The sequence below is a fragment of the Pinus tabuliformis genome, chromosome 4_2 (genome assembly GCF_031772625.1).
Source record: "Pinus tabuliformis cultivar Carrire ecotype Pingquan chromosome 4_2, CPIR1, whole genome shotgun sequence".
Classification (NCBI taxonomy): domain Eukaryota; kingdom Viridiplantae; phylum Streptophyta; class Pinopsida; order Pinales; family Pinaceae; genus Pinus; species Pinus tabuliformis.
Window position 1 is genome coordinate 822,804,375 of NC_142304.1, and position 72,089 is coordinate 822,876,463.

At 38.3% G+C, this 72,089-nt stretch overlaps 1 protein-coding gene across 2 annotated transcripts; it reads left to right on the forward strand.

Moving 5' to 3' along the window:
- Window positions 1–5,113: 5,113 nt before the first annotated feature.
- LOC149172195 (putative prefoldin subunit 4) lies at window positions 5,114–56,495 on the forward strand. 2 transcript variants are annotated; one of them, XM_089424248.1, is made up of 4 exons: window positions 5,114–5,259; window positions 5,374–5,473; window positions 5,647–5,757; window positions 55,947–56,495. In XM_089424248.1, exons 2-4 carry the CDS (start codon window positions 5,465–5,467, stop codon window positions 56,205–56,207), a joined length of 381 nt encoding a protein of 126 aa, XP_089280374.1. In that variant the 5' UTR covers window positions 5,114–5,259; window positions 5,374–5,464; the 3' UTR covers window positions 56,208–56,495. The 2 variants fall into 2 exon arrangements, with proteins under 2 accessions (XP_089280374.1, XP_089280373.1); XM_089424247.1 differs by having other exon boundaries at window positions 5,144–5,473.
- Window positions 56,496–72,089: the final 15,594 nt, after the last annotated feature.

A 72,089-nucleotide genomic window follows, 5' to 3' on the forward strand; every position in this document is an offset into this window, starting at 1 on the left:
ATGTTTATGCCGTCCTTCTTACACTCGATGACTAAATGAAACTACTATAAGAAACCCATCCACTTGTAGCATTTGGTATATTGTAGCTTACTCTAGGTTGATAAGTGATGTAGTGAACAATGATTTGTGGGGGTGATGGTTGTCCTTCCCATCAAATAGTGTTTCCACTTTTTAACAACTTGTACTGTGGCATAGAACTCCTTTTCGTAGGGAAGGTAGTTGAGAACTATTCCATGAAATAGTTCATAGTGATAACATATAGGCCTTCCTCCTTGCATCAAGATTGCTCTCATGGCATACCCACTTGCATCTGTCTCCATTTCGAAGGACTTGTACAAGTTTGGTAATGTGAGAATTGGTGCTTGGCTAATTTTTTCTTTAAGCTCTTCAAAGGCCTTTTGGTAGTTCTTCCCTTACTGGAAAACCTTTCCACACAACATTATGACATGGAGTGGTGCAACTACTACTGAAAATGAAGCTATGAACTTCCACAAGTACCACTGAAAATGAAGCTATGAACTTCCACAAGTACTGTGCTACCTTAAAACTGCTCCTAACTTCAAAGACTTTTGTAGGTTTCAACCACTTTATGTTGATCTCCATCTTTGTGGGATTCATATTAAGTTCCCCTCCACTAATCACATGTCCTAAATAAACTAAAAACTATAGGGAAAACTCACATTTCTTAAGGTTTTCCAGTATTTGGTGCTTTTTCAAAGTCTCTAGCACTTGCATCAAGTGTGAGATGTGCTCCTCCCAAGTAGCATTATAAACTAGTACATCATCCAAATAAACTATAACAAATCTCATTTACATAGTTAGTGCATTCCATAAACCAAATGGCATGCCCAACCATTCATACAAATCTTGTCTAGTTTTGAAGGTTGTTTTCCAGGTGTCTTTCTATACTTGTTGATATCTTGATTTTAAATCCAACTTGGTGAACTGTTTTACATGTTGCAACTGATATAGTAAATCATTAATCTTGGGTAGAGGGTATCGATTATCACGTGTAATCTTGTTTGACACTCTATAATTAATGCACTTTCGCCAAGTTCCATTCTTTTTTTGTACACTTATGATGGATGGCCCAGAAAGTGAGGTATTTGGTTGAATCATGCCTTGCTTCAACAACTATTGCAAATACTACTTCACTTCATTAGCTTCAAGAATAAACTATATATACAACCCAATATTCTACAAATGGAGAGTCTGGAAATAACTAGATTTCATGCTCCACTTCTCTCTTGGGTAGTAACCCTTTAGGCTCTTGGAAGAATCCCTTGTATGCCCACAACGACCCTTCTAGTCAACATCTATGTTCTTTAGAACACCCCTCCAAGGATGCCCTTACTTTTATTGAATCATCATTGAACTGATTTCTCTTAAGAAAGGTAAAACATATGTCTTACTGGAGCTAATAAGCTTCTTGGCTTGCATGGTACTTACCAGTGAAATCTTTGACTCGCCTCTATGTGTGTTAATGATGAAGGATTTCCCATGCTTGATGAGGTGGTATTGGTTGGATCTTTGCATGAATATTTCATCCCTCATATACATGTAGGTACTCCCAAACATGACTCTACATACATCAAGCGATACTACGCCCAATTCCACTTCATCAATATAATCAACACTTACAACAAATTTTATCTTGCACTGTTTTGGTACCCTGATTTTTGCACCGTTATTTACCCATCTCAATGGATATGGGATAGGATGATCATGAACCTTCAATCCATGTTTGTTGACCATGTTTGCTACTATGAAATTAACTTGTGAACCCAAGTTGAGCAGAGCATCTTCCTTAGTCTTCTTGATTTGGATATTGATGTGGAAGCGTTTACTCATATTTTTTTTCTCCCTGGTGATGAAGGTTACTCAAATTCACCTCCTTTTGCACTATTATGCAAATAATATTCTCATCCTAGCTAAGCTACTTTCAACTTGATTGCTTGAATATGTGGTTAGAAGACTCTTTTTCTTTTCATCCTTTTTATGTTTCTTTGGGTTTATCTCTAGATGTAGTTACCAATTTCTTGTATTTATGGTTAGAAGGTTGTTTTTCTTTTCATCCTTTTTGTGTTTCTTTGAGTTTATCTCTAGATGTAGTTCTCAACACTTTTCCTTAGTATGACCATCAATGTTGTAATGGTTAGAATGGTTGTTAGGATCCTTCCATTAATGTGCAATGGTTATTGTCCTCTTATCCTTTCCCTCTTTCCACTTCTTTTTCCCCTCCTTGGAAGCTTCACGGTTCTCTTTTTTGCTTCAAACCACTTGATTTCCCTTTCTCTCGGCCTATGCTTTCCATATGATGTGCTTTTGCACATGCCTCATTCATGATCCTCAACTTGAAAAGCATGACTTCCTTTCATAAATGGATATGTAGACCCCCTAGATACTTAAGGAGTACATATGGGTTATAGGGAGAGATACTTACAATGATGGCCATAATTTTGAAATTAGTGGTGTGCTCCTATATACTCTACCCCTGCCTTTGCATGAAGTAGAGCAATTAGATCCATTGGTTATCTGCATACCCAATACGGTAGAAATGGGACTTAATGGAAGTTTTGAAGTCCTCCCACCTAGTTAATGGTGGATGACCTTCCAACCTAAGTGTTTTTGTATAGCTTTCCCACTAGGTTAGAGCATGGTCCTATAACTTCAAACTAGCAAATGATATGCCATGCTCTTCATCTATATGGTGAATGCTATAATAAACTTCTATTTATTGCAACCAATGATTTAGTTTTAATGCATCACTCTCACCTTGGTATGGCTTTATGGCCACCTCTTACTCCATCTTGAATAGGGATTATGAATGGTCGATGGCACTCAAACTTGGCTACTCTTTCTTGAGTTCTTTCCTTGGCTATTTTTAGGTGTCTTCCTAATATTGCGATTTCCCCTCCAATCCGACCCTTGAGTTAGAGTCTCCATCTTCTCTGATTTTAATCTTGCTTGCTAGAGACACCATAAGGAGGTTCATATTGTGACTAATGTCAACAACTTGCACTTTAGCTTCTCCAATCTCTCTTTTAATAGATCACGAGGGTTATTTTGAACAAACTCATTAGCCATGTCTCAAGTTTTGCAACATTATAATTAAATTGAGTCCAGAATCCCTACAAATTCCCACAAAATACACCAAAGAAACTTGCTCAGATACCAATATGATCTGTAAACTGTCCTAAATATTCCACTAGCATAGTTCATCACAATAGATCTTATGAAATTATTGAAATCTGTACTATGTTAGTTAATTTTCCCTTTATATTTCAAAATTTGTAATTAGCTATTTTTCTACTTAAATAAATAAAATAGCTAAAATGCAAGAAATAGAGAATACATAGAAATGCACACACACCATCCACAATAGACACAAGTTTTTCTCTCGAAAACCCTTATGGGACAAATCCTAGCTAGAAGGTGAGGTTGTCGTGCTCTCTTTTCTCTGGTATGGAAAATGTGTAAGTACAAAGAAATATATACTCTTTATGGAGTTACCTAAGACTCGTGGCCTATAAGGTTGTTACAAAATCTTGATCTCCTTAGTATTCCTCTCTAACTAGGGGGCAAGGTTTGACTCCATCAACCTTTAACCAAAGTTACAGGTTTGAACCTTCTAGAGTGTTCTTCACTATCCACACATTGTTAGCCTTATATGCATGAGTAACGAGAGTCAACGCGGCATCAACTTGTATCATGATGGTTACACAATATGCCAGCTTGCAAGAGACATTACTTTTGCACATGAACTTCATTTGATGCAATTCTTACATTGTTGGAAAGGTTTTAGAGTGAAGAATAATGATGGGGGTATTATATAAGCAAGAGTTGTTTGACCCCAAAAAACACTGTTTAATGCACTAAAAATGATTTGGAAGGTTTTAGATCCCAATTTTCCAAACTTGGACCTATTGGTAAAAATGACCTTGCAAGCTGATTCCTCCAAATTTTCCACGCTAAAAACATCAAGGTAGATGATAAATATTGTAATCATCCAATTTGGATTATGTCATAACCCAAACTTTGCCATCCCTTGCGAGGTTCCCTTCCAAGCTTCTCTTGGTGCAACCAACTAATGCGAGTTACCAAGGTCCATGGTGTGCTTAGTCTTAGCAAGGGCACTTGATATGTACATGGTGTGCCTTGCCATCGTGCAAGGGTGTGCAAAGCCAACCATTCTAGCCATTAACCTTTTGTGATGTCCATCGATGTAGGTTAATGACCGCCAAGATGCCCAAAGTCATTTAAGGCTAGCGCCTTACACTGCCTCAACACTATTCTTGGCCACCCCTCATTCACCAATGCTTGTCAAATTGACTTATTTGTAGACACTTCCCATGTCGAGGAGTCTAATATATTAGAAGATGAATGATTACAAAATTGAGTTCTTTGCAGTGGCAATGTCAAAGTAAGGACCCCAAAGGTCAAAGGCAAAGGACAAAGGTACAATGCTATCCATATTGATATCGAACTATATTTAATACAAGTCATGGGTGTCAAGTCTAATGCTGAGAAGCATCAACATGTTGATACTCCCCCACCCAACAGTGTCATACTTGTAAAACTAGCCAATAGTTTTTTTATACATAGTGGGAAAATCTATCATAACTTAGTTGTCAAACCAATAGTGGGGACAACCATAATTGGCTCCTATCTGTGAATGCAAATTGGCTCATCACCATTATTAAGGAAAACCACACCACCTGGAATTACATGCTAGTGTTCCATAAGGAGATGGGCTTTTACTCTTGTCAAATGCCTCAAATATTGAGTCGTTAACCTACTTTCTTATGTAAAAAAAAAATGAACTCTTAACCATATAAAAACATTTAAATGACATACTCCAAGCCCATAAAAACATTTAAATGACATACTCCAAGCCAATGAATAAAAACATACCACTAACCAATGATTAAAAACATAACTGATAAGAAAAACCATAAAAAATAAAATTAACATAAACCTCCACTAAAATAAACCATAACTTTAACCCCCGCTAAACCTTAGTAACCCATGAAAATCAAGTTCCCATTAGATGAATTACTACAACACATAGCTAAAACTATCCGTTCCAATCATACATTAACAAGAACTTCTTCCTAACATCATCAACTATAATCCTCTTATAAGCGTCTGAGAAATATGTGATATAGAAACTCGTCCAAACTCTACGCCTTTAGCGCTGGTGATTCCCGTTTGCCTTTTTTGGATATTTTTTTGCAACGCTCCGCCTTTCAAACGCTGGTGATTACCCTTTGCCTTTTCAGTATTTATTTTCCAACGCGACTTCCCCTCCGAGCAAGCTATTTCTAAATCTGGAATTGCTTGAAAGCACATTTTTCTGTGTGCAATATACAGGGATAAGTCTCAGAGCGAGGGCTCCTGTTCTTGGCTCTAGTATTTATCAGATTACTGGGTCTCCAGGAATACCCGACAGGCCAAAGGCAACATGCAACAGGTAAGATCAGGCCTAATTGTTGCTATTCTGGTTTCAACATATATAATTTATCTGTAAAGGTTTTTAAATTTGTTGTCAATAGTACACAAAGGGCTCGAATACGCAAGTGGGTATGTGTTTTTTTTTTTCTATATTGGGAATTTTTTGTAATCGTTTTTTATTTTTATTTTTAGGGTGGAGCAGGTGATACAGAGGTGACATGGGAGGATCAGCAAAATATCAATAAGTTTGGTAGGCTTAATAACAGGTTTCATGAGTTGGAGGATGAGATCAAGGCCAGAAAGGTACATTTTCCTCTGTATGAATACACGCACAATTGTATATTTATATTGACACACATAGTTAATATATATATACACATTTGTGTTTGTATGTATGTAATGTATGAATGTATGATACAACACGACTATAAAATTATTACAGTCAAATTTAAAGGTTATCAATTTCTTGATGCCGATGCTACACAAGGGTAGCGGCAATTGAGCACCTCTGGAGTCAGGGGTAGAACGACTCACCTCCATGTTCTGTTTCTTTTGCTTGTAATTTTTGCCCGAGCAGATTGCAATTCTAACGGAGTGACAACATTCCAGGAATAATCAATTTCTTGTTTGACAGAAACTTCTATCATAGAATTCCTGAATCTGGATGTATGGAAGTTCATAGTACGTACCAACCTGAAGTGAGGGAATCCATTGTAAACTGAGCTGGCTAGATCATTGTCCTTAGCTTCGAATGATCTGGTACATTTCCTGTTGATGAAAATGCCAATGTTGTGTTGTGCGTCGAAGAAACATGGCTCCTATTCTGGCTTGGTGTTGCTATTTGCATTTACAATATGCCAAACTTGTAGCAAAGTTATGTCCAAGGCTCATTCCATGGAGCTGAACCTGGCTATCGGCTATGACCGCAACTTGTCTTTGCCACTTATCTAATTCTCAGTTATGGGAATACAATAGATTATTATTTTTTGTTCGGGGAAAAACATCCTAGAACACTAGACCTAATAAATATATATTAATGAAATGAAGCAGAAAAACACCCCTTGTGAAATACATACACATTATACACTGACCTAAAAGCTGAAGTCAAGGATGGCTGCATGTTTACAGGTTTGCAACACAAGTATAGTGTCTGCTTTTAGTGATGATCCCTGGCATTTAGCATATATAATGGCTTGTTTACCTTTTGTTGTTGTTTTTTTTGATTTACATGGAAAAAGAAACATATTCAGAGACAGTGAATTACATTGTTCAGGTGCACAGTGCACTGTCCAACTAATATCTTCCTAAAAAATCATTTACGATGTTCAACAAAAAATAGCATGAGCTTTTTAGCTCATCACTAGTATTTAACCCTTGAGAGATAACTTTAGTATGAGTTTTATATCATAACTGAACATCCATAGTCCTTAAACATAGTACAAAAAAACTTTCAGCATATTAAAATAGCTGTCTATGCATCATTTCAAAAAAGAAAAGAAAAATGAATGCACTGTGGAAAGCATTCTTCAGATATGCTGAATAGTCACAGAAGTGACCCCGTCCTGTGTCACTGGTATCAACTGTCTCTCATCCAGTCTTTGACCTTCCTTCGATAGCAAGTCTGCAACTGTGTTTAATTCTCTGTGACACGACTATAAGAGATAATCTCAAACAGTGAACTAGCCAACTTTAAACTGTCATCCAAGGGCTGAGATTCACATTGTGTAGGAGAGAGTTCCCATTCATCCACTTAATTTTGAATCTCAAAATACTTGAGGTTTTGTGATGTTCCTATCAAGTGCACGTTTTAACAACAATTTTAGAGCCAATAATACATTGGTATTATACTATATTAGTAGCCACCGTGAGATCAGCTTTAACATTAATATAGTGAGCATCTGAGATATAGATCACTCCTTCAGCTCTTTCGTATTTCTGTTCTCTTTGGCATGCTCCATGCAAAAAACCCCAGCATACAGTCTGGTTGATTAAAAGCTCAGGAATCTGTCTTTGTGAATTAACTGTGTCCTCAGATAAACACCTCTGTGCCAAAGCTGAAACGTGCAATTGTAGCTGGAAAGGTAGATTAAATTTATCATAAAAAATGCTAGAATTCCCTCACCACCCAAACATCCCACAGAACCAAACATGGGATAGCCCTGAGTTCTTTTTTCTCAAACCAAGCTCTGAGGCAATCTTCAATTGTGTTACCAAACTTACCATTCCATTCATTCTCTATTCCTGTAATGTTTTCCACTTCTTTCCACATGCCCTGTGTATGTGCACACTGGATAGACAAATGAACATTAATTTCACCATCATTTCTGCATAACAAACAAATGCCTGGACCATGTTTTTTTCTCACTTGCATCTTGTTCCATATCAAGACTTGATTCATAAGTGTCAACCTAAGAAATATTCTAAATTTTTTGGAGCTTTTAGCCTCCAAAGGTGTGGAACCCTAATTGAGCAATTTAACCAGAGAAATTATTACAAAATGTAAAGCCCTAAATTTAATCATTCATACAGAACTGAAGCCCTAAAGTTAGGAAGCATCCAGACATTCTTAATTTTAGGAAAACATCAGCAAGTACTTCCCTGTAATTTCTTTTGCGGGTGTTCCTGAACTTATTGAAATTGAAATTTTGTTTGATGGTGTTTCTGGCAGTTGCTGCTCCCGCTTCCGTTGCTAAAATGACCAAAGTCTTCCAACCAAACTGGGCACAATCTCGGTACCCAGCTCCAAAGTACTTCACAATTGAAGCACTCTGCCCCCGTGCCCAAAAACCCAAGAACAATTAAGGCTTCAGTCTCTTTCCCTGTCTGTGGCTCTCTGCTGTAATTTTCCTCCTTCCTGCAAGGTCCTCTCCTCCCCTCTCAGTTGTACCCCTTTCCCTTTATATTTCTCCGAATCACTGTCTTTCTCCTCTTTTCTGTCTGTGTCTTTTGGCCTGGTTGCGTGGAGCTCCGCATGCTTATAGATTTGATTGAGTAGGTTCACACTTTTTAGAGGATAGGCTACGTAGGTTTTATTTGATTAGTTTACTTAATATTAATTTTATTTAAATATTTAATTAATTTAATTTACTTTATAAGTTTAATTAAAATTTATTATTTTATTTATTTAAACAAATATAGTTTGTAACTTAAATTATATTTTCATTTGATTAAGGATTTACCATATATCTGTATATAAGGGTGGTATACATAACAAGTACCCAACTTGATATATTCATTAAATTTTGGTAAGCTAGAAATTTACTTCAATAATTGATTTATTAACTTAAGCTTAGATATTTTCCAATATTAGTTGGTATGTATACTATTGCAATACATGCGGGTCATTCTGTTTGTAATTGTAGGTGGGTCATTACAAAAGGAGTTTCCATGACCAGCAAGTTTCTGTGGCGATTGTTTTAAACATTGCTTTATATCCCAATTTAGCTGTGTATTCTCCACCAACTTTGTTCCTGGCTAATCCCAAAGAATCAGGTTCATCCTTTAGTCTAATATGGCCCTTTTTAAGATAATCTAAATAGGCATTCCATTCATTTGATTGTTCATCTTCCAGTCCCAAGAAGTTGGCTAAGTGCCAACCGTGTTGCCTAATGTTAGTCGTGTCTACATTTGCAATTTGATGTAGCCTGAAGAGACCCTTTTGCTGAAGTATATCATTTTTATCTTTTGACATATGGAACCTGTCTCCACATTCCAAGATAACATCAGGATTCAGAACGCAGTCTTTTCCCAGGAGCCCACTTTCCAAGCTAGATAGTCACCAATGATATGAAGGGATCTTACCAAAGGTTTCCATTGATTAGACACATTCTTGATTGATTTCCTGGGATTCCTTATCCAATCTAAGATATAACCTGTAGCAATATATTTCTGTTCAACTGTCTCTCCAAAGCCCCTCTGGTCAATAGTTTCCAGAGATTTTTGGCAGCCAAGGAGAGACAAAAACAAATTGGACATTTTTAGACCCCAGTCCCCAAATTCTTCAGGCAATTCTATCCTATTCCATTTGACCAGTGGAATGTGGTTATTCTTGCATTTACCAGCCCTTCAAAAATTAAAACATGGCTTTCTTATTGCTTCTAAGACTTCTTTAGGTATAATATCTAATGAGTGCCAGAAGATGGGGATTGCCTGTAGGACAAATTTAAGCAATGTCAAACGTCCTCCCATTGACAGCCACCCGTTGCTTCAATGATTAATCCTGGCCTCAGTTCTTTACAACCAGTCCCTTTTTCATATCCATCAGGTTTTAATAAAAAGCCCAAATGCTTAAACCTTGTATTATAATTTAGAACTTTGAATGGAAATTTCAGTAATATTCTCTGTTCATCTCCAGCTTCCAAACTGTTGAAACTAAGGGATGATTTTGGAAAATTAATCTCCATTTCTGTTGCTTTTCCATGCAAGTCTAAAATTTCCTTCAACTTGCTGGATTCTTTAAAACTGCCGTTTAGAAACAAAAGGAAATCATTGACAAACAATGGATTTGGAAGAGAGCAGAGTCTTCATATTTTTACCCCTGTGATTACACCAATTCTTTTAGCTTCCAAGATTGCCCTACCAAGCCCCTCTGCAACCAAGAGAAAGAACAGTGGTGATAACAGGCACCCTTGATGCAGTCCTGTCGAAGGAGTAAAAAAACCTACAGCGGAACCATTAATCAACAGAGCAAAGCAAACTGAAGAAACACAACCTATTATCCATTGAACCACTAGGTAACTGAAAACTATGTGCAAGAGCAGAAGTCTTAAGTACAGCCAACTTGACCTATCATATGCCTTCGACAAATCAAGCTTTAAAACAATAGTTGCGTGATTTTTGGTCTTATTAGTGAATTAGATGAATCTCAACCATTGATCTCAAGTGATGTTGAGATCTAATCTCAACCATCAATCACTTTGGAGATTAGGGTTGTGGGTCCGGTCAATAACTCAAACTTATAAAAGGAAGGCAAGGCTAAGGGAGACGTCACACATCTTAAAGACAAGACACAGTGAGAGAGATCTCAATGGTTGGGTGGAGAAGGACATCCATTCAAGTGTGTAGGGTTCAAGGAAGAGTGCAAGGGGCAGCAAGGGAAGGATCCAGATCAGCCAACAGATTGAAGGAATGATCAAGGGTTTGATCAACTGGATTAATTCCAGGCTTATTGTTGTATTTGTATTTTCCTCAGAGGGCCATTATCCCAGGAAGATAGCCCTTGTATGCTGTAGATGATCATTTAATGAAACAACATAATTTTGAAGGGAAAAAATCTGTGTGCATGTGTGAGATTGGTGTTTAAATTTTGCTTCCACTATTATATTTGTTTAAGTGTTAAAATCCCAGTTGTCTTTTATTCAATAGACCTGCCTAGTAAATAAATGTTACTGCAAGGAATTTGCTAGGTAGTAATTGCCTAGATTGCTGGGTCAAAGAAAAATTAACATGGTATTAGAGCTTAGCCTCTGAGAAACCAGTCTCTAAATATGGCAAGGTCTATGTAATTGGGCCAACGATTGTAGAAGGCAACAAAGAAAACTGTACGATGATCATACAACATTGTATGACTGCAGATGTGGGTGCAGAGATTGTACATGCGGGAGAGGTAGAGCCGTATAGTGGTAGAGAGAAATAAGAAAAGAAATCTGCTTGAAAAGTGATGCAGGGTGTCAAGTGATAATAAAGTAAAAAATAAATGAAAATAAAAAGCAGTTGGCTGTAAAGGGTCAGCTGCCAAGTTTGTTAACTGTCAGGAGCCACATGTGGTAACAGTTCATAGGTCAGTAGGAGCAAGGGTTGTAATGTTCCCCATTAATTAATTGTCCAAGGGGGGATGAAATAGCCTATCCAACACTGTAGTCTATAGTTATTGATAAAGGGGGAATCTATTATCCAATGTTTTGGGGCAACATTGGGTAAATTTGGGGTAGCTGGGGCAAAAACCCAGAATTGGGGGCTAAATTCATAACCCTTCACATCAAAATAAGGAGAAGAGCCCCATAAGGAATATATAAATGAGAGAGAGATGGAAATCATTTTCTCATCATTGAATTGGATTGGAATATCTTTGTTTTCTTTGAGCTGTGGATTTGAGGGTTTTAAGACCCCTTCTCTTGACTAGTTTTGGTGGAGGTGATCCCACCCTAGCTAATCCTCTTCTCCATTTCTCAAAACTGTTTGACATAACTCTTCTAGAAACAGACTTTCGTGTATTCCACGGGCAAGCAAAGAAGGAGATTTTGTGGATGAATTGGAGGAGCTGTGATCAATCTGCGTTACCTTGGGTTTTTGAAGCTAACATCAAGAGCAGCGAAATTCTACCAGGATAGCGAGAGTCTTCTAGGGCAGCGGCTGAGGCTAGCTCTTCCTCCTGAAGCCATTCAGGACAGCGAGGGTATTCTTGGGCTGAGGCTGAGGCTATGGTAGCAAAGTTGTCTGTGGGTTAACCCTGGCAGCAGAATTTTCCAAGTCAAGATTGAGATCATCCCAGGGTAGCGGGTTGTGTATCCATGCACCGGTCGACCTATTTTTGTGGGCCGACAATCTGATTAAGGGGAAACAAGAACAGCAGAGGTCATGTTGTGCCCTTGTAGGTCAGCGACTTCCATCATTGAGCTACAGAGAGATGGACTTAGGGCAGCAAATCCCTCCCATTGCCATCCCAGGCGTCCCAAAGACTTCTGTTGGCAGCAATTCATCCAACAACAAGTGACAGCAAGGAGGCAATCAATTGATCGATTTCTGAAGCTGGTTATAAGGTCAGGCAGATCGATAGGCTAGTAGATTAGCTAGTAATCTAACAGTCATTTGTACTTCAATTGCTGTGTGAATATTGAAGGATTGTGGGACAAATCCCATATGGATGAAGACCTGGTTTATGTTCATAAATTGTGAATGGTTTGCAATGAAATCTCTGGTATATTACTGCTCCTAATTGTCCAGTGCTACAGCTAGGGAATAAACCTGTGAGAATTATTAACTGGTGTATTCTATTGATAATGCTTATTTGTTCATCATTGCATTTTAATTGTCATTAGGAAAATAATACTGTAATTTTGGTGCAATATTCCCTCGTGTCCTTAAACCATAAGGGCAAAATTCCCTAGGGACATTACAATTGTGCTACGGGGATAGGAAAGAAGGCAGCTCGACATAGTTGCCGTCAGTTGGTAAGATAGCCATTGGTTGTCAGACACAGCAGTGTACGAGACAGGAAGGATAGGTGGCAGCAGTTTGTCGAAATGGGTCCTCTTAAGAGTCTTTTCTTGCTATTGAGGAGTACCTAAAACAGGGCGTTAAGAAGACTCATTTTCTTTGGGAGTTGTTGTTGAGGAACCTCTTGTTTTGGTTCCCAGTTTTTATAATTCTGGCTTCTTTAAGTGTCCATAAGGAGCTGATCCCTATACTATTATTTTAGAATGAATAATTTGGTGTAGATCATAAAACCAAGATTCTCCCTGTGCTAGATTTAAATTCTTTAGCATCTTATCCACTTCCTGTAGGGTTGATCTTGCATTGACGATGAAAGGTCCAACTTCATTTTTCAATTTGAAGGTGGTCTGCTGCTTTGAAACAAAATGTATTTGGTCGGATTCTACTATTCTAGCCTTTGTCTGATGCTATGTCACAAGGTTTGGCGAACCTGAAGCTTCAGGTTCGAAATTCGGCGAACTTGAAAAAAAAATTTGAAGTTCGTTCAGGTTCGCCGAACCTGAAATTCGAACCCGAACTTCATCGAACCTAATCGAACCTCAACGAACCTAATCGAACCTCAACGAACCTCAATGCGAAATAATTCAATTCGAACCTCTTCCCGCCAAATAATTCTTTATAAACGATGGTTTTGGCACACACTGTCGGTCCAGCACCGAGGGTTATACTGTGGCCAACCGTGATCCGAAGAGAGCGCATAAAGACGACAGACGAACACTGCAAAGCAGAATTGGGCAAATCTCATAATGGACACCCATGATCCCATATGAAAGAGGGTCGAGGGAGTTTCGAGTTTCATTGAGCCTTTGTTGAAAATCCAACAAAGGGGCCACAAAGTTAATAAATCAAGCTTCATCATTCTATTATGAGCCACCCTAAAACTTAAGCCTTACTCCATTTACACATTTGATTAAACGACTTTGGCATGATATTTTTCAAAATTTCCGACGGTGTTAAGGACCTAATGGTGTTGAGGGAATTCTAATTTATTATCCATTGCACCATAGGTTATAAATGAAAGAAAGAGTAGAAAAAAAAATATGCAGTTTTATTTATGTAGTTTTAGAAGAAATTTGAAATTTAAATTTACAAAATTAAATTATATCATGAGTTATAATTGTATGATAGGTTTATTGTTAAAATAATTATTTCTCTAGAATTAAATTTTACTTTAAAATTAAATTAGCTTTATTTATGAGTTTTTGAAAATAAAAAATTAAACTTTACTTCCTAACTAAATTTTGTTTATTTAAAAGTTTTTGGAAAGTATTTGAAAATAAAGAATTTAAATATAAAGTGAATATGAATATTTAAAATTGTAATTAAATATAATTTAATGTTTATAAAGATTTAAAATTAAATTAATAATTATTTTTATATTAAAAAACATATTCCTAATAATTATAAAATTGTATTATTCCATTAATATTTATAAAACTCATTAAGATAAAACTTTAAATATATAAAAAATTAAAATATTTAAAATTATATAATAAAATAAAAAAAATATTAAATATCATAATAACTTTAAACGTAAAATTTAAATAGTAAATAAATTAAATTTATCTCTATCTAAAATTGTGACTTAGTCATTATAATGTACTTATTCACTATAATGTAAAGGTATATATATTTTTTAATAGTTAAATTATTTTTATGAATGTTAAAATAATATGTTTTATAATTATAATAATTTATACTATATTCTATAATTACATTATTCATGTATGTTTACTAATAAGAATTTGTATTCATGTGTTTATGGATTGATTTTGAATTTTCTATTATTTTGTCATATATAGATATATATATATTGAAAAATATGTATAGTCGAACCTAATGCCGAACCTCATTCGAACCTGATCGGAAAATTCGAATTCGAATCGAACTTAATCGTTGTCGAACTCGAATTCGAACTCGAACCGTGTGACATAGGTCTGATGTACTCCACGGCAAAGATTCTCATAGTGAGAAAAACAGGTAACTGATATGGAGGAGACTCACATCCATAAATTTCGATTTCAGTATAGTTTTCAAACACAAACCAGTCGCCAACCCTGGAATTTGGAATCAATTGAAGACCTTTTTCATCTTTGGGAATATTCTAGGGGGAGACTCTTTATAAGTGATAGCATACAATAGACATGAATTTATTGACAAATTCAGAAAAACCTACATTTTGGGGTTATTTCCTAACAAGAGAAGTCTAATGGATGATAGAAGAAGGGTTTCCAACCACATCTTGTAGATTTAGGTTAAGACTGGCACATTTAACTTGAAAATATAGAAACAGATAAACTAAATCGGATTGAAACCTAAAATACCCGGTGATACTGAATTGGATCAAGTGAAGGTTTATTGACACTATCAAATACCTACTATAATCAAGTCTTATCAAAGGTCCATTATTGGGACAAAGTGCCAACCTGAAACCTAGAATTGTCTTATCAACCACGTGGTTATTATCATATCCTAATAAAGAACACATCATAGTAATGATTTGTCTTGAAATTTCAGGGAAGACACTGGTATTTTAGGTTGGTGGATTTTCAGGAACATCAAAACCAGGGGCAGGGAAGGATTGAATCAAAGTATTCTTGTTCTCAATAGACAATTCTTGATATGATGTTATTAATTTTTCTTCTTACAGTGGTTTAGTATCATATGGCACGACTAGCTTAAGCATTTCGAAGGTGGAGTTAGGGTTTATTTGAAAAAAAAGTTACAACATTCTGTGAAATAACAACTTGCTTGCTAGGTACGTAGTTTTGGGAACACCACATGATAAATTCAGGAAATGGGAATGTCTGTGGGATGATAAATTTAGCCAAGTTTGACTCTTAACCATGGAAAAAATCTCGCAGGTTATTAAAGCGGGTGTAAGCTTGCTTATGGGGGTCATAAAGGTTGAATTCAGAAATTACAGTCTTGTAGACATCACTGTCTTTGTCTACGAGACTCCTTTCCTCAGGAGTTGGTGTGCAGTGAGTTCCAATGGTTGCAGAGCTTGATTTCTTCATTTTCCTTATAAAAATGAGACAAGGACAGATAGAACAAATACCCAGAGTCAAGCAATGGACAATTTGTACTGGAATGTTAACTTGGCGCCCAAAATCAATCCTCTTTTCTTTTGGAAAATAAAAAAGTGGACACATAAAACAGTTTCATACATACACGTAATTTCTCCTTCAAAATCAGCGTTTCATTCTTTATTGAAATCTTACAAGGTAACCTCCAGAGTCTGCTTAATGCCTGCAGCTACACAGTTATCAAAATCACCTCAAATTGAGCTAGACGGCCTGTACAGAGAGTACAGTATGCGCTAAAGGGAGGACAACAGTTGTATGGCCTTTACCACTGCTGTACTGTAGCTGCATGGATCTGTACAATTGTATGAGCATGCTGTATGGATCCCTACAACTGTACAGATCTTCTTTATGGCTTCCTGTTTACTTTACTGAAAAGCTGCAAGTCAATCCTCTTCCTGTTGTGTGATATTTTCTTTCCTCTGGTTGCTCAACCTGCATAATTGTTCAACTGTGTTGTGTTCTCTCTATCTTGTCTTATTTATGCTTTAGGATTTTTTGAAACCCAAATCTGCCAAAACCCTAACCTCCAAAATCAAATCTGATTTTGAGATGAACGGTTATGATTAATCATTAAATCTAATCTAATTCATTAATGCATTAAATGCACTGTATTATAGCCAATTGAAAAACATAAGATACTTCATTTCATCCTAAGCATAGTATTAAAAACCGGAACCGTTGACCGGACCAGTCCACCTAATAAACCGGGTTTGAAACCGGAACCGGTCAAATCGGGAAGGGTCAGATCTCAATGAATCGGTTTTAAAAAAAATACATGAAATAATTAATATTTAATGAAAGAACTATCTTTAAGATTAAAAACCATGATTCCAAACCCATAGAGACAAAATATGCAAAGTTTGCTCATTTATATACCATGTAAAGGTGAATATATCAAAATGGCACTGAGTGCAATACATATCATTGACAAAATACATAAGCAATGAGGCTCTAAATGGCCTATAAAGTCCAAAAACAATGCTACAAGCTATGGGGCCATTGGCCTACTACAAGACTACAAGTCTAGACTCTACAAGTACATATCAGTGATCAACATGATCATTCCTCATCATAATAAACTCATCACCACTACTAGACATAGGATCATCAACATGAGCTACATAAACATCATCTAGATCAGAGTCTGAGGATGCCTCAACCTCATCTGCAACCTCAGTAGTAGCACCAATAACAATAGAACTGGACCTAATGGAAGCACGAGTTGGTCGAGCTGCATGACTAGTGCCTTCCATTGGTTGTTTGCCTTTGCTTGATGTGGCTACTAATTTTGGTTCTGATGGCGCTACCAAATCTGCATTGGGATCAACCCCCCCTAACACCATGTCAATATCAAAATCAACATCAAACTTAGGATCTTCAATCTCCTCCACCCATTTTGATGTTGGATCAATATCGTCCAACACAATGGGATCTAGATCAGGTCTTCTGTTCATCATTTGGTTGCACCTTAGTCGAAGGTTGTATTGCATGAAGACAAGATCATTTAACTATTTTTGTTCCAAACGGTTTCTCTTCTTCGTGTGTATGCGCTCAAAAACAGACCAATTGCGCTCACAACTTGAAGCACTGCAAGTTTGGTTGAAGACTCTAACTGCAAACTTTTGCAATTGAGGACATTGGCCGCCAAATGACTCCCATCAATGTGCTGCAAAGAAAAATACATTAATTAGTAACTTAGTTCATTTCATTACTTATTTACAGGTATTTACAGACAATGTGAATCATAAATTTTTAAACAGTTGAACTCCAAAAGAAAAACAAATTGGAATTGCTTACTTGGTTGATCCACATCTCTTGCCATCTTTGCCAAGTTTTTTCTAAAGGCACCCGATGCCAAACTAAAAAGAGTAAGTTGTTTATGTATTTCCAACTGGTTGGAATGGTTAGGGACCATGCGCTCCAAGCAATCATACAATCCATCTCTGACCTCCCCAACCTGCAGATCTCCTAGCCAAGCTTTATAATGATACTTTGGGTTCAAAAAATGCCTAGTTGCATGTATAGGACGATGGAGTTGGTTGTTCCATTTGTTATCAATGATCTCCCAAATACGCCCATATTTAACTAATTTATCCTTGTAAGTTGCCTGTATCTGCTCCTTTGCTTGATCCATAGCCTCATAGATGTAGCCCATGGCCAATTTTTCCCCATCCACCATCCATAGCACCTTAATAAGGGGCTCGATAATTTTCACAAGCTCTGCAAACTTTTTCCAAAAATAATTGTCAAAAACTTTCTTTTTGGTGTCTTTGCCATCTTGTCTACGAGCCCACCGAGATGAGTCCAATCATTAGAAGAAAACATTTTCTACAAGTTTTTTTGTTGAGAATTGAGACATTGCAACATAAGGAAGTGAGTTGCAAATCTTGTAATTGCAGGTCTAACAAGCTCTTTGCCCCTAGTGTTTTTCATCATTAGGCTCAATACCCATGAGTGGTTGTAGATGTATTTTGTAATGCACTTGGCATGCTCTACAATGTTTTTTACCCACTTCACTTTGCATATGTCCTCAAGCATGCAGCCTATGCAATGTGTAGCACATGGAGTCCAAAATATGGTCTTATATTTGGACTCTAGCATCTTTCCAACAAGAACATAGTTTGAGGCATTATTTGTGATGACTTGCACAACATTTTGCTCCCCCACTTGCCAAATAATGTCATCCTAACCTTTACTACAAGGTTGTTGATGGTGATCCTTTGATATTGGTGTTGTATGTTGATGATTTGTTCCTTACTGGGGTAGAAAGGTTCATTGTTGGGTGCAAGAGGGAGTTGGCTTAGGAGTTCGAGATGAAGGATCTTGGCTTAATGCATTATTTCTTAGGATTGGAGGTGTGGCAGAGGCTAGGTGAGATCTTCCTCGGACATGGGAAGTACATCGTTCATATCTTGGGAGATTCGGTATGATGGATTGCAAGTCCATGGCTACACCTATGGTGACAAATGTAAAGAAGCTAAATGATTCCTCTCTAGATTCAGATATGGTGGATCCCACTATGTACAAGCAAATGATTGGATCCTTGATGTACTTGGTTAACATCGGGCCAAATATTTGCTTTGTAGTGAGCACCTTGAGCTAGTTAATGGTTGAGTCGTGGCATGTACATTGGGTTGCAACAAACCATGTGTTAAGGTGCTTGCGTGGTATAATTGGATATGGTTTGAGATATGTCTCATGTGGTGAAGTGACGCTACAAGGATATATTAATTTTGACTAGGCCATGAGTGCAGTGGACAGAAATAGCACCTCAGGAATTACTGAAAACTAGGCAACTGAAATCAAATTTACTTTCACCAAGATACATGAGTTTCTTAACACATTAGAAGCAACAAAATAAAACACTAGAGTTAAAAACACATGCACACAAATTGACACTTGTTTTTCTATTCCCCTGCTGCCTCCTTGACTTGCCCTGCCTCTCGCTTGATCCTGCTCCTTCCTTGTGCGCTTGGAAATCCTATTTTCTTGTGCAAATCGCCTATTTCCTAGCGAAAGTGTGGTTCCTATTTCTAAGTGCAAGTCCTCCTATTTCCTTGAGCACTTCCTGCCTCTTATTTCTTAGGACACCAACTCCTCAAAATTGTGCACAATCAACCTCCTAAATTATAGTCCACTTGTGATCTCCTATTTCTTAGGACACAAGCTGTACACTCTCCACAATTGAGGATACTCTCATAAACTCGTGAGCTGTCTTGTCTCACAAACCTTGTGCACAAAACTTATGAATTCTTGTTCCTTCGTCTTCCTCTTTTTAGACCCAATTTGAACATGCAAGAAGGTCCAGTTCTATTTTAGAAGTCGAGTTCTAATTGAGAGCTAACTGAGAGTTCTTCTCGTTCTTTCTCCAATCAAAATTGGAGTTCTTAACTCGTTCTCTCTCATATCAACACTGGAGACTGACTTGTTCTTCCTTTAATCAAGATTGAAGACTAACTCACTCTAATTGAACTTGTAATTGCCACGACGTTCTATAATCAAACTAATGAATACTCAACTTAACTGAAGCTCCAACTCTATGCATGTTAACTTGATGATTATTCTAGTAAACTAGAAATAACTCATCCTGACTGAAGTCTAACTCATGAGCTCGCAGTCATACTGGGAGAAAGATAATTTGAGGTCTTCAGTGTTCATTGGCTAAGGCACAAGCCAAAAGACCTTGCTTGCTACATTTTCAGCACTCCTTTGCGAGGAAGGTACTTCTGGAAGAACCTTGTCAACTTGGATCTGTCTTCAACACCACCACATTATCCACTGTTGTAGTTGCTCCCTCTGAAATAGAATACTTCCCTGCTTTTTGTTGCGGAATCTGATCTAAGGACCTCTTCCTTCCAACCATGCTCCTATTCTCTCCACGCTTCACCTTGTACACCCCATCTGAGCCTACTATTGATTTGTCCTTTGTTTCTGAGTCTATCAACTCAATCATTAGTGCCATATACTCGGTGTACCTCTGTGACTACTCTGCCTGAACATAGAGCTAGGAGTCTCAACTCGCTCGTGGGCCTCCTGATCACCCCACTTGGCTTTCCTCCTTCCTATGCTTGGAATTGCTAACTGAGTGGCTACTTCCACTCGTCCTGGTTTCTCCTCCTTATCATCTTGTTAGCGGCCCACTTGCCAACTAGCTGAGACTCAAACTGTGATACTGGTTGAGGCTCCTTCTTGGGAGCTATATTATGCTCTCACTCTAAGGATTTCCTCAGAGCTTTGCTCTCCTCAAACCTCACTTCTCTATTCGGCACACTTCTTGCTCAAGGCTACGCATGTCTCTATTTGGAACCTATAGAGATTCTTCATCCTCACACCTTTCTGCTTCACACATCTAGAAGCTAAGTGGTTAAGGTAAGCCTTACCTCCACTGAAGATGACATCATAACCCTTCTCCTCAAGGGTAGCTACTAAAACAGGATTCTTCTTCAAGCCTAGAACATAGAGGACTTTTTTGAGATGGAGAGAGCTACTTGACTCCCTCTCAAAACTGATAGTACCAACTCCCCTAGTCGCGTACTTGCCATCATCTCCTAGCTCAATCTGAAACTGCTCCTTTAGGTGGCTGAAATACTTCTTGTTCTTGTTCGTGTGGAAGTATGCTCTTGAATCAAAATGCCATATATTGCTGTCTGTTGAGCTTGCCATGCAAGTTGTTGATGAGAAATCTTTCTCGAACTGATAAGAAAATGCATCTACCTCAGCTGATGAAGCCACATGATCCTTAATAGACTTCGTCTTTTGATTAGGACACTTAGTGGCATAGTGCCCGAACTCATGGCATTGGAAACACTTGATCTTGCTTAGATCCTTCTTCTTCTTCTCGCCCTTCTGACTGGACTCGACCACTCCTTGGCTCTTCTCGCCCTTGGCTTTGTTACCTTTGTTTGCCAGGGCAAAGTTCTCCTCGTCCTATGTTGTAGTTGATATCCCAGCTTTTGTCCCTCGTTGGATTTCTTCTTGGACACAGTCACTCCATAACCTCTCCCATCCTAGTATATTTTCTTTGCCATCGTCTGCATCTTGGAAATTTTGCCACGGCGTATGATGTCCCAGTAGCGCAAGACTCACAAGGTCTTTATCTGGTACAGTCTCACCCACTGCAACTAGCTTATCCTGAACTTGGGTGAACTTGGAAAGATACATGATGATTAGCTCTTCTTTGCTCATTTAGATATTTCTTAGCTTGTCCTTAAGAGAAAGATTCCTAGCATCGCTGGAACCCGATACAGATCTATGATGGCTTTAAACATCTCATATGCTGTCTTCTTCTCATGGAGATGAGGGATAGTATGGTCTTTGATCCCCTTTTAGAATGATCCTCCTCGCCATGTCATTCTTGTTATGCGAGATCAACTGTTGGGCATCTTGAGGTGGAGCTATCTAGCTCTTTACAAATTCTAGCACTCCATTATCTTCATGAGATCCGCTTTTTCCATGAGTAGAAGTTCGAGGCTCCCTTTAAACTGTGATCTAACCTTAGTCCTTAGAACGCCATTATGTTATCCAAAGATTTTGCTCTTCAAACTATAGTGCGAGCCTCCTGCTTAATCTGCGCTCTTCACTAACTGACCAATTTGGTGCTGGTATTTATGCTGATCTCTGATTTGATACCATGTTAAATTTCCATGAAACTCTGTAACTACTCAGTGAATTACTAAAAACTAGGCAACTGAAAACGAAAACAAAATTTACTTTCACCGAGATACAAAGTTTTTAACAAATTAGAAGTAGCAAAATAAAACCCCAGAGATAAAAACACATGCACACAAATTGGCACACTTGTTTTCTCATGAAACAGAGCAAGGAAAACTCGCTTCCTTGATGTGGTATTTTATTGATTGTTCTTGAGCAATTGAATCTATTACAAAGCACTCAGTCTCTTTGAGAAAACGTTCTGCTTCTTCTCACAAATCTTAGCTAATACAATTGATCTCGGCTTGCCTTGATCACTGCTTGATCTTGACTCTCTAGCGTGCAACCATTCTCCTATTGCCTCTGTTGACACCTAATCTTCATGATTTGATGAATTTATGTAAATAATTAAATTAGGAATGTGAATAGTCATCGGGAGATGCACTGAACAGTCACTCCCTATTGTATATAACAAAGACCTACCCAATGGAATAATACATGAATCAGTTTTACTGCCTATTGGAGAGTTACTACCTGGCCTGACATGGTATCAGAGCCAGTTCTCAAAATAAGTTGTAACTCCCTTCATTTTTGCTACTGTGGACTGTACGCTGGTTTGAGCACTGTCCACTAAGCGTTGTCCTCTGTCGTTCTGACCTGAGCACTATCCTCAACGCCTCTGTCCTCTGCGTTGTGATTCATTACCTCAACGCCTGACCGCTCCTCCTTGTTGCTTGGTTAACGCTTGAATTGAATGCTGTTTCATATACATTTGCTGCTGCCGGTTCGAATGCTGCCTGAATGATATACGTTTGCTGCTTTTCGGTGAACTGTTATACTACCCTCCACTTGTTGTGAGCGTGATTTTAAATGTTGCCTGAAAGTGTGATGAGCCCAAGCGTGATGAGCCCAGCAGCGGAAGCGTGGTTGTGAGTGTGATTTTAAATGCTGCCTGAAAGCGTGATGAGCCCAGCAGCGGAAGCGTGGTTGTGAGCATGATTTTAAATGCTGTTGTTTATTTCAAATACGTTTTGAATGATGCCATTTCAAATAAGTTCGAATGCGGATGTTTCAAATAAGTTCGAATGCTGTTCATATATTTAAACGCTGACTGTTCATGTATTTAAACGCTGGCCTGTTCATATATTTAAACGCTGGCCTGTTCATGTATTTAAAGGCTGACTGTTGTATGGTATTAAGGCGATGCGCTGAACGCTGGCCTGTTGTTGTATTTAAACGCTGGCCTGTTCATATATTTAAACGCTGACTGTTCATGTATTTAAACGCTGGCCTGTTCATTATTGCTATTTTCTTCAATAGCCCGAGACTCTATTCTTGATACATGATGGAAGCGAAATGAGGGGACCGATCCCTCGTCTTGGCGTTTTCTGTGTATGTTCGTGCTGTATGTCAGTGTTAGTATTGTGTTAATGCGTGGCCTAATATCCTTTCAATAGTTGAAAGCCATACATTTGAACGATGACAAAAAATTTGTAGCAGAATATTTGGTGGAGGCAGAACGTCCATGATGCGTTGAGCCCTTTTAAAAGAGGCCGTATACTGAGTATACATTGAATGTTTTCATTGGTAGCCGTGTACATTTTCTCTCTGTGTATTGAAGTTGTGATGGCAGTGATTCAATGGGTACATGAAAATCTTATGTTAGAAGTTTTAATGGACGATAATACCCTTTGAGAATGCCCTTTTGAGTACATTTTTACTGTATATTGGCAGAAATATTTTTCTATCAGCAGAAATAATTTTTGTTACAGTATGCATTCAAGAGAAAGAGGAAGATATTTCAGAGGCAGGGGGGGCAGACATTCTCAAGGAGAAAAGGCAGATTTACACTGTATTCGCTGCAAAAGAAATGGATCACATGATGCCTCTACATGCAAGCTACCATGGGACAAAATTGAGCAGAAAAGAAACCAACAAAAAGGTAAAACTGATGATACAGACAAAGGTAAAGCACCTGAATCCGCTCACTATGTTGAAGCACAATGTAACATTGGAGTAAATGAAGATTTGTTTAATGCTTCACTTGCTTCCTGGAAAAATGATTGGTTGCTTGATTCAGGAGCAACTTGTCACATGACTCATAGAAAAGATTTTTTTGAAGATTTTACTGACAATGTTGATGGAGCAGTATACTTTGCAGATCAATCAAAAATCAAGCCATCAGGGCTTGGCACAATTAGGCTTAAACTGCCTGGTCTTCCAGACTTTCTTCTGGATCATGTTCTATATCTCCCACAGCTCAAGAGAAACTTGCTGTCCTTGGTCCACATCCGCCAGCAAGGTCACTCCATTCATATGTTTGATGGCAAGCTTGAGGTAAGAAAAGCATCTGACCACTCACTTGTCATGAGGGGAATAGAAGAAGAAAAGCTTCTCAAACTGCAAGGAACCTCTGCTCATGCACAACATTTCTCATATATTTCTCATCATGAAGAAGGTACACTTCCATCAAGTTTATTATGGCATGTTAGATTTGGACATTTAAACTATGACAGTCTCCGCTTATTGAAGAAAAATGGTGTCGCTGGTTTGCCTACAATTCCTAGGAAACTTAAGCAATGTGATGCTTGCATTCTAGGAAAGCATAGCAAACAGTGTTTTCATGATTCACATTCAAGAGCACATAGGAAACTTGAACTCATTCATTCAGATTTATGTGGTCCAATGCCTGTTCCTTCTGCAAATGGAAATAAATATATCATGACGTTTATTGATGACTACACCAGAATGTGCTGGGTTTATTTATTGAAGAACAAATCTGATGCTTTTCAAACATTCAATAATTTTCATAAATGGATTGAAAATGATGCACAATCTCATATTGGGTCTATTCGCACTGATAATGGAAAAGAATATACATCAAATGAATTTGAAAACTATCTTCGCCAACATGGGATCAAACATCAAACAACTGTGCCTTATAATCCCCAACAAAATGGTGTAGCTGAAAGAATGACTAGAACAATCTTGAATATGGTACGATCCATGCTTTTCTTCAAAAATGTAAAGATAATGTTTTGGGCTGATGCTGTTCTATGTGCTGCATATATAAAGAATAGATGTCCATCTAATGCTATAAGAAACAAGACTCCTTATGAAATGTGGTATGGACATGTTCCTTCGGTAAAGCATCTCAGGGTCTTTGGTTCCACCTGCTATGCTTTGATACCAAAGGTACATAGAAACAAACTTGGTGCTATAAGTCGTAAGTGTATCTTCCTGGGGTATTCAAACACCTCCAAAGCATACCGCCTCTATGATGAAGTAAATAAAAAGTTTGTTGTATCTAGAGATGTAATTTTTCTTGAATCATCCAAAACTGACAATGTTGTTGAGTGACAACTTGATTGCTTGGATAGATTCGCAAAAACAAAATCATTTCAAGAATTTGATAATTGGATTCCACATCTTGAAGGGGGGATTCCTATACTAGATCAACATGTGGAATCTTCTTCTGAAGAACACTCTACCCCGCATGAAACTCCAACAACGGATGATGCTTAAGGGGGGATTCCTATACTAGATCAACATGTGGAATCTTTTTCTGAAGAACACTCTCCCCCGCATGAAACTCCAACAACGGATGATGCTTTAAGTGATGTAATTGATAGAATTGGGAGACTCAATCTTGATTCAGTCCCAACTCAATTAATAGAGCAGCCTGGACCATCTCAGAAAGGTCCCCCAAAGTGGCTGACAAAGACACTTGAAAGTGTTCATCCTGATGAAATTGGAAAAACAGGAACCAGAAATTCAAACCGACAAAATGGAGGTGATGTAGATGACTCTAATTCACCTGTTGATATGGATGTTACTTATGATTGTGAATTGAACTTGTCTACAGATTTTGAACCAACTTCCTTCAAAGAATCTGCTTCTCATGATGAATGGAAAGAAGCGATGCAAAAGGAGTATGATGCCCTCATAAAGAACGACACTTGGAAGCTGGTTGATCTTCCATTTGGAACCAAACCAATTGGCTGCAAGTGGGTCTACAAGAACAAGTATAAAGCTGATGGCTCACTTGACAAGCACAAAGCTAGGCTTGTGGCAAAAGGTTTTGCACAGAAGGAAGGGGTCGATTATGAGGAGACTTTTGCCCCCACAGCAAAATGGGCCACCATCCGGACACTCTTTGCACTAGCAGCTCAGAACGGTTGGAAAGTTCATCAAATGGATGTAAAAACTGCTTTCTTGAATGGAGATCTAAAAGAGAATGTTTTTATGTCCCAGCTTAAAGGATTTGCTGTGAAAGGACATGAACATAAAGTATGCAAACTTGTAAAGTCCTTATATGGCCTCAAACAAGCACCGCGAGCCTAGCATGAAAAACTAACTGAGCATCTTCTGAAACTCAATTTCAAACATTTTGATCTTGATGATGCAACTTTATTTGTCAAGAAAGTTGGCAAAACAGTTGTATATCTTGTGGTATATGTAGATGATCTTTTGATGACAGGTAACAATGAAAGCTACATTGCATCCATAAAGAAGGAATTGGGGAAAAGTTTTGAAATCACTGATTTGGGTTATGTTCATTACTATCTTGGCATTGAAGTAACCCAACATCCAAAGTCCATATTTCTTTCTCAAAAGAAATACATTGGAGATCTGTTGAATAGGTTTGGTATGACAGAGTGCAATCCCCTTACTACTCCAATGGAACAAAACTTAAAGCTCACATCTATTGAAGGAAAAGAATTTGAGGATGCAACAAAGTATAGACAGCTTGTAGGAAGTCTCAACTACCTAACTACAACCAGACCAGACATTTCGTTTGCTGTTGGAATCCTCTCCAAGTTTATGCAAAAGCCTTGTGAGGGACATTGGTCTGCTGCAAAAAGGGTTCTAAGGTACTTGAAGGGAACTCAAGACCTTGGAATCAAGTATACACAGGTGGACGACTTCAGCTTGATTGGATACTCTGATTTAGACATCGATGGAGACAAAGAAACTGGGGTATCTACTTCAGGATATGCTATGAGTCTTGGATCAGGAGCTGTCTCCCGGAGATCACGCAAACAATCAGTTCCAGCAGATTCCACAACAGAAGCAGAATACGTGGCAGCAGCTGAAGCAACAAAAAAATTGTGTGGCTTAGGAAAATGCTTGAAGATTTGCAGGTAAAACAAGTACAATCAACCCCACTCATGATTGACAATACCTCTGCAATAAAGTTGGCCAAGAACCCAAAGTTCCATGATCGAACAAAGCACATCAATACTAAATATCATCTGATTCGACATCATGTTGAGGCCAAAACAATCCATCTCCGTCATTGTTCCACAAATGAGCAAATTGCAGACATCTTCACCGAAGCGCTTGGAAGGGAAAAACTTGAACGATTCAGAATGATGCTTGGACTCACCAACATCCCTTCAGATTAAGGGGGGAATGTTGACACCTAATCTTCATGATTTGGTGAATTTATGTAAATAATTAAATTAGGAATGTGAACAGTCATCGGGAGATGAACTGAACAGTCACTCCCTATTGTATATAACAAAGACCTACCTAATGGAATAATACATGAATCAGTTTTACTGCCTATTGGAGAGTTACTGCCTGGCCTGACAGCCTCCTTGACTTGCCCTGCCTCTCGCTTGATCTTGCTACTCGTTACTTGGGCACTTTGCAGCCCTATTTCCTTGTGCAAATCGCTTATTTCCTAGCGCAATTTTGGCTCCTATTTCTTAGGGCAAGTCCTATTTCCTTGGCACTTCCTGCCTCCTATTTGTTAGGACATCGACTTCTCCAAACTGTGCACAGTCAACCTCCTAAATTATAGCGCACTCGTGATCTCCTATTTCTTAGGATACAAGCTCTATGCTCTCCACAATCAAGGATACTCTCACAAACTCGTGCGCTGTCTTGTCTCACAAACATTGTGCACAAAACTTATGAATTCATGTGCCTTCACCCTCCTCTTTATAGACCTAATTCGAATGTGCAAGGAGGCCCAATTCTATTTTAGAAGTCGAGTTCTAATTGAGAGATAACTGAGAGTTCTTCTCGTCCTTTCTCCAATCAATACTAGAGTTCTTAATTCATTTTCTCTCCAATCAACACTGGAGACTAACTTGTTCTTCCTTCAATCAAGACTAGAGACTAACTCGCTCTAATTGAACTTGTAAATGCCACCTCGTTCTGTAGTCAAATTGATTAAGACTCCACTTAACTAAAGCTCCAACTCTATGCATGCTAACTTGATGGTTATTCTAGTAAATTGGAAATAACTCATCCTAATTGAAGTCTAACTCATGAGCTTGTACTTATATTGGGAGAAGGATAATTCGAGGTCTTCACTGGCTTAGGTACAAGCCAAAGACCTCGCTTGCTACATTTTCAACAATCAACTATGATATCTTGGTTTAGCAAGAAGCAGACTTCTATCACACTTAGTACAACATAAGTGGAGTATACCGCAGCTTGTGTTGCAAGTCAAGAAGCACTGTGGCTTCAGAAGCTTCTTGTAGGTCTATTTGATCAGGCGCAAGAGACGACCTTGATATATTGTGATAATCAAAGCTGTGTCAAGCTTTTGGAGAATCTAATGTTTCATAATAGGTCGAAGCACATAAGATATAATATCACTTCATTAGAGACATGGTACAAAAGGGAGTAGTGAAGCTCCAGTACATATCCCTAGATGAGCAGATTGTGTGCATTCTAACTAAGCCTTTGTCTAGGGGGAAGTTTGTATTCTTCAAAGTCAAGCTTGGCATGATGCAAAATGTCTCCCTCGCTGAGAGGGAGTGTTGACGTTTCTGCAATTTGTAGCATTGGGCAGGCATTACCCACGGGGTCATGCTGATTTGACTAGCGGGGAATGATACATTCACTCATGGGGCCATGTTGATTTGGTTAGGAGTGAATGGCTCGAGGCAGTGTTTTTCCCATTAGCTTTGGTGTCTAGCTCGGGGAGATTGGCCCATGGTACTCACATTGCGTGCTCTGGGATGGAGTGATCTATTTTTTATAGAGCAAGTTTGATTTGTTTATTTAATGGATGTTTTCACCCACTAGTGGGATAAACAATTCTAGTATAATGTTGAGTTGTAATATAGGTTGAATAAGTAAAGGAGTTTCTTGTGGCGAGGGGCTTCTTAATGGGTCTCTACTCAACATTAGAGCTCTACATAAATAGACGTTCATGTGAGGAGACACTACATCAACATAAAAAGCTCATTTTATCTTTTCCAGTGGAGGAGAAATTTCAGCTGAGGAATCTGTTCTTCATCATTTCACTTATGCTCTTAGAGGCCACACGTGTGAAGGTTTAACGAAGTTGGAGTAGCGAGTTGACTAATACGTACAACCGAACGTGTGAAGGTTTGACCAAGTTTGACCAGCGAGTTGACTAATTCATACAACCACATGTGTGAGGGTTTGGTTGTAATTTAAACAATGATTTGACTAATTCTTACAATTGCAAAAGTGAGGGTTTGACTGCAATTTGACTAGTGTTGACCACAGGCAATTTGACCATAATTTGACTATAGTTAAATGCAAATCTCAAAGTTGACTATTGATGGGTTTGACTAGCATTGACCAACAATTGTTTGACCAAGTTTGACTAGTGATTTGACATTTAATGTTGGCACAAATTTCTAGACATTCTGATTTGTAAACCTTGCTGAAAAGACAATTTCTCCTTAAGAAAAGTTGGTTTTCTCCCGGATTGGGTTTCCCATGGTAAAAACACTGTGTCTATTGTGCATGGCTATCTTTCTATGATATTTATTGTTTCCGCTGCATTTACAGTTGAGATTTTCTTGGTGTAATTATTCAGTGATAACATTGGCATGGAAAATACTATTTGAAAACTCATTAGGAAGTAATTATCAGATCAGAGATTTGCATTCTACTACACATGCTATATAATTTCAACATTTGGCATGCTTATCTAAAAATGTTGGAGGATGCATGAACAAACCTCTGTTAAATCATAAATATTAAATTGTTTTGTGGCTACGTTGCATGGAACACGAAAATGTGTACTAGTTTTGGAAACGAGAATGCTTGGAAACACGACCCCCTAATGGGTATCTTGAAAGAAAATAAAATTGATAGTTAATTTGTAGTTAGGTTTTGAAACAAATAGGAGGTTCTTTTGTCTTCATTTTCCATAGATTAGGGTTTTTTTAGACTCCTATTAATTCCATGCCCCTCATCAACATTTGGGTGTTTCCAAGAAGTTATTGAGGTGTTTATGTGAGTTTCTGGCACTGGTATGTGGGCAGTGTAGGAGTTTTGTGCAACAGAGTTTTGTCGATTATGAAGCATGATTATCTGCAATTGAGTTCAATTAGAATATTAGAAAGTTGGTAATGTTTCCACACAATCGAGCAGGGATCCCAGGAGGGGAGCCTAAGGGACAACTACTAGACCAAATGAAAACAATAGGACAAAGACCCATTGTCACCTCAGTCAGTGTCCCTTGCTCTTTACGGGCTTTCACCGATGGGAGGAGTGTCGGTAGATAGGAATCACTTGTGAAAGGAAGGATCAATGGTCTATGTGAAGTGATCCGACTAGGCCCATTCAAGAAGAGGCTCAATTTAAGCTTGATGGAGTAATAGGTTCCTTGAGAAAGAGCTAGGAAGGAGGTCAAGATCTAGGGCTTGAAATATGCAATGGGGTTAGGTATACTTATAATCAAGATCTCCAATGAGATAGGACCTCTTAAGCAACTTGGCAATAAGATTTGTCACTTGCAATAAGGTTTTCGCTTCACTTGAGAGACCTAGAAAGAGCCCACGTATGACCTAGGGTTTATGAATAATCATGGGAGAAGTTCCTCCAATGTGCTCACTAGGTCAAGGTAGGAGAAGGGAAAGGGTCTTGAATGATTTATTCCATCGAATACCAAGTTCATATAACCCTTGAGAAGACCACCTTATCCAAGGAAGACTTCCTAGGTCTCCTTTCAAAGGTACACCTAGGGCATAAGATTTTCGTAAACCCTAGGGTATAGTTAACAATGGTATGTTCTATGCTTAACACAATTACTTCAATGTTCCTTTAGCAGCCCAATGACAATTTCCAATAGTACTCACATTAACCATAAATCACATTGACAATAATTGTAGATAGAATATAAAATAAAATGCAGAAGACAAGCCAAGACAAGAGGACACCAGATTTGGCAGATGCTAGGGAAAAACCCCAAGATAGGGAAAACCCTTTGATCATTTCTTATTATTATATCAAATGTTCAACAAAGAGAGAGAGTACAAAAAGTCAAAGTTGATTTGCCAAATCAAAGTCAAAACAACCCTGTCAAATTTGTAGTCAATTGCAATCAAATTTAGCCCTAACCAGAAAGTCAATGTTGGTCAAAGTAGCAACAAAATGTCCTTAAAGCAGCTCGGTCATACCTAGTCAAACTCAGGCTGAACAGGAGGTCAAATTCAGCCCAAAACAATACCAAAGTGAGTGGTCAAACTTGGTCAAACTTTGTCTTGAAGTCTGTGGTCAACCTGCAATTTATCTCTGTAGTCAAAGTGCTCAAAACACCTCAGTTTCTATGCCAAAGAGTGTGGCCTACACAAATAGAAAACTGCCCAAAAAATTTGAACTCAAAATATGCCTGGAAAGTCAAAGTCAACGCTGGTCAAATTGCAGGAAAGACTGAAATTTTCGGCCTTGTAATTTTGTCTAAATTTGTTCTCCTTGCCACACGTGTGAGAGAAAGAATTTGCCCAATAGCTGTATGAACCAATGAGAGAAGGAGAGAGAAGAATGTGTGAGTGATGATGATGCCAAATGAGGTGAGAGGTCACTCATATTTATACAAGTTGTTGAGGGTGAAGTGACATGTCTCTTGGGCTTCATGAGCCTACATGATGATGTGTCTCTGACCTTGACAATTTACACGTGTGGGCATAAATTCAAAAACACATTTCTGCTTGTCCAAATTTGATTATCTTTAGGTCGATTTTGGTCCTCTCGAAAAGAGGAATTCAATGCAATAATCATCTCCATTAAATGAGATGTCCAATAGTGGAATTTGGCCCTAGTTGCCAATTTTAACACTTCCTCTCAACTAAGGAGAATTCCACCTGCCAATCCATCCATCATCATCGATCATCATGCCTTCTTGTTGTCATGTACCATTTCTATATCTCGTCTCAACTCTACTGAACAATGATGTAATAATGAAGAAGAATTGATCGAGAGTGAGTCACAAGACCTTGCCACTCTCCACTAACAAAAGTCAATCCAGGGGTAGAACCCTAATCAGATTTGATCCTGAATGATCAAGTTGTTGAACACCATGCATCCTAGACATAGGGAGTATGACAGTACACAATGCATCCATTTGTAGTGCTATGGTCCCTATCCACTTTTCCCAACTCATTGGCCAGATGAGAGGTACTTCCCATGAGTCCCGAACTACATGGGTAGGATGTATGCTGGGGCATCAGCAGGAGAAGGTGAACCACTCATCCTGCTCATATGCCATAGGAGAAGGTGAACCACTCATCCTATGCATATATCAATCATAGGGGAAGGTGAACCACTCACCCTACACGTGCCATTAATCGTAGGGGAAGGCGAATCACTCACCCTACGCACATGTCAACCATCATGGTGTATCACAGGGGATGTAAACCACTGTTTTAAGATTCGGCCGGCTCGGAAACGACTTGGTCGAGTTGGTTCGAGTCAAGGCCTCATCGGGTCGACTCGGCCCGTGAAACGGTTCGGCTGGCCGGGTTATTACCGAGCCGGCCGAGTCCGAGCCTACTCGGCCAGGTTGGAGACAACAGTATAAAAGTGATATTTATGACATATGTTTATGACAATATGGCTTGACAGCAATATAAAAGTGATGCATGGTTATGATGTATGGTCAGTGATCCATGGAAGTGATGCTTGGGCAGTGACTGTAATGCAAAGGTTGAGGTATGACAGTCATGTTTCTCTTTTGAGGTATGATACAAATTGATATGGCATTGACCTTGTTGACATAGCAATGACCTTGACACATGATTGAGTGTCCTTGAAACTTAGTAGTAGGTCAGTCATCCATGACTTGGCCTGACAATGATACATAGGGCAGTAATCTTGTATGTAACAGAAATCTTGTGATATAGCAGCAACCTTGTGATATGACAGTAATCTTGGCAGTAATTTGTATGATATGTAATGACAAGTATGACAGTATTGTGTGATTAGACTTGACAATGAAATGTAATGGCAGTCACCTTGATATATGACAGTGCTCTTGATATGACAGTGCCCTAGACATATAACAGTGACCTAGTATATGACAGTCATCTCTATGTAATCTTGAAATGATATGACATCAATGAATGGCTTGTCCCTTTGACTTGATAGTGATAACAGTAACCCCATATATGATGGTCACCTTGTTATATGACAATCACCTTGGTGTATCTAATTAGACTGTTGAAATTTTTTGACTATAGCAACTTGGTAGTTGATTGCACATCTAGGGATACATCAACAATGGTTGGATACTTAGATTGTCTTGAAGTTTGCATTGAAGGATATGACAATGAAGGTGTATTATGCTACAGCTAGGGTTTGAGTAGGGTTTGTTCTACAGGTTGAGATGATGAGGCAAAACAACAGAATTGTTGATAGCAGTATTTGAGCATTGATAACAAGATGCTAGGGTTTACATGTTGAGCAAAGCTAATGCTGTGTGTTTGGAAACATGAATGAAAATCTTTAAAATTATGTTTTTTTTATTAAAAAAAAATATTTAATGTATTTTTTACAACGACCGAGTCATTGAAATTGAGTCGGTCGAGTCGATACCGAGTTAGAGTCGGAGTCGCAGTTGACCCTCGGCCAAGTCGAAGTCGGAGTCGGAGTTTTAAAACATTGAGGTAAACCACTCACCCTGTACACAACGTACCATAGCGGAAGGTGAACCACTCACCCTATGGTTGCTCATAGCTCCAAGAAGTACCCCAAGCCCCCAGGAGCTCCCAAAGCTCAATGTCCAACCCAAGCGGGACCCTCATGGGAGGGTCTTTCCACGACTCCAATTCTTTCTCATAAGGCTAATAATTTAACCTTCCTTAAGGGCTTCGTGAGGATGTCTGCAACTTTCTCATCCATCCTGATGTGTTGGAGCCTTATTGCTCCCCATTGTACCATATCCTAGATGTAATGGTACCTAATATCAATGTGCTTGGAGCGATCGTGGAACACGAGATTCTCTGAAAGGCGAATCCCACTTTGGTTGTCGTAGTAGATCACGGTGGTATCCAACATGTGCTCAAATAGCTCACTAAAGAGCTTCCTCAACCAAATAGCTTCACAAGCCATACTAGTTGCAATGTATTCGACCTCTACGGTGCTTAGAGCAACCAATTTCTGCTTCCTGCTCATCCAAAAAATCGAAGCAGACCCCAAAGAGAAGCAACATCCTGACGTGCTTTTTCGATCCACCACACTGCCAACCCAATCAACATCAGTATATCCATGTAGTCTCAAATTTCCGACAGTGTATCTTAGTCCATAGTTGATTGTGCCACAAAGATATCTCAATAACACTTCCACATAGATTTTTGAAGTTGAGTTCCATCAGAGTAGACACAGACTTGCAATCTACCATCCCACATTTCTTGAGTAGCTTTACAACGTATTTTCCTTGAGAAAGTAAAATCTCACCTAGCTTTTGCCATACCTCCAGGCCTAGCAAATAGTGCATCAGACCTAGATCCTTCATCTCGAACTTGAAAGTCAACTCCCTCTTGCATTGATAAATGAGAGGGTCCGCACCAGTCAGAAATAGATCATTAACACAAAGGATCAAAATGACATGCATGTCCTTTTCAACCTTGAAGTATAGGTTTGGATCAGCATAGCTCCTCGTAAATCCCAACTTCATAAGATAACTGTCAATCTTCTCGTACCAAGCCCTAGGGGCTTGCTTCAACACATAGAGGGCTTTCTTCAACCTGCATACATGTGTCCTTTGATCTTGAACTTCGAACCCTTGTGGTTGTTCCAAGTAGATTTCCTCCTTAAGCGAGCCATGCAAGAAAGGAGTCTTAACGGCCATTTGATGTAGGCTCCATCCTTGAGTGGAAGCGAGAGCAATAATCGAACGGATAGTGGTATATCGAACAACTGGTGCAAATATCTCATCATAGTCCATTCCTTCCTTTTGAGAGAAGGCTCGAGCAATGAACCTGGCCTTGTATTTTTCCGCACTCCCATCAACTCCATGTTTGATTTTGTAAAGCCATTTAGAAGTGACCACAGACTTGTCCTTGTGTCTAGGAATCACATCCCAGACATCATTCTTCATGATAGATTCGTACTCCTCATTCATCGCATCCTTCCATACTTGGTGTTTCATGGCTTCTATGAACGTACATGGCTCAGATTGAACAATAATACTCATAGCAGCAAGGTACCCTTGATACCTGTTTGGCTTCTTACTTTCACGAAATGTCCCTCTTGGAGCAATATGCTTTTCAGCATCTTCGAGAGTGTCTTTGAGCCACAAAGGTCTTTTTCTTGAGGAAGAGGGATCACCAGGAGGTGGATCAATGGGATCCATCAACATCGGGCATAGGCTCATCGGACGAAGGTTCATCTTGCTTTCTTGTAGCATCATCATTCTCTTTTCCTAGAATGAGGAGATCTTTGGCTTTCCCAAGAGCAATGTCTTCATCGAATGTAACATCATGGCTTACTTCCACATCTCGTTGACCAGGCACATAGATTCTATATGCCTTTGAATTTTCATTGTAGCCCACAAATGTTCCTTTCTTCTTGCATGCTCCCAACTTGTTTCTCTTTTCTTTAGGCACATGAAAATATATGAGACAACCAAATAATCTAAAGTGAGAAACATCAGGTTTCTTACCAGTGAAAACTTCTTCGGGTGTCTTGAAATTTAATGCTTGATGTGGACACCTATTTTGAACCTATGTTGCCAGGAAACGTGGGTGCGGGGACGGGGACGGGGACAACATTTTTGGAAACAGGGTGCGTGGGTTCGTCGGGTAGTATAATAATATTAAATTTTAATAATTATATTTTATAAATTATAAATTTATAATTAATAATATATATGAAATTTGAATTTGTATATTTTTTCAACTTTAAACAAGAAAACTTTGAGAATGCTGTGAGAAATTGACAGATTTTGATACTTAATTTAGCCATTGTCCAAAATAGCCCTTCGCCATTTAACAGCATTAGCTGATTTAGATTACAGCTTATGGCTGGTCTCAATCCTACTTTCTATTTGACCGAAAATGTCTGAACCTGTATGTGTGCATTTACAGTTTATAATTTGATGGTTATTTGGCTCGGGAATGAATGTTTCATTCCAAATTGATTTACAAGAATCTACAGGCTCAAATTACAGAGTAAGAGGTCTCTTTTCCAGTGCTGGTTTCGATGCCATATATTCTATGTTCTCGACATAAGTGACATATTTAGCTTTTAAATTGAGTTGTTACAATTGAATGTCCATCTGTATAGAGAAGGGAATTATTTATTATATGTTTTGCCAGCTCAATGTTACATGTCAATGGAAAACATTGCAATTAAACTTGCTAATATGCTCCAAGGAGCCTTACAAATTAGATGGTGGCTACGTTCCGTTCCACAAAGCTCATCGTTGGAACAGAGAACACGGGTCTACAGGCCTGGATTTTTGGTTTTAAGTAATCACGAACACCTATGGCATTAGGGATATTGCAGTAGTGACTGCTAGTGGGCAATTGCGATCCACTTACAATGAAAGTGTAATGCAGCTTAATGTAGTTGAGCCCCTGTGGGTGTTCACTGTTCAAATGTGTAATATAAATTATAATGCACCTATATTTTTCACACGCGGGTCTTGTGAAACTTTTTCATGGAATAATAAAATTGAAAACGAAAACTCGTAAATACCACTGCCGTTGAAGCTGCTCTGTCCACTGCTGCTGAAGCTACCCACTGCCCACTGCTGCTGAAGCTGCCCACTGCCGCCGGAAATGGTAAACGGGGACTGCTCAAGCCTCAACCAAATGGAAAAAACTTAAAAGTTAAATGAAATTAGTAATCAGTGATCACGGTGTTTGTTCTTCTGGTATGTCGCGGTGCTTTGCCGCCAAGAATAATCACGTATCACGGTATCAGTCTATCAGATATTTGCTTGTGTAAAGAGTTAAAGTCTTAAAGATTTAGGGTTTTTTAAGTTTTTTACCTTTGTTATAAGTTATTTTTTAAATTTCAATAAAAAAAATTATTTGAAAATTAATTTTTTAATATAGTTTTCTTTATGAAGAACCCGAAGAACCCAAAGAACCCAACTTGAAGAACCCGAAGAACCCAAAGAACCCAACCTGAAGAACCCGAAGAACCCAAAGAACCCAACCCGAAGAACCCGAAGAACCCAAAGAACCCAACCTGAAGAACCCGAAGAACCCAAAGAACCCAACCCGAAGAACCCGAAGAACCCAACCCGAAGAACCCGAAGAACCCAAGAACCCAAGCACCCGAAGAACCCAAGAACCCAAGAACCTGTTAAAGGAAAAGAACCCAATTTTTTTTTTTGAAGAACCCGTACTCGAATCCGGTACTTGGGTGCGGGAACCCGGGACGGGTTCGAGAACCCCACCCCCGGGTGCGGGTACCCGTGCAACACAGTTTTGAACATATACGACAGTATTGGCAACTTCTCCCATAACAACTTCGCTAGATCTAAATCATGAAGCATGGCACGGGTGGCTTCCATGATTGTTCGATTCTTCCTTTCAACAACTCCATTTTGCTCAGGAGTGTATGCAAAGGTTGTCTTCTTCTTAATGCCAGCCTCTTTGCAAAAGTCATTGAATTCATTTGATTCATATTCGGTTCCATTGTTGGTCCTCAATATTTTGGTCTTCTTCCCTATTTGATTCTCCACCAAGGCTTTGAAAGAATGAAACCATTTGAACACTTCATCCTTTTTCTTCAAGAAATAGATCCATGTTTTGCGAGAGAAGTCATCCACAAAGATAACATAATATAAGTATCCTCCTAATGATGTTACATGCAACATACCAGCTAGGTCAGAATGGACTAGTTGAAGAATATCAAAAGTTTGACTTTCACTTGAAGGGAATAGTCCCGTTGTAAGTTTCCTAGCTGCACAACCTTGACAAACACCTTCATGATTCATGTTGAAATCGGGCATACTTGCGACCATCTTCCTTACCCCAGGTAAGACTTTGTAATGAAGGTGCAAAAATCGTCGATGCCATAATTCAGATTGAAGAGAAGTATCGCAAAACATGGCTCCCAAGGACTTCCTCCAACTTGATAAAGACCATCAACCCTAAATCCAAGTGTAAATGCATCTTTAGGGTTTGTTTGCTAAAGACGTACTTTTCCATCAATGAATGCTACCTTGAAGCCTTTATCTTCCATCGCAGAAATAGATACCAGGTTCTCCAAATCAGGCGCATACAATACTTCTTGTAGATGAATGGTTTGACCTTGATTCAAGTGAAGAGTGGCAATACCTATTCCTTTCACAGGATAGGTGGCATTATCTCCAAGTATGATTTCCAAGTTAGTCTTCCTTTCAACCAAATTTGAGAGGGCCTCTTTGTACCCAGTGAAGTGCCTTGAGGGTCCATTATCAATCAACCAATGATCCAATGTATCCGGAGGAGAGGCAGTAGATAAAGCAGAAATAAGATAAAATTCATTTGTTTTTCTACAACATTAGTTTCCTCATACCTGGAATTTCTTGATCTTTTGGGAGGTAGACCATTTCCATATCGAGCGGCGGGAGCACGTCTCTTTCCTTTATTATTGAACTTGTTCCTTTGATCGCCTTTGCCTTTTTAATTGTTGTGGTTGTTGTTGTCATCATCCCTTGGAGTATCCTTCTTGTGAGGACACTCTCTAGCATAGTGGCCAAACCTGTTGCAATTGTAGCATCTTCCTTTTCTTCCTTCTTTGAATCCCGACTTAAATCCTTGACCTTGTTTCCTTGGACCAGCATTGTTCTTCCTCTTAGCATGAGCGGAGAAAGCAGTAGGATCATTTCCATTTGAGGGCTTATCTCTCTCCATCATCCTTGTTTCTTCTTGAGTGCATCTAGCCAATAATTCATCAAAACCAGGAATCCTGTCATTGTTGAGGATGGTGGTGTTAAACACATCCCATGCTCTTGTAAGACCTCCAAGTGCAATGAGAGTGAGCTCCCTGTCACCAACAACTTCTCCAATAGATAGAAGATCATTCTTGATTTCAGTAATCCTCATGAAGTAGGATTGAATAGACTCTCCTCTATCCATCTTGATGCCCTTCAACTTGTTCTTGAGAAAGATGATTTGATTTGCATTGCTGAAAATATCGGTATCAGCAAAATATCGGCGAGGGTCCTGAAAACATCTTAGTTGCAATATCGACAAACATAAAAGATCATTTTTTTTCCTCCAGATTTTTAAACATATTCAATATTTTCAAAATATGGTGATATTTGGCCGATATTTTCAAAACGGAAAATATCGCGATATTTACTCAACAATATATCGTTTTGCTGAAAAAATTGCGATATTTTCAAATATCTCCGATATATCGGTGATATTATCAACACTGCTTTGAACATCCCAACCAACTTAACATACATCTCCTTAGATGTTTCCAAATTAGAAATATAGGCAACCAAATGCTTTTGAATGGAGTCTATGATAATTTTCTTAGCTTTGACCTCACCTTTCTTGTACTTTGTTTTTGTAGCAACAGGTGCATTTGAAGGAGGCTCCACTACTCTTCCCTTTACATAGTCCATAACATCATTCTCTTCCAAAGTCATCTTCCATGCATGATAGTTGGATTTGTCCTTGAGCCTATCCTCGGATTTGAAGTATGATGTAGTCATCCTTGAGGCTAGACCAATATTCTTGTCCAACAACTTTCCTTAGTGATTCCTTTTCTCACTCTTGCTTGGGCTTTGTCTTCACCTAGGCTCTGATACCATGTTAATTTTAGTTAACAATGGTATGTTCTATGCTTAGAACAATTACTTCAATGTTCCTTTAGTAGCCCAATGACAATTTCCAATTTAGATTTCTAGTAGAAATCACATTAACCATTAATCACATTGATAGTAAAAGTAGATAGAACATGAAACAAAATGCAGAAGACAAGCCAAGACAAGAGGACACCAGATTTGGCGGATGCTAGGGAAAAACCCCAATGTGGGGAAAACCCTTTGATTAATTCTTATTATTATTATATCAAAATGTTCAGTAGAGAGAGAGTACAAATTGACTTGCCAAATTCAAGTCAAAACAACCTTGTCAAAATCTATAGTCAACTGTAGTCAAACTTCAACCCTAAATAGAAATCACAGAAGGTCAATGCAACAGTCAAACTCCTCCTTTGAAGCTCGGTCAAAGGCAGTCAAACTCGGCCTTCAGCAGTGGTCAAATTCAACCCAAAACAGTCACAATCTGTGGTCAAACTTGGTCAATTTGCTGTCAAATAGGCTTGCGGTCAACGCAGGTCAAAGTCCTTTTTCCTCGGTTTTTGTGCCTAAGAATGCGTCCTATTGAGACAAAAATATACCTAGAAAATCAAAGTCAAATGATGCCCAAAAAGTCAAAGTCAACGTTGGTCAAATTGTAGAAATTTCTAAGATCTTCAGTCCTGCACTTCTGTCTTGTAATTTCGTCCTCCTTGTGCCACACGTGGGAGAGAGAGAATGCCCAATGTTGTACAAACCATTGAGAGAAGGAGAGAGAATGTGTGAGTGATGAAGATGACAAATGAGGTGAGAGGTCACTTGTATTTATACAATTCGTTGTGGGTGAAGAGTCACGTCCATTGGGCTTCATGAGCCTGTTACCACTCAAACCAATAGGGGACCTAAAGGGGTTCCTAAGAGGGCAACTGCTAGGTTAAGGGCAACTGTGGAGGCTTAGCCCACTGTCACCATAACTAAGTCGCAACTGTGGAGGCTTAGCCCACTGTCACCATAACTAAGTCTCCCTGCTCTTTACGGACTTTCACCGATGGGAGGAGTCCCGGTAGTGTAGGGATTCACTTGTAAAGTATATGTCAATGGATAGGTGAGAAGTGACCTCGAAAACCTTTTCCCAAGGATGGAGTGAAGAATGGAGCTTGCTTGCTCTTTAAGCAAGGGACTTGGTCCACCAGGGATAAGGGGTGAGGATTGGAGGGTTGAGGGAGAAAGGATAGGCTTATGAACAAGTTTCTCAATCCCTATAATCCTTGGGAAACTTGGATTCCCAAATGGTCCTTGACAAATAGTCTTTATTGAGAAGTGGGACCACACGGGGCCAAGTGGACCCAGCCCAGGTTCGAGGATGGAATGTAGCAACCAATGATGTTCCTATCTTGGACAAGGTGAGGGGAAAGGACCAAATAAGAATACTTTCTTCAAAAGGTTGAATTGATCCTATTGAGGTCTAGCCTTGGGGATGCCTAGGCATAATTCGATCCTAGAGCTAGGGCTTGAGATTCCCGGAGATTCCATCATTAGAATTGCCTCAAATTTGGAGGAGAGGGAGGGGACCCACCCCACCAACGTAGTAGCCTATAGGAGATCAAATTTTTTCCTTGGGTCAATTCCTGGGAAATTGATGCCTTAGGTGACCTAATGGGGCTAGACTTGGGGAAAAAGGGAAAATGGTTAAAAGAGGGTTGAGATGATCACCATTTTTGAGGGATTAGTGCCTAGTTCACTTGGGGATATGGAGTCAAGGATAATGATGAGTAACAACTTGGTTTTTTGATCAAGGAGGCCCAAAAAATCAACTTCATCCAATGTTGAGAGAAAGAAAAGAAAAGTGACCTTCAAGCACCTATACTTCAAAGCAAATGATGCAAGCTTCTCGAGATAAATAAATCTCTAGGACATTTCATTCATATAACATCCGCCCATACATTAAATTAGCTAAAACATGTTCAATTCCACATTTTGACAATGCAACAACTAGCCCTAATTTTAGCAGTGTGCAACAACAAGAATAATAGCATCAAAATTTACTTACAACATTATAGAGTATATGCAACTAGCATTTTGTTTGCTCAATAAAGCTCCAAGACAAGAGAAATAACCCAAATCCATACATCAAAATTCATCCATCTCCAAAAATATCCACCAAGGAAAAAGTGCGAAAATTTTCTATGATTAGAGAGATCCCAAGTCAAGTGATGATACAAATGAGTGTATCTAACATCAATATATAGCCTCGTAAGGAGTTCGAATTAGCCTATGGGCCTACATTAGCCCCTAATGATAAAATAATGTGCAAATAAAACCCTTATTGGTGACAAGCCCACCAAACTAGCTCATAAGTGTAAAAATAAGCCTCACAAGGGGCCAAATAATAACATGTGCATGTCGTAGGGCCCTCTTAAGGGTCAATAATATCCTGAAGTGCCATATTGAGGAATAAATTCCTTGGAATATGATGGACAAGGGGGTGGCCCCTATTCTCCAAGTAGTAGATTTGTGGTGCTCCCATTGGGTATGAGGGCACATAGATGACCCATGGGTCTCCATATGAATTGGAGATCCTTTGCAAGGGTCCAAGTGGTGGAATGATTGATGCCATGACATCGTACAAGTCCTGGGACACCTGTCAAGAGTGTGGGGCTTCCGTGGGCGCCTACTGGGCATAATGTAGCAAGCATATCATCATCATCCCAAAAATGGATTGCGAGTAATCTTTAAGCATTCATGAAGATCCGTGGAGTGCTGTTTGCTGCTATGGAGGTCCATGGCTGTAGGTTTAACCCCGTACAAAAATTATCTGCATATGAATTCTAACAATAGCAAATAAACAATGTGAGAGCATAACACAAAACACATATACACAAAGATTTTCCCCTGGATCCCAAAACCGGGACTACCAGCTTGATTTTTCATTATGTTCCTTTCAATGTTTCAATACGTATTTATACATGCGGAAGTATCCAATACCATGGACCAAAAACCATTCACCAAACCATAGGTAGGTTCGGCCAACCTAATATAGGGTCCAAATATTTTTTGCTCGGGGCACTGCCCCAGATCCCATAGAGGGGGGCTACCCGTCCCCCTCAAACCCCCCGGATGGGGGGGCTGCCCACCCCCCCTGTGACCCCCTTGCTGTGCAATCGGTGCAACGAAGGGGGGGCTTCGCTTCCCCTCTAACCCCCCTGTTCACTACGTGGGCTAGTCGTGGAAAGAATATAAAACAACCCAACATTCTCTCACTTCTTGTTTTCTTTCCACAGGAGGCCACATGAGAGTTTAGTCATTTATCCAGCCCTGTAATGCCCATTGTTTCTTTACACCAAGAGAACTTCTAAGAGCTCACAGATTTTGTCAATGCATCTGCAGTTTTCTTCAAAGTGTCCACCTTTACCAGCAACACCCTTTTGTCTTCTATCATATCCCTCACAAAGTGATACTGAACATCAATGTGCTTTGTCTTTGAATGGTAAGCAGGGTTCTTTGCCAAGAAAATTTTACTTTGGCTGTCACAGTCTATCCTTATAGCTCCCTGTACTAACCCCATACTTGAACACAATCTCTGCAACCAAACTGTTTCCTTGCTTGCATGAGTGGCTGCCATGTATTCTGCCTCTGTAATTGATAGTGCCACTACAGATTGTTTCTTACTCATCCAACTGACTGCACCTCCAAATAGGTTAACCACATACCCACTTGTAGATCTTCTCTAATGCAGATCTCTAGCCTAGTCCGCATCAACAAAGCCACGGATATCCAAAACTCTGTCCAATCCCGGTCTTCCTTGGTAGCATAAACCATAATCACTAGTGCCATGCAAATACCTGAAAACCTGCTTCACTGCTGTCCAGTGCTCCTTCCCTGGTTTTGACATAAACCTGCTCAATACTCCCACTGCATGTGCAATGTCTGGTCTAGTACAGACCATTGCATACATCAGGCTACTGACTGCACTTGCATATGGAACATGGGACATGTCTTCTTCCTCTTCTTGTGTCTTGGGACACTATTCAGCAGATAACTTTACACCTACAGGAATAGGAACCTTCACCGGTTTACTATCCTGCATATTAAACCTCTGCAGTATTGTCTCGACATACTTTCTCTGGTTTAACTAGAGCTTCCTCTTTGCCTGATCTCCTTTAGTTTCCATGCCCAAAATATAGTTTTGCAGCACCAAGATCTTTCATGTCGAATTTGGAGGACAATTGGGTTTTCAAATCCTGGATAATTTCTTTATCATTTCCAACCAACAACATATCATCCACATATAAGACCAGATAAATAACATGGTCACCAATTAATTTAAAATACACACAGTGATCTACTTTGCTTCTGGTTCAGCCAAGTCCCCGTATAAATGTATCAAATTTCTGATACCACATCCTTGGTGACTGTTTTAACCCATACAGAGACTTATTTAACTCGCATACCAGTTCTTTCTTACCCCTCATTGCAAAGCCTTTAGGTTGCTTCATGTAGATTTCCTCTTCCAGATCCCCGTGAAGAAACGCTGTCTTCACATCCATCTGTTCTACTTCAAAATCAAAAGCAACAGTAACAGATAAAAGTAATCTAATAGAAGCTACCTTGGCAACATGAGAAAAAATATTACCAAAATCAATTCCCGGCACCTGGGAATAACCTTTTGCTACCAACCGAGCTTTGTATTTCTCCACCTTTCCTTCTGCATTTGTCTTCTTCTTGAACACCCATTTGCTGCCAATGGGTTTCCTTCCAACCGACAACTCCACCAGATCCCAAGCCTCATTTTTGTGCAAAGATGCCATTTCATCAACCATGGCCTCTTTCCAAAGTTTTCCATCTTCTGAATCTATTGCTTCCTTCACAGTTCTAGGATCATCATCAGTAATAGATAAAGAAAAAATTGAACAGAAAGTAGATGGACTATACCTTTCTGGTTGTCTTCTTTCTCGAACTGATTTTCTCACACCCGGAGTTTGTGGCTCTTCATCTTTTGATTCCTTTTTTGTTGTAGAGTCTGATTCTTCCTCCTTAAGCTCAAACTCTATCTTCTTAGGTTCCTTTGGTTGGATTTCATGTTTAATAACATCTTTCACTTCTCTGAACACCACATCTTGACTATACACAACCTTCCTTGTTACTGGGTTCCAAAGCTTATAACCCTTAAAACCATTCTTATACCCAATAAAGATGCACTTTTCAGATTTACTATCCTACTTGGTTTTTTTCTCCTTTTGAACATGTACATATGCATCACATCCAAATACCTTCAGATGTGAAAGAGAGGGTTTCTTACCAGTCCATACCTCTTGTGGAGTCTTATCCTCCAATGCTGATGAAGGTGATCTGTTGACCAGCTAACATGTTGTCTTCACTGCTTCTGCCCAGAATTCCTGTCCTAACCCGGCACCACTAAGCATGCTTCTTCCCCTTTCCATCAACGTCTTGTTCATTCTTTCTGCAACTCCATTTTGCTCTGGCGTGTATGGAGTAGTCTTCTGCCGTGCTATACCACACTTCTTACAGAATTCTTCAAATTCCTTACTGCAAAACTCTCCACCGTTATTTGTCCTCAACACCTTTATCTTCTTTTTTGTCTAGTTTTCCACCAGAGCCTTAAATTCTTTAAACATGTCAAAGACTTCAGATTTCTTCTTAAGGAAATATATCCATGTATTTCTTGAGAAGTTATCTATAAATGATACATAGTACACAAACTTACCCAGTGATATAACCTTCACAGGTCCAAACACATCATTGTGCACAAGTTCTAATATTTGTTTCACCCTCTTACGACCAAAGGGGAAACTCACCCGATTCTGCTTCCCATATACACAATTATCGCAGAAATCAAAATCCAGAGAGCTATTACTCATACCTTCTACCATACCTTTACCATGAAGTATTCGAAGTCCCTTCTCTCCAATATGTCCAAGCCTTTGATGCCACAGCATGGTCTTCTCTCCAGAGACCACTAGATTTTCTGCTCCACTTTCAGGAACTACAGAATTGTTGCACCTGTCAACAACAGTGCTACCTTGCAGCTTGTACAAAGTTCCAATTTGAACTCCCCGCATCAATACCAGTGCTCCCCGAACCATCTTGCAGGTATCCTTCTCGAACACTGTTTTTACATCTGCATCATCTAGCTTGCTTACAGAAATCAAATTTCTGGCTAATGCAGGAATATGCAAATCACCCGGAAGTGTTCTAACCCTTCCACCTTGCAACTTCAACTTTACTTTTCCGCGACCAACGATTTTAGCCTTCCTGTCATCTTCCAAGAAGACATCACCACCATCATATTTCTCATACTCGCAGAACCACTCTCTATGGGGAGTGAAGTGAAAGGATGCACCTGAGTCAATCAACCATGTCTCATGATCTACATGTGTACTTGAAGAAGCCACCTTCATCTGAGGTGGTTTTCACCTTTGCAGAAGGAGTATCATTAGATCCCTTTCCTTTGTCAGGAGCTTTAGATTTATAGTCCCTTTTGTAGTGCTCTTCCTTTCCGCATTTCCAGCACACCACCTTTACAGGTTTTCCTGGAGATTTAGATTTCCCACTCGATGACTTATTTTTGTTTATACTCTGGGACTATTCTCGTACAGACAAGGCATCACCATTCTGGCTCTCCATATTTTTCCGTCTCATCTCCTCCGTCAGCAAGGATGAGACTATTTCATCAAACTTCAAGGCAGTTGCATTGCTACCTATTGCAATAACCAGACTATCCCACGAATCTAGTAGAGAACATAACAAACTGATGCACTTATCTTCATCTGAAATTTTAATATCATCAGATAATAACTGACTTACCACAGTATTAAATGCGTTCAGATGCTCTGTCACCGAGTCTCCATCTTTCATCTTCAGGTTATACAACTTTTTCCATAGGAATAGTTTATTCACCAGAGACTTAGATTGGTACAAAGTCCTTAACTTGTTCCACAAAGCCTTAGCCGTAGCTTCCCTTGATACATTCAACAATACTGAATCTGAGACACACAACCGTATTGTGCTCTTTGCTTTCCGATCCAACTTCTTCCATTCTTCATCGGACACTCTTGTTGGTTTAGTATTCGGATTTACTGCGATCCACTGATCTTTGTCCACCAACGGATCCTTCATCTTGAGTTTCCACAACTCAAAACTCTGACCATTAAATTTTTCGATCTCTATCTTTCCACTACTCGCCATCTTCTTTCACCACCAGAATCGATCTTGCAAATCTCCCACTGAAGAGGGTCTACCACGGGCCTGAGCGAAACCCCTCAGCAACAAAGGTGTCCCCTTGAAGCCAAAACCTGGCTTTGATACCAAATGTAGGTTTTAACCCCATACAAAAATTACTTGCATACGAATTCTAACAACAGAAAATAAACAATGTGAGAGCATAACACATAAAACACATATCATAGAGGTTTTCCCTTGGATCTCAAAACCGGGACTACCAGTTTGATATTTCGTTATGTTCATTTCAATATTACAATACATATTTATACATGTCGAAGCATCCAATACCATGGACCGAAAACCATCACGTCCAAAACCATGGACTGAAAACCATCGCGTCCAAAACCATGTGCAAAAACCATGCACAAAAGCATAGGTAGGTTTGCCCAACCTAATATAGGGTCCAAATTTTTTTGCCTAGGGCGCTGCTCCAGACCCCGTAGAGCGGGGTTGTCCACCCCCCTCAAACCTCCCAGACAGAGGGGGTTGCCACCCCCCCGTGAGCCTCCTGTTACGCAATCAGTGCAACGAAGGGGGGGCTCCACCCCCCTTCTAACCCCCCTGGTGGCCTAGTCGTGAAAAGAATATAACACAACCCAACAGTGGCCCTCTATGCACACCCTACATGTGCCAATGTAGACCTCTGGGGGTTAGGATCCCATATAGGGAAACCAAACCCAAATGGAAACCACTTGTAATCCTGCATAAGATCCAATGTGTCCCCTAGGCTTCCAGTACAACCAATCATTAAAATAATCGGGTAAAAAGCTTACAAATCATGGATAACAATGTGGGTACTTCATAATGGCATGCCCTTCCGTAGTGGCCTTTGTCATGTGCAAGTGTCTCCAAGCTCCAAAGGGGGTTAGCCAAGTACCTTATTAGGTGTTTTCAGCCCTTAAAGGGGATAATATGTCCAAGGTACATCCCTCTAATGGGGGTGGCAAGTGATAAATAAGTGGAATGGAATAGGGAATGAGAGGGGCAATCCTGGGCCACATAGTGGGGCATAGGGGTAGCTAGATAAGGGGAAGCCCACACCTGGGTATGTAATGTATAGGAGGGAGCAATCATGGTACATGAGGTGCCTCGACCTTGATTTTTCCACCCTTCTTCATATGCCTTTTGCCTTTTATGAATTTTCTTTAATTAACTGCTCGGGGCTCAAAGGACAAGAGCATGATGTGTAAGATATAATAGTGATTACCCCCTTTAGGTAGGGTGGTTTATTGCCCTCCAGGGGTTGGGACAATCATGGGTTCCTGAATGATAGAGGAGGCTCATCTAGGGCCTATGGAACCAGGGTGATGGCCAATGATTGGGGTAGAGCTCATGTAATGGCTTTTGCCCACGTGCTAATTATTTTTGTCCCGACCATCTTTTGCATTTTGTGGTACAATTTCCTGTTAAATGTGGCCCCATTCATGCTTTTCATTTTTTCTTTTAATTGATTCAACCTTCGGGGCATCATTCTAGACCTGATCCAAGGTGGGGGCAAGGGGATAGGGAGGCTAGCCCTATGTGGAGCTAGGTTGGAGAAAATATGAATGGGGGTATAGTGTGTGGAAAGGGAGTGATATGTGTGGATAAAGGAGCGGGACCACACACCCAAAATTAGGGTTTCCCAAGTAGTACCACCCTAGAACCAAATGGTCAATAAAGGAGATCCCACGGGACTAAGATCCAAAGGTAACAACCAAAAGAGATCAAGGGGACAGGAGCACAAACTAAGCCCACTCTTTCCGCGAAATACTCCCATCAATCCATACCCATAAGTATCCATGATAAGTAAACCCAATACTCAATTACCAAATGACAAGACATACCTTTAGATTCGGGAGGCCCACCTTCAAACATACGATCCATACAGGTGGGTGAGGGACCACATGGCTGGCTCAGGTGGCAGAGAAATGACAAAACGAGCTAGTAGGAGGCATCAAGGGGCTGCTGGCTGAGGCTTATTATGGGAAAATTTTTCTCCTGGGGATATCACCCACGAAGTGATAGGTAACAAAGCTTACATGTTGATGTGGCCGACCAAAACAATTTGCACATGTGTGGGCATAAATTCAAAAATGCACTTCTGCTTGTTCAAATTGGATGACCTTTATATCAATTTTGGTTCTTTCGAATAGAGGAATTTAATGCAATCATCATCTCCATCAAATGAGCTGTCCCAAGGTGGAATTTGGCCCTAGTTGCTAATTTTAACACAGCTGAAGACAAATCTAGGAGAAAAGTTCTCCTATGGGGTCACCCATTGGTGGTGGGTAATAGGTAAGTTGGTAGTTCAGTCATATTCTCTAAGAATATGTTATTGAGACTGCAGTTTATAAGATTTAGGCTGCATATTGTCAACATGTTAGTGAGATACTATGCATATGGAAGATGTCAACAGTTACAGAAATAAACAGCCACAAGTGCTGCTATTAAATGCAATTTAATTTATAAGCCACATGCTAAGCATAGTGGCATTGATGAATACAATTTCCACATTGCTCATCTAAAAGAACAATTTGATAACAAGCAGTGGGTTTGTACACAATCATAGTCAAATTTTCATTGCAAACTAAAGATATCCAATCATTATGCTCCAATATTGACATGAAGTTATAAATGTCTATTTCAAAACCTTCAATATAGAACAGCAGGTTGATTGCAAGTACAGATTCAGGAAGTTGTAATGGTGACATTCCACAATTTGGAGCAAGGGGCCCTTTGTAGCGCTTTACAAGAGGAGGCCCTCATACAAATAACTATTGTTAATTGCCAAATGGATTCATCAACCAAAGGCGAATCTATAAGCACAATGACTTAAATTTTGTTTTTTAAGAACTTGCATATGCTATTAAAAAATAAACATGATGTACATGCATGAAAATGTCAAGTATTTGTGGCTTTGAGATATACACTGTAGATGCAATCATGGATACAGATAAGTTGACAACAAATAATTGAAACTCAATGCTATGAGCCCAATACCCGTCATGCTGTATAACTGTATGCTATAAGCCCCAAACCCATCATTCATCATGTCACCAATTTTGGCTTAACATTGCCACAAATGGGCTCATGGAAGGTACTAAAAAATTGGAATGTTGTCTGCCTGAGACCTGGTGTAGTGATCAAGATTTAAGACTAATCCCAAGAAGTATTATCCACTAATAACATGGCTTAATCCTTTATTGAATGATTATCTGATAAGATGTTTCTAATGCTGTTGTAACTATAAGAACTAAATCATTTGGAATAGTATCCTTGAGACTTACTTCAGCATTTTAGATTACAGAATGCAAAAACTTGATATATCGATTTTAAGTACAGTACAATGGTATAAAGAACTATCTCATATGCTTGGAAAAAGAAATTTGTTCTCCTAGGCAGAATTGGAGTTTAGGGGATTCGGAGCACCTTTAGGTTTTAATGTTTCCTTTTCAACACTTTTTATTGTGGATTTTATTTGTATTTTGTTATGGCTAGAGCACTTTTGGCCAGAGGAAATATGTCAGGACAACTTAGAACTGGGATGGTTGGTTTCCGATGAGTTATGCAATTAATTTGTCATGATCACATTGATAAAACACATTAAGCTTGTTTGTCATTCTAATTCACATTATTAGTAGAAGAAGAAGACAATTCTTGAAGTAAGAAGAAGACATCTTGATCAAAACAAATTTCAGCAGCAAATAGGACAACAAATAAGATCTCCTTATTTCGGCAACAAATAGGACAACAAATAAGATCTCCTTGTTTCAGCAGCAAATGAGACAACAAATGAGATCTCCTTATTTCAGCAGCAAATAAGATCTTCAAAGGGGAAACAAGTAAGATTTCAACAACAAGAAATGAGCGACAAATAAGATTTCAGCAGCAAGGAGCAACAAGTAAGATTTCAGCAGCACGAAAGGAGCAGCAAATAAGATTTCAGCAGCAAGGAAGGAGCCACAAGTAAGATTCACCAGCAAAGGAGCAACAAGTAAGGACTCCTTATTTCAGCAGCAAATAAAAAGTGACAACTCTTTATCTTCTTGGGCTTGTCTTCACCAAAGCTCTGATACCATGTTAAAATTTGATGTTCTATGATGTAACATTCACTTATTACAAAACTTCTTTATGTTGCAATATTAGTTAAACAATTGTAGATAGACCATAAACCAAATGCACAATGGAAAACAATCAAGAACAAAATGAGATAGAGAATTTAAGTCCAATGACCAGGGAAAAACCCACAAGAGGAAATCCCAACCAGATTCTTCTTGTATTAGATATCAATTGTTGAGCAGAGATACAAAGTACAATGAGACATCAAGAGAATGGGTAAGTTCACTCAAATCTAAACAAGCTGTAGCATGAATATCACTAATAGCAACAATTGATGCAAACTGTGAATCAACCTTCAAGTTCTGCTCTTACTCTCCCACATAGTTATCAGAACTAGACCAGTCATTGAACCGGTAGACTCCCCGGACTGGGAATCGGTCAGAATCAGATGGAAACCGGTAAAAAAATTAGACCAAAAAACCAGTCAACCAAAAACACATAAAATATTCAAAATTTAAAGAAAACCATATATATTCATGTGCATCCATATGAATCCAAACCATTTATACACAAATAAGCAAAAGTTCTCATTTATACAACATGTAAGGGTGCACATAACCAAAATAGCACCGAGTGCAATCCATCTCTAAACCAAAAATATATCAACAAACAAGCTCTACATGGCTTCTGACATCCAAAAAAATCATGCTACAACAAATACCTACATATCATCAAAATCATTGCCTATATTGGGATCTTTGTCATCAATATCACCCTCTAAGCATTAAAATAAGATAAAAAAACATAGCATGTTAAGTCAAGATTTTATTTGAGTGATGGGTACATTGTTTAGTAGGTTCATGATAGAGGAGTTCGGCAACCAATGCCACTAACATCAAGGTACATAGAGGGCTTGGTACTCTTGATTAAATACTAGTTCCATACCCTCGTACATGACAAAATCGAATGTAGCATTACAATCCCCCCAATCTTGAAATCCCGGAAAATTGTTAAGTCTACTGGATTTTGAGTGAGATCTAAAATTTTACTTTCTCCATATGAAATCTAATGAGGTTAGAACCACTCAAACATCCTGAGTCATTTCATGGTAATGGTAAAAATTTAAGTAAAATGATGAAAACGAAAGATAAAAGTGAATGTCACTTTTATTTTAAGAATTAACATTACCATGAATTGCATAGCATTAGGAGGACAAAATATGGTCAAATACTAGGCTTCCCTTGTCATAAATCATTGCTTTTTTGAAAAAAAATTTGCGTTCAAAGGGTCCTTGGTGGCAATGTATAAAATTGGCCGCTTCAGTACTGAACCGAACAGTTCAATGAAAAAATGTTAGTTTGGTACCAAACCGGCCGGTTTCGTCCAAGAACCACTTGGTTCGGTATCAAACCGGCCAAAAACGGTTCAGGTCACTGGTCCGAACCGGTTTTGGCCTCAAACCTTCGGTTCGGTTTGGTTTTGATAACACAACTCCCCAAGTCTTTCTTTCTCACAATCTTCTCCAAGTCTCTCCAACTCTCTCTCTCTCAATTTCGAATCCTTCTTTCACAATGCACAAGTAGTGAGGGGAGAAGATATGAGGCACATATATAAAGGAGGAGCATGCCTTAAGAGTAACTTGTATGCCAAATAGGGAAGAGTAACTTAAGCCATTATGGAGAGAGGCAACACATGCCTTCAAAGGAGGAATCTCGCATGCCTTGAGGAGTGTAACTCATGCCTTTTTAGGAAGAGTAACTCATGCAATTAAGGAGTGGGTAACAAATGCCATTTAAGGAGAGGTATGCATGCCTTTGTAACTTATGTATTTAAGAGAGAGTGTAACACATGCTTTAAGAGTGCGCAAGAGGAATCTTTTATGACATGCCTTCAATGAGTGTGTAAGAGGAATATACCAAGACTTTAATGAGAGAGTAAGAGAGAGTGTAACATAGAGTTACGTGAGACATTAAGGAGAGGGGGTGCAAAGTATGAAGGTAAGGTGACTTGATTTTTTTTTGATAATAATATCATAGCATCATAAAGATAATGATAATAGTAGTGATAATATTGATAATTATTTCAAATTTGAACTATGATGATTGATTAATGATAAATTGAGTGATTTTCCATCAACTATACTTGATTTCCAATTGATACAAAGTGATTTACTATTTCTGTAAAGTCATATTTGAGATGCTAGACATGACTTTCTATTTTTAGAAAGTCACTCCGGAATTGTCAGAAATGAAATTTTATTTAAGGAAATTCATCCCTGAGCTGCCAATTTTCAACAAGTCTGAGGCTCATTTTGAGGACAGCAGCCCATTGATCAACTCTTCTAGGGCTGTGGACGTCCACAGGAAGGCAGTCAGACCCTACTACGACTTAAGGATGGATTAGGGCCTAGAATCACCTGTGGTCAACCTATTTCTGGGCATTGTTGTGACAATGAATTAGTGTAGGGGTTATACTTAAGACTGTTGAAGGATAAAGCTTAGACCCCTGTGGCAGAAAGCTCAGATCCCCTGGAACAGCAGATACACTGCGGCTGATTAAGGATATCCCCCCTGGCGGCACCTGGTTAGGGTCCTGTACAGCAATTAAAGAAGACCCTGTCATCCGGGGATTGTTACAGCAGATCAGACCAAACAGGACTGTAAAAGCAGCAAGACAGTCAGCTCACTAGGGTAGTCATCAGTGTAGCAGAATCCAGTTGTAGATTGAAGTTGTTGTGGAACCAGTTGTAGATTGAAGTTGTTGATTTACAGTACTGTAAGTTGTTGGTAGAAACATTTGAATTGACTAGGGTTAATTTGTGTTTGCAACTATATTATCAGTATTGAAGGGATTGATACTGTTAGGGTGTAACAGCATTGAAGGGATTGATACTGTTAGCGTGTAACAGCTCTAGTAAACGGTTGTTAAATTGGAATTGATGTAAGCTACTGAAGTTTCATGCTGATTATACTTATCTGTTCACTGTTGCTTTATAATTGTCATTTGGAAAGTTGCAAATGATACTGTGTAATTAGTGCAATATATTCCTTACTTTGAAACCCTATGGGCAAAAATCCCCTTGGGACATTACACTACGGTATGTTGGAGTGCCTTGTAGGAAGTAAGCTTGTGAGGGAGCAATTTGTGCAGTGACGAGCACCGTTGAATGAAGGGGTTGAGATTTTCTGTAGCAGCGAACTCAACATCGCTATTACTGAAGTCAGAACCATAGAATTAGGGCTGTAGGGTCTGCTGTAGCAGCAGCCATCAATTGTGTATTTAAACCTTGGTATGATATTGGAGAATCGGTGGACTTGTAATCCTATTTTGTATGGCTGGGTTGGCTATATTGCATGAAATGTTGATGGAAACAACTACTAATTGTTCTGTTGAGAATTCAATATTATCTCTAATTGCATAAGAGTAGAAATACTGCAGTATCTTATGCTCCTAATAACCCTAAGGGCAAATTTTTCCCTGGGGATATTACAGACAATAGTTGGGAAACACAACCCTTAACCCATCTAGTTAGAATTCCTATCGATGTCTTCATGATGATGACTTGGTGACTTAATTCACAACTTCGTCATAAATGATTGAAGTACATCTGTGATCAAGATGTAATAGTTATCTGTCAATTAAACGAGAAAATACACTTAAAAGACAATACATTATAATGACTAATTTAGGTTTAACATTAGCTCTTGTAACCATGCCTGAAGCACAAAGTGCAAAAGATACTAGCTTTTTGTTTTCCTGGACACAGCGTAACATGGGTACCCTTTTCATTGAATCGGCCCTTAATTTGGCTTCTTGTCATCTCTACGGTGCCCCTTGGCTGGTGTCTTCTAAGGGTTGTAAATCGTTTAAATAATTTATATCTAATGCTGATGATGACTTGGTGACTTAATTCACAACTTGGTCATAAATGATTGAAGTACATCTGTGATCAAGATGTAATAGTTATCTGTCAATTAAACGACAAAATACACTTGAAAGATAATACATTATAATGACTAATTTAGGTTTAACATTAGCTTTTGTAACCATGCCTCAAGCACAAAGTGCAAAAGATACTAGCTTTTTGTTTTCCTGGACACAGCGTAACATGGGTAGCCTTTTGATTGAATCGGCCCTTAATTTGGCTTCTTGTCATCTCTACGGTGCCCCTTGGCTGTTGTCTTCTAAGGGTTGTAAATCGTTTAAATAATTTATATCTAATGCTGTCCTAGATCGTATAATCTTAATTGGTACCTTAGTTTTGAGTGGTAATTCGAAGAAAACCTGCCTTGGCTATTTCTAAGGGCTTTCGTTATATTCTTTTGGTTGCAAATATGATATAGTTCATTAATTTAGAAGGGATAAGAAATATTTTAAATTTGACCATTGTAAACTGTTAGTAAAGGGCTTTCGTTATATTGTTTTGATCTCAAAGATGATGTAGTTCTGATTAATTTAGAAGGGATAAGAAATGTTTTAAATCTGACTATGTTAAACTGTGAGCAAGTCCGATACATTTTTGATAGGAGACAGACTTAATACTATGATCTGTTTTTTTGTAATGCATAATTGAAATGTTGTATTATGTTATTGTGATTAATACCCTGTTTAGTATGCTTTGTTTTCCAGTGTACATTTTCATTGTCATAGAATCGAATGAACCTCAATAAGGAATCATATGTAAGAAGGGCCTTTTATACCCTACCAAATTGTTCTCGTTGCTGTGTTCTTTCGTATTGACTTTGAGAATATGTGAAAAATTGAGTTTCGTCTTTTCTTCAATGCAGGAAATGACAGAGAACCTTGAAGATGCAAGCAATGAACTCATACTTGCAGATGAGGAAATAGTGAGATTTCAGCTTGGAGAAGTTTTTAGCCACATGCCAAAAGAGGAAGTTGAGAACAGGTTAGAATCAATGAAGGAGGAAACCACAAAAGAACTTGAAAAATTAGAGGAAGAAAAGGAGTCAGTTCTGGCACAGATGGCTGACCTAAAGAAAATTCTCTATGGAAAATTCAACGATTCTATTAATTTAGAAGAGGACTAATAACCGACATTTATGTGGAACTTTCGGTTTGCTATTCCTTCTGTAAGAATGACAATCTTCATGATGTTTTATCAAACTTTTGAGTTTATGCTAAATGATATTAGGTCTATTGCACATATGTTATCAATCGTGTAGTTGTGATTTTCAAGATTGACTGCTTAGTCACCATACTACACATTTTTACATTGCTAGAATCGTGATCTAAAATGTCAAGTTTGGGAAAATTCATTATAGAAGCAGCCAGGTCCTATTCTAAGTTTTACATTAGTAGGACACGTCATTGTCTAATTCTAAGTTTTACATTAGTATGACATGTGATTATCTAATTAAACTGCAAGCATCCAAATTTGACAACTGGCAAATGTAGATCATGCATTTAACCTAAAATCTATGTTTTTGCTTTATTTTGGTATCATTGCACCTTAACTATTTGAACTCAATGGCATAATTTCTTGGCATTGACCATAACTCTTCTTCATGCCTCAAACCTGAAGATATATTCTATATTCTAATTATTCACTCAATATTTGAGTTGTTTCACCTACTTTTCAAACTAAAGGACCAATCTTACAAAAATACCAAAATGTGTGATTTTTAGTTTTAAGCAATACGTCATTGGTCTCTATTACTAATTTTTATTTGGTTAGCCCCATAATGGCCACATTCTACAAAAGGATCGAGTGTAAACACAACTTTGGTAGAGTCAATTGTGTCTGGCTTAGGTAGTTTGAGAGGAAGAATTATCTTCAGTACCCAGGTTTAGATCTTGCTTGTGACATGTTTGTTTTTTTGTGCGCTATGTGTTAGAAAATCAGAAAGGCAGATTTTTTTTCTTAAACTTGATAATTACTTGTGATGTTCTTGACTTCTTATTAAGTTTTGTTTATATCTTCTTTCTTTAGTTCGTCAAACAATTACCAAAGCGAAAACACATAAAACAATGGACAAGAGAGATAGGCACTATGCTAGGGCAAAAGCCCCCTCTAGGGGAAAACCCAGTGAAAATTCTCTTCTTTTCAATAGTATTCTTTGAGACTCTTCACCCTAGACAAAGACCAAACCTTTCCTCCACACCAAGTTAGCCTCCCAGATCTTCGACCTCTCTTTCAACAACTTCGACTATGTAGCAGCGTCCAGCATTAGGGAGCTTCCGACATCAACAAAACTTGGAAGATTTCGATCTCCGAAACTAGGGCACGAAACAAAGAGAGAGGGAGGCACCAAAATTTCGTTTTTCTTCTTCTCCATAGATTCCACCCAACTCGCACTTCCTCCCCCTTCTTCTTCTACTTCGCTCTTCTTCCGGCAATAGTGAGATTTCAGCTTGGAGAAGTTTTTAGACACATGCCAAAAGAGGAAGTTGAGAACAGGTTAGAATCAATGAAGGAGGAAACCACAAAAGAACTTGAAAAATTAGAGGAAGAAAAGGAGTCAGTGCTGGCACAGATGGCTGACCTAAAGAAAATTCTTTATGGAAAATTCAACGATTCTATTAATTTGGAAGAGGACTAATAACTGACATTTATGTGGAACTTTCGGTTTGCTATTCCTTCTGTAAGAATGACAATCTTCGTGATGTTTTTTCAAACTTTTGAGTTTATGCTAAATGATATTAGGTCTATTGCACATATGTTATCAATCGTGTAGTTGTGATTTTCAAGATTGACTGCTTAGTCACCATACTACACATTTTTACACTGCTAGAATCGTGATCTAAAATGTCAAGGTTGGGAAAATTCATTATAGAAGCAGCCAGGTCCTATTCTAAGTTTTACATTAGTAGGACACGTCATTGTCTAATTCTAAGTTTTACATTAGTATGATATGTGATTATCTAATTAAACTGCAAGCATCCAAACTTGACAACTGGTAAATGTAGATCATGCATTAAACCTAAAATCTATGGTTTTGCTTTATTTTGGTATCATTGCACCTTAACTATTTGAACTCAATGGCATAATTTCTTGGCATTGACCATAACTTTTCTTCATGCCTCAAACCTGAAGATATATTCTATATTCTAATTATTCACTCAATATTTGAGTTGTTACACCTACTTTTAAAACTAAAGGACCAATAATAAAAAATACCAAAATGTCTCTTCCTTTCAATAGTATTCTCTGAGACTCTTCACCCTAGACAAAGACCAAACCTTTCCTCCACACCAAGTCAGCCTCCCAGATCTTCGACCTCTCTTTCAACAACTTTGACTATGTAGCAGCGTCCAGCATCAGGTAGCGTTTGACATCAGCAAAACTTGGAAGACTTCGATCTCCGAAACTAGGGCACGAAACAAAGAGAGAGAGAGGCACCAAAATTTCTTTTTTCTTCTTCTCCTTAGACTCCACCCAACTCGCACTTACTTCCCTTTCTTCTTCTACTTCGCACTTCTTTCAGCTTCAAGAGATAGCAAACTTCCTTGTGAGAGAGTTTGTTACAAATGAATTCGACTTGCTTCTATTTATAGGCTTCAAGGGAGGTCGAATTGATGTCCTTAGGACGAATTGATCTCTTCGGGGCTGACTTGATGTGGAGGATACATAACTTATATTTGAATCAATAATAAACCTTATTACATAATTCAAAAGCCCAAGAAGGGTCTCTTTAAAAGTACAATGGCTCTATTGACTCAGAATAAATCATAGAAGTCCTCAATGGGGACTTTGACCTAAAACATGGTGACCCAAGCATGAAACCCATGCTTTAATAAGTCACAATAATAATAATAAAAATCCTTTTCTTTATTCTTTTGACAAGTACATTACAAGATGATTCAAATACATTAAATGAAGACCGAACTTAGCTACATTTTCCAACACTCCCTCTTAACTAGGGAGGTTATGAAGAACTTTAGGCACCTTAATGCCATGGACTAGATTCATGACCAGGGCAATCTATCCATTGGTCTCTCAACAATTTAGGCACCGCAATGCCACATACTAGATTGCTGACCAAGGCAATCTATTCAAGTGGGAATAAGATGGACTCAAGCTTTCAACCTCTCTAGGTACCATCAGGCTAGCTTACTAACCACCAGCCCAAATATCTAGGTGTGTATCCAAAACATAGCTCTATAACCAACACCACCTTTTCCAACTTTAGGACCTAGACATCAACACAAAGCGCTGACTAGATGTCCTCCTAGGCAATGCTTCACTCACAAAGCCTTAACACTCCTTGATCGAGTAGATCAAGGATGACCAATATCTCCCAATCAAACTAATTGGTAACCAACATGCCATCAAAATCTTCGAGAGATTCACCTATACAAACACAACCCCAATCAATAATATGCTTTCATATGTACATAATCAAATACAAACCTCCGGGGTCTTCTAGACAACTTGATGTTGCTTCTCAACTTTTCATAGTAGGACTATCAACCAAATCTCTGACATAAAATTCCTCAATCATACACTTTCCTTTCCTACTTCCCATGCAACAACATATCCTCTGAAATTGATTCTTCTATCAAAACCAAGCTATGCCCTCCCTCTCAACCATGGAGCATCTCTTTATGCAGACTCCCTCTTAATCTTAGGGAGATCTCTTCTATTCAGGATTCCTCAAGGAGATCAACTTCTTCTTTTTGTCATCGAAGAATCTTTCGTGGCTTCCAACCATTTCATCAGAGTTATCATCTTCCTCATCATTATTATCACATCAACGAGCATCTTCACCACACTGAAGATTGTGTACTTGCACAACTTAGATAGCAAGTACAACCAAATCTATAGAAACATGAAGTTAGCCATATCAGAATCACGAAAGAATTTCAACTCTATATATATCAGATACCCAAACTTAATTACAAACAAGAGACATATACTCTTCAACATCTTGCTAGGGACTTTGTCATAAACCCTAGACTACTTCATAGTAACTTTCATTCCATATAGGGTTTCAATGTTTCTTTCAAAGGTGTAACATACCCTACTACAACATATAGAAAACCTTCTAAACAATTCAAACAAATATAGATCTACAAGGCATTTAACAACTTTCAAAATTCATATGTTATATTTTCCACTAGGGTTTCATACAAATCCTTGATTTCATTCAAAATAATCAATCAAAACCAGTCACAACTTAGTCATTAACATGACCAACTTCCATTAGGGTTAGTTGTAAACCCTAGATTTTCAATCAAACATCAATCCCAACTAAAACTCAGATTTCATCAATCTTACCCAAATCTCAAATCATCATATTGTCATCATACATCAGAGATTTTACTTCTACTAAGGTTCAACTCCAAAACCCTAGAATTTCACAAATAATATCATTCTAGAAAGACAAACTTTGATTAGGGCTTAGTTCCAAACCCTAGGATTCATCACCACCGACAAATAGGTCAACTCATACATCTAGGACTTCATCATCATGCATAAGCATTTCATATCACGTGTTAGTCAAATTGAACTTCACAAAGATCAATAAGAGTCAGACATACAACAAATGTGATTAGACTAGGGTTTACACATACCAAGGAAATCATTTCTAAGACATTATAAGGGTCTTGCTTACACATTCCACCAAACCCTAATGAGTTTAGAGTTTCAATATAGGAACATAGCAACCTCAACATTACCAATATTTCAAAGGTTTGGGACTTTATCATTCAACCTTAACAAGTTAGGTTTTCCTGATCATACGAAAATCCCAAGCATGACATCATCAACAAGAACTTCAAATAGCATTTCTCAATAACCCTAAGTAGACTAGAGCTTCAGACATTCACATTAGCATACCCTTAGGTTAGGGTTTTCCAGAGAACCTATCTAGGGTTCTATAAAATCAGTTAAGAATAAGAGTGAGGTAGATTTATCAGGTGATGAATCACCCAAAACAAGAATCAGTATGATTCAATATAGCTTTTCACAACAATGTTAGTAATAGATTGTCAAATGAATAAACATTATAAAAAATTCAATGTTTGTAGGTTAAGGCATACCTTTGTTTCTTGACAAACCTTATCTTGGGTGGCTTTCTTCCATACTCCTTGATGATATAGCATATGTCTTCCTAATCAAGACAATAGAAGGAGAATGATGATTAATATTTAATTTAATCACAACTAACTGAGTACATGAAACCATAAATTGAAAGGAAATAAGATACTTATCTTTGGGAGTTGTTGGGGGCTCCCTCCAAAGCCTTAGGGATACCTATAAATTTACAAAAACAAAAATGTATTTTTCCAAAAACATGTTAAAAGCCTATAAATTCTAAAACGTAAAAAATATAAAATAAGATATCTAAGGCTACAAGCAAAGGATTTAGTAGTGTATGTCCCTTGTGTCAGATTCTTTGGGTTTGGCTTTCTTTAGGTCTTCTTCTTCAACATCATTGGCTTGATCTCTTTCTCTCTTCTTGTTTCTTGGATTGTTGGAATAGTCACTCCTGTAATGACCCTTCTTATGACATCGATAGCATTCTACTTTGGACATGTCAACTTTCTTCCTTGGCCCTTTCAATATATTTCCTTTATGTTGAGCAATGTAGGCATTTGAAACATCTTCAGAATTGAAAACTAATGAGATCCTTAATTCTTCCTGACTGCAGGCAGTCCATAGTTCTTCAAAAGTAGGAGCTTCCTTCCAATTGTTAAGTCCTACAACAAATGCGCCCCAAGTAGGTGGCAATCCTAATAGAGCAGTGATCACGAGTTCTTTGTCTGGAACAATTTCATCAATGGCCAAAAGATCATCCCCGATTCTTGCTATTTTCACAAAGAAAGAGGCCACTGTATCTTCTTTAGTCATCTTTATGGTCCTTAATTCATTCTTCAAGCTTGCCACTTGACCAATGTTCTTAATAGTGAATAACTTTGACAAGGCTCCATACATTTCCTGAGTATGATTGATGTTGGCTATAAATGGGACAAGATTGTCCTTTATTCCTTCTACCATTAGAGTCATGGCCACCAATTCTAATTCTCTAAACTTCATTGTGTCAACATCACTAGAGTCATCTGTAGGCTTCTTTACTTTTCCTTTGACCAAGCCAAGTACTTTGCTTTTTTCAAGGATGAGGTCAATCTTCTTCTTCCAGGACATGTAGTTTGAGGTTCCTTCACGTTTGTTCTCTCCCTTGATTGTGTTAAACATCTTCCTTGAATATAGTGGACTTCTTCCCTGAAATAACCCTTTTGAATTATTCCTTGGTTAAGTGCTTGAGACTACCCCTTTCTTCTTTCTTCACCAAAGCCTTGATACCATGTTAGAAAATAAAAAAGGCAGAAAGATTTTCTTATACTTGATAATCACTTGTGATGTTCTTGACTTCTTATTAAGTTTTATTTATATCTTCTTTCTTTAGTTCATCAAGCAATTACCAAAGCGAAAGCACATAAAACAATGGACACCATATATAAGCACTATGCTAGGGAAAAACCCCCTCTCGAGGGGAAAACTCAGTGAAAATTCTCTTACTTTCAATAGTACTCTTTGAGAGTCTTCACCCTAGACAAAGACCAAACCTTCTCTCCACACTAAGTCGACCTCTCTTCCAACAACTTCGACTATGTAGTAGCTTCCGACATCACGCAGCGTTCGACATTAGAAAAACTTGGAAGACTTCGATCTCCCAAACTAGGGCACGAAACAAAGAGAGAGGCACCAAATTTTCATTTTTCTTCATCTCCTTAGACTTCAACCAACTCACACTTCCTTCCCCTTCTTCTACTTCGCACTTCTTTCGGCTTTAAGATATATTGAACTTCCTTGTGAGAAAGTGTGTTACAAATGAATTCGACTTGCTTCTATTTATCGGCTTCAAGGGTGAGGTCGAATTGATGTCCTTGGGCCGACTTGATGTGGAGGATACATAAATTATATTTGACTCAATATTAAACCTTTTTATACGATTCAAAGGCCCAAGAAGTGTCTCTTTAAAAGTACAATGACTCTATTGACTCAGAATAAATCCTGGAAGTCCTCAATGGGGACTTTGACCTAAAACATGGTGACCCAAGCATGAAACCCATGCTTTCATAAGTCACAATAGTAATAATAAAAATTATTTTCTTTACTATTTTGACAAGTACATTACAAGATGACTCAAATAAATTAAATGAAGACCGAACCTAGTTACATTTTCCAACACTATGAGGAATATCTTCTTACAAGCATGGAGTTGGGGTGCTTGATTACATATAAAAAAGATTTGGTAGAGAAAGTAGTAATTCCAACCTATAACTTTTGTTGGACGAAATCAATGTTTTTGATAATTTTTCCGAATGAGTCATTAAAGTGATTTTGGTAGAGTTTATGGAGTCTTAAAAGTCTAGTTCATTCTAATCAAATAACAAGTTCAAGAAGATAATTTTGTTGAAATGTAGATAAGTTTTTCGTTGTTATGAAAATGTTGTTGAAATGTTTTTGGCCATTCATTTTAGTAAGTTGTGTTGCATGTGCAATTGCATTTCCCTGTTTGTTCGATACTTAGAATGTTGTGTATGTGTGTCTTGATCACTTTTCCTCTCAAAGGAAAATGACTAACATTTAGAGAAAATCTTGTGGGGAACACCAAACTCTCGTTTTTATAGAGGTAGTACTCCTGTTGATATATGGAAGACTATTCTTATGTTCTTAGATGAGTGCAATGGGTGAGTGCCAAACAATAAACTCCAATTAATCTTTCAATAAAACTCATTTAACAAATTTGCTTGTTAAGCACATCATCTAATTCATGAAATGAAAAGAAAAGGGAATGCATATAAGTGCAATGGATTTTTATCTACACGGTTTGCTTTCAACATATATTTTGCATTCCTTTTAAAATGAGGTGAATCCATAATCAACTATGACTTTGCAAGATGAAAATAAATTAAAATGGATAAGTCATTAAAGAACTTCTTTATTAATATCAAAAGAGTTTGTAAACCATAATGCGTTTACGAATCTATTGATGCATCGACCACACGGATTTATAAAAAACAAGATGATACTTGAATAGTTTTTTGTGGGAGAAATTAATAATAATATTTGAAATGTAAGAAGTTTAACAATGTCTAAAACAAGAGGTTTGAAACAACTTTAACATGATCTCAATGAAAATTAAATAAACTAAAATAATACTACATTTTCTTTCTACAAGCAGGGATTTCACTTATGTGGATTTGAAATATCACAGTAGATGCTTGAAAGAAAGCAAATAGTTGATTAGTCTTAAATCTACCTATTGCAAAGCATACATGGAAAAATTAATGGAAAGAAACAGGTAGGAGAAAATATGAGGGAGAGTCAATTAGGCTAATTCACAATTTATTTCAAAAATTACCTTTAACGAACTTTCTGTGTTTTTTCTCTTTGAAAAACTTGAATGTGTTTTACATCTTATTTATCATCTTCACTTGAATGTGTTTTACATTCTATTTATAATCTTATTTTCATCCTCTTGGAATTGCTTTATAGTTAGGGTTTTCATCCCTTTGTGCAAAGAATTAAAATCCCTTTGGTAAATATTAACTTTGATATTCCTTCGCCTAATGGGGCCAGGAATAATTTGTTGTCAAGCTAGAGATATCCACAACTATATTTTATTTTTTTGGGTATGAAAACTGTCATTCCATCCATGGAGACCATTTCCAAGTTATTCTTTCCAATAGCTCTTGTTTGTTCAATTTGGACATTGGGAACTCAAATCATTGTGGGAGGGTACTCATAACATGTTTATAAAGAAAAAACATCCCATAGTGTTTGTATGTGAATCCCTGAGAGCCATGGAACTTTGTGTAGCTTATGCATGGTATAGTTTTTGGTCTCCACCTCAATGTCTAGTAATCATGTTAAGTCACTATTCAATAACCTGTGTTCAACCAATGCCTTTCAAGTGTCACTTAGAGATAGGTCCCCTTCACTACGATGTGTCATTGGGAGGTATGCCAAAGAAAAAGAGGGGGGATTTAGGATATGAGAAAATGTAGATTTGAGAATGTGGAATGTATTGAAAATATTATAAGTATGGAAGATAAATATAGATAGGTGAAAGTAAATAAAGTAAGAAAAATTAAGTATAAATGCGGATGTTAAAATAATGATAAATGACCAAGTATGGAAAATGGTAAAAACAAAAAATAAGTGTGGGAAATTGTGAAAATGACTAAGTATAAAACGATATTTCTGCGGGAAAAATTAATAAAAATGGCTAAAGTCATGAAGATGTAATTTGAGCGACGTGGAAATGTTGGTGCATTTTAAGTGACATGATGTTGTGGGCTAGCGAGCTTGGAAATATAGGAAAGGCCTTTCCACAATCCACATTTGTGAAAAATGACGTAAGTATTGAAGCAATTCAAGAGTTTGAGGGTGATGGCTCTTGCAAGCAAGAAATTGAGTATAGGAGGAGGTAAGAAGGAGATGGAGGAGTAATTTCATAAATTGGATAAATTAAAAAAAGAGGTAAGTTGCAAGAGGAGTTATTCAAGAAAATGACAAAGTAAAATGAAGGTAAGGTAAGTAATATAGGTTAGAGTAATTTCGTCTAAAAATAACACTTACTCAAAATTATAAAAAAGGGTGGGGAAAATGGATATCATGGAGAAATGGATAATGAAAATAATGATAAAAATGGGAATATTGGAAATGGAAAAAAATGGATGTGGGGAAAATGGTAATATCTTGGACACATGACCTTTATTTTTTATTTTGTAAAATGTTGAACGAAGTTGACACATAAGGTTGTCCAAGAAGATGATGATCACAAAAAATTTCATTCCTTCTGGGATTCCTTTTATTGCTATGTTGTTGAAAATAGAAATCATCCCTATTAGCCTTGTTGAATAAGAACTGCAACAGCCTAAATTGATTCTAAAATTTTAAAAAATTGTTGTCTTCATAATCAATAGGTGAGAGTCATATAGCACTTTCTAAATTTTAAAATTTGATCTTCATTTTGATAATGTATGAATACACATCAACAATGTGTTACAAAATAATCATTTTACCAATTCCCATATTTCTCCTTGATATATATGATAGGACATTGTTTCAATTAACAAGGATGATTCCCTATGTAATAACTTAAGCTTTGCTTAGGTCCTACGTTGGTCAACCTTGCCAACTAATAGGGAACTAATTTACCAGTATAAAAGAGCTGGTCTTGCATTGGTTAACCTTGTCTAGCTAGCTAGTGAGGTCATAATCAACCCTTCCAATGAAAGGTTATTATTAAATTGATGAACCGATTTAGCCAACCAACCAACCAATAATGTGTAGATCAATTGTCTGGCAAAATATCGGTCCTTCTCTAGTGAACTTAGCCAACTATGTGTATTTAAACAAAATCATTTTAACATCTCCCATATTTCTCCTCAGTATTTATGCAAGGACACTATTTCAATTAACAAGGATGGTTTTTGATAGTTGGTAGTTCAATCTTAGTTAGCTTGGTCTTATTAATAATCTCTTGAAGTTCAAGCTTTCTAGCTAAAAGAGGGGTCATGCCTCACTAAAGAAAGATTGTTTCATCCATGGTTGTGCCATTAAAGATAATCCATCTAAATAAAGGCATTGGTATAATTATCTGACCTTTGCTTAGGTCCTATGTTTATCAACCTTGCTAACTAATTAATAAGTAACTAATATACCCTTCTAAAAAGGGTTGGGTTTGCAATCATCATCTTTGTGTAACTAGCAAGGCAACCCTTCTGATGAAAATTTAGTGTTAAATTAATGAACCTATGTAGTCAACCAATCAATCTATAATGTCTCAATCAATTCTCTAATTAAGGCATGGTCCTTTTCTAGTCAACTTAGTCAACCAATCCAACCATAAAAAAAGGGTTAGTTTTGGCTTATCGTACAAAACCAAGGTATAATCCTAAAGCATCCAAACAATATATAACTAAGTGTTTTTAGGTAAGGTATAACCTTGAGCTAAACAACACATATACAACCCTTCTCAATAAAAATATAACCTTAATATCTAATTAGGTAAGGTATAACCCTAAGTTCTATCATGTATGATTATGACAATGCTTCTAGGTTAGTTAAGGTTATACAAACTTTTCTAGCTTAGGTGAAGTATAACCTTATCTTATTTAGGGTCATTTTCAAACTAAACATTATTAAATTTATAATACCAATCTGCATTTATTTATACCCCAACATTTTTTATTCCTAGAAAATTATTATATAAAATTCCGAATTGCTTTGAAAATAAAATCACCGGTATTTAACGTCTAAAATAAAATATTTTCAGCAAAAAAATAAAATTATAGAGATCAATCACATCACAATAGTAAGTATACACCCATAATAATTTTCCTTCATTAAAATCCTCGGGAAAATCTAGGCCTAGACCCATAGAGAAAAATACATAGAAAAATGCACTGTTGGAACTTGTAACTCGACCACCAATGGAAAACTTGGCCCAAGGAATTCGATCCATTAGAAAATTGGCCTCTTGAAGAATTTTTACATGGTGAAACTTGATCTCCACCACTAGCGAATTGTCCCTCTCCTTTGCTCCTCTTATGACCCCTGCACAAAGAAAATAGACCCACTAGATAAATCAACCTCTCCACAACTTGACCTCTTTTGTGCTACAATTACTTGGCCTCTTGATTTCTTGAACTTGGCCTCCTTTGTGCTTCAGCTACCCGACTTCTCAATTCCCTGAACTCAACCTCCTTTGTGCTTCAACTACTTGACCTCTCGGTTTCCTGAACTCGACCTCTTGGAAATACTCCTAGAATTTACCCGCACACTTCCTCTCTTCTATTTAGTCTAGTTGAAACACTTTCTTTAGAGAAAATTTCTTCCCCCACTTGCGTGTCTTCACCTCTCCCTTAAGCTTATTTAATAACTTCATTAAGTCAAATCCCTAACCCTAATCTCCTAAGTGATTGACTATTGAGACTATATTTTGCCTTACTTGAGATCAATGGTTGAGATCATTTCTACACTTAAATAATTTTATTATTTATCTCTAGTACTTTGTTATTTATTATTTATTAGTTTCTTTGATGGTACCATGCTACTCAGATAACTGTATTAATTCTAGAGCTAATATCTGTACTAAGTCCCGACTCTTTGGAAGGGATACATTTTTTAGATATAACTAGTTGATCTTGCCAGTAATCATATGCATATCTCAAAGATTAAGTTAAATTAGTTAAAATTAATTGACTTTAGTTATTGTACTTACACCACCAAGCAAGCACCTAAAGAGGCAATCAACCATATTCTACATGTTAAGACACCAAGCTCATGTAGAAGACCTTTCAAATTTACCAATAAATTTAACACTTCCTCCTAACAAGGAAGGGATACTTCACCACACCCAACTTGTCCCTGTAAAACATGAACTTCCTTTTCACTAGAGGTTTGGTGAGAATATCTACCATCTGCTCCTTTGTGGAAATGTATTGCAATCTCACAACAGATCTTTTCCCCTTGTCTTTAATGAAGTGATACCTAATATCTATAAGTTTTACCTCTCATGAAACATAATATTTTCAAAGAGATTAATGCAACTTTGAATATCATAGTGAATCACTATGGGATTCAACCCAAAACCAAATAATCCTATAAGTATCTTGCGAAGCCATTGAGCTTCACGATTCACTAGATTTGCTTCCATGTACTCTGCCCCTGCTGAGCTAAGTGCGACTAACTGTTGCTTCTTGCTACACCACAAGTTCATGGTTGATCCCAAGTTGAAACAATATCTATATTTTTGTCCTCAACACTCCTAGCCCAATCAGAATCTGTGTAGCCTCACAACTCTACTCCATAATCTCCAACATATCTCAGTACAAGATCCAATGTACCTCATAGGTATCTCAACACATGTTTCTCTGCCACCCAATGAACCTGTCTCGAATCTATGAAATGGTTGAGTGTGTTTACAACAAAATATATATATGACGTAGTGTTGAACAAAGACATTAAAGAACTAATTATTTTCCCATATAATGTGGGATCCACCAACTCTCCCTTAGAATCACTTAACTTCTTCAAGCTGGTGGTCATAGGTGTAGACATCAACTTGCAGTCCTGCATTTGAAATCTCCTTAGGATTTCAACTACATACTTGCCCTGTCCTAGGAAAATATCTCTTGGTTACTACAACACCTCCAATCTCAAAATGTAATGGATCAAACCAATGTCATTCATCTCAAACTATGAAGCAAGGTCCTCCTTACACATTCTTATAAGCTTCTCCGATCCCGTCAAGAAGAGACCATCCACATAGAGGACCAAGATAAGTGGTTCACCCTCAACAAGTACATAGTACAAGTTGGAGTTCACTTCACTCTTTGTGAAGCCCAAACCAAGAAGATATCCATCAATCCCGGCGTACCATGCGTGTGGAACTTGCTTCAACCCATAAAGAGATTTCTTCAACTTTCATACATGAGACTTTTTCCCATGCACCTCAAAGCTTTGAGGTTGCTCAATATACTCCTCTTCCTTAATCACTCCATTGAGGAAGGCAATATTCACATCCATCTATTGTATCCTCTACTTCATCTCTAAAGAAATAGATATCATTTCCTTAATAGATGCATAGCTGGTGACAGGAGCAAATGTCTCCTCACAGTCCACTCCCTCCTTCTGGGAGAACCCTCTTGCATACTTCTCGACACTGCCATCAATTGTATGATTGATATTGAAGATCCATCGATAAGTGGGCACAATGTAATTTCCATCTGGACTTCGTAGTATGTCCAACACATCATTCCTTATGATGGAGCTATATTTATCTACCATGGAATCCCTCTAGATCTGCTCATTTGTAGCCTTCTCAAAAGTGGAAGACTCAGACTCTCTGATGTTGCTCAATAAGGCCAAATAAATGGAAAATTTCACTGGTCGTCCACTTTGCCAAAAAATGCTGTTAGGTGCCTCCACATGCTCCTTAGCCTCTCTCAAGGCCTGTTCGGCCCCTCCTAGCCTCCTACTAGAAGAGCTTGAAAGAAAATCTCACTGCTCCAAATCTACAGGTTGTGTCCCTGCTGGTCCCTACTCAACCTTAGGAGCCTCTTTCTCCTCATCCTCTACCCCTATTGGCCCCATATCATGAAACCTCTTAAAGGTCCTACTGCTCCTCAATTCTAACATCCCAACTGATGATGAATCTCCTCTATCTTGGAATGTAGACTCACTATATCCCACAAAAATTCCCTTCTCTGATGAGGGCTCAAGCTTAGTCCTTTTCTTTGTAGGAATGTGGACATAGAATGGATTGCCAAAGATGCACAGATGACTCATCTCCATTATCACTCTTGTAAACATCTCATCAGGAGTCTTCTTCCCCAATACTTTGTGAGGACTCTTGTTCTACAAATAAATAATTGTATTGTGGGCCTCCACCCACAAAAACATAGGCAAGTATTGATCATAGATCATTGCCATCATTTCTCCCATCATGGTCCTATTCTTCCTTTCAGATACCCCATTCTGTTGAGGGTTGCAAGGCACTGTGAGTTCCTTCTTGATCCCTACCTTCCAGCATAAACCTTGAAACTCATTGGAGGTATACTCACCCCCATTATCAGATTTTGGTACCTTAATATTCTTCTTGGTATGGTTTTCCACAAGAAATTTGAACTCTTGAAGCTGACCTAAAACCTCACCCTTGGTATTTAAGAAATAGATCCAAGTCTTCTTGGATTATTCATTTAGAAATGTCACAAAGTAACTAGACCCCGTGATTGATTCCATTGAAATAGGACCACATATAGCTGAATACACCAAGTCCAATATCCCCTTGGACCTGGTCTCACTATGAGGAAATGTTGCATTGGCATGTTTTCCAAGTGCACACCCTTTACAAAATCCCTCCTGCTCCACCCTAATCTTTAGAAAACCTATAACCATCCTCCCTAAAATAGGAAGAGCCCTGTACTATAGGTGTCCCATCCTCCTATGATAAAGCTCACTCTAGCTATCACTCTCATGTACAAGAGCCTTCATTCACTGTCCTCTCAATAAATATAGGTTGTTCTCCCTACTTGTAACATACCTTGGCCTTTTGTTGGCTGATTCCTACCTCTTATGAGGCCCAACCCTATGTTGGTTACCAGTGGTAACTTGTATATTGGAGAATTTCCCATTATTTCGGGAATTATGGCATGTGCATGCTAATATGAAATGCATATGCACTAATTCATTTAATTTAAGACACACCATTAATAACAATACACAAATTATTTGCAACGAAAAAAATCTTAAACAAAAAAATAATACTTATCTTTTAATTATATGCAAATGGCTGTAGAATTTCTACATTCCACCTAGCCATAAACCACACTATTCATTCTCTTTCAATAGTGGGTCACCTCCTAGTTGGGGCTTTTAATCCATAGGCACTAGTACACTCAAAATTTGGTACAAGCTCAATATAAAAAATCATTGACCAAGTTACCAAGCCTGATATCCTCCAGTCTGTAGTCTTGTGGCTTCCAACAGTTCCATTGCCCTCACAGGGATTTTAGGTACCCTTCTATGCCTCACATAACCAATGTACCAAGCCTAGCAACCTCCAACTAAGAGTCTTGTGGCTTCCAGGATTCCACTTCCCTCGCAGGCTGTCTCGATAACCTTCCAGTTCTCACACAACCAAGGTACCAAATGCAACAACCTCCAAGTGATAACGATGTGGCTTCCAGGGGTTCCACTACCCTCACAGGCCTTCTAGGTACCCTTTGAGGCTTGATACAACTAGGGTACTATTGACGGGATGGAATTTTCCGCCAACAACAAAGGGGATCTCCCCGGTGTAGGTTCCCAACTAGAGCCTACACCGTTTGCATTAGGGATCCCTTCTGGTATGTAGGCCCGATTTCCGTTCAGGGGTTTTGAGCTTGATTCGGACGGAGGTGGGATGTGAGCTGAATTGAAAGCATGGAATTCAACAACAACATGGAGA

Excerpts from the sequence above, each read along its gene's own strand:
- LOC149172195 (XM_089424248.1), top strand. Across the intron at positions 5,758-55,946 it reads ATGAGATCAAGGCCAGAAAG|GAAATGACAGAGAACCTTGA; the intron begins GTACATTTTCCT and ends TCTTCAATGCAG.